This window comes from Phasianus colchicus, chromosome 1 (assembly GCF_987193195.1).
Source record: "Phasianus colchicus chromosome 1, bPhaCol1.hap1.1, whole genome shotgun sequence".
Taxonomy (NCBI): Eukaryota; Metazoa; Chordata; class Aves; order Galliformes; family Phasianidae; genus Phasianus; species Phasianus colchicus.
Genome location: NC_143436.1, coordinates 137,305,553 through 137,377,641, shown reverse-complemented (window position 1 = coordinate 137,377,641; position 72,089 = coordinate 137,305,553). Strand labels below are relative to the sequence as shown.

Sequence of the window (72,089 nt, the reverse complement as noted above, 5' to 3'; positions counted from 1 at the left end):
ATGCCTCCTATTTGTTTCTATGGATACTACAACAGATACGAAGAACACAGTAACGCTATTTGATTTTCAGCACAAAACAATCTTTTGCAACACAGTCACCACTGTTTGGCCTCCATAAATGTTCAGCAAGCGTTGATGAATATCCATGGGTACCATTTTTTCCACATGGAGAAATTCATTGACACACCTTTACTTCATCTGCACTTCTGGTGGAACAGAACACTGCAACAACGTGGTGGAATATTGATGGGAAGGTCCAGCCTTTACTGCCATATCACCATCGTCTGCCTCTGACATTGTAGGCCAACATAGGAGGCATAATTTCAATAGCAGCCTGTGTATATGTATACAAACACAGAAACAAAGTACTTAAAGGTAGATCCATTTCTGCAGTGGTGAGCAGCAGACTGTGATCTGTCTTGAGATGAAAGAGATGTTGCATAGTGATCCTTCCCCTGCTGTAATCTGTCCACACTGCAGTTAGTGGCATAGGGATTTTCTGAAAAGGAGACTGCATTCAGGCTTCTTTTTTTTTGTTATTTTCCCTTCATGCCCTTCCTAGGATTAGTGAGTTCCTACCTTACCATCAGCCTGAGCAAGGATCATTTGAGCTGTGTACACTGATGACTTACAGCAGTAAGCAACACTGTCATTCATCTGCTTGTTTGCCCCAGGCCCATTTTAGAAACTAGTTTAAGATATGCTGTCTTGAACAGTTAATTAAATTCAGTAGGCTGTGCAATTTGCCCAGCAATATTTTAGGAAGGTCTGTTAACACTGGCTGTTGAAGGAATGGGCATTTTTATAGAACATAAAGCAGGGATGAAGTCAGAACTAATTCAAGGTCCCTGGTGCATTATAACATGGTATATTGGATCGGCTAACGGATATCAATAACTCAGTCTGCAAAAGGTGGGTGGGACTGCAAAGGTAATGGTCACATTTTTCTCAAAAAAAAAAAAAAAAAAAAAAAAAGAGAAAGATGTATACCTTTCCCTAAGTAACAAAACTATTACCCCTGTGACAGAAATGCAACATAGGAAGGAATGAGGACAGCCTTAGGGTTCATTTCATGAACCACTTTGAGAAGCTGAGATTTCTCTCCCACCATCCAGCTGAGAATTTATTTACCTCAGCATCAGCTGTAATATCCTTATGCAGAATAGCAGAAAAGAAAAGAAATCATTTTGTTCTCAGAGAATTATCTGCTGCTTGTGCTTCTCATACACCTTCTTACTACTGAAATTACCTGAAATCTGAAGGCTGATGGGGACTATCAGTAGCAGCAGAGGGCTCCTCACACAGGGAGACCTTCTGTTTGTGACAGCTATGATGTCTCTGTCTCTGCAGACAGTACTTCTGCCTTTAGAGGGACACTTTGGCAGAAGGCTGGGGAAGATCTTCAGGTGCATCCTGGTTGTCCAGAATTTTCAGAACTGGTGAGAGAGTTTCTGTTCTGTTGTAGAGAGGATCTTTCTTACAGCAGTGAACTGATGCATGAGATACCTTCAAAACAAACACCTTAAATAAAAGAAATATAAGCTAATACTGCACTCCCAGTTACATTTTTCCCTAACAGTTTTGAGGCACGCACTTCAGTTTTTACATGGCATACTTGGAGTCTGTAACAGTAGTATTCCACTGTGATGTTAGAACTATCATTGAAGAAAATTTGAATAAATGCTATAAAAATTGCCAGATATACCTAGGTACCAAATTAACCAAAATAAACACAAAACCAAAACTAAACTGTTCTGGAAAGAAAAAAAAAAAAAAAAAAAAAAAAAAAAAAAAAAAAAAATCCAAACATTTTTTCACAGCTGAATAGGGAAAATATTTAAATGGATGGAGCCAAAGAAAGTACCACATCAGTTCGCAGAATGCAGATTACTTGATTCCAAGAAGGCTTCCTCTACAGCACAATAAATAAGTCTTTATCCCGCATATAGTATTTTGTTTAATGTTTCCACTACTGGAATGTCTTCTATGTTATGGATTATCCAGCACTGGTATGCTTAGTATCCATCCACATCTTGAGGAATTTTATCTTTGGGTACAGACAAGAAATGAGAGGGCTAATGGGGGCTGTCTTCTACCTTTCTTAGACCTCACTTGCAAGACTAAGAAGGTATGACAAAATATATTGTCAAACCAGGTTTGGCACTTGGATGTTCCAGTGTCACAACCTTGATAACGTGGCAGAAATACTCATATTTCTTTAGACTCTGAGTTTACGTGCCTGATTTAAACACCTGGACTTGCAGGATTTCATTGTTGAAATGAACATAAGTGATGTGAAATATATTATTTAGCAGTTAACATAGGAAGTAGCATGACAGAATCATAGAATCATTAAGGTTAGAAACCATTAAGAAGGTAGTCAGAGCATCCTTGTATTTTATTGATATTCAACAAAATAAGCTACATGTATGTATTTTTGTAAGTCCTATTCCATCACCAGAAAAACAAAGCAGACATTCATAGTTATGAAAAAATGGCCCTGAACATTTGCTTGAATAGCCAGGTATGAACACTGATAGCTCTGTGTCCATAGTGCTTTTCTGTACTTCTCTTTTATCTTCATTGATATTGGTGTTAAATGGGCGGTTTGGGGGAATCAAAACTGCAGAGCTGATTCATTACAGTGATTTCATACCTCAGGCAGCAATAGCTTGAATTTAAAGGCAATCTCCCCTCCTCCAAAGAATAACGCATACATGAAGACAGATCAATGTCCACCTCTTCCATTTGCAATAATTCATTTAGTTACATTAATAAGAGCTATCTGTTCGATTTGTCAAATTGCATTACAGAATCCATTGAAGCTGAGGGAATTATCTTGTCTCCTACCCTAGTGCCTGGCTGCCAGATCAGTGGGGTGGAGGTTAAGATCAATTTTGCCATGGCTCATTTACTCCGGCTGTGCTGTTTTATTCCATTTAGTCCTAAGTAGGATGAAGGGACACAAGCTGCAGCCAACCTGCTCTGTACTAGAATACAGCTTTCAGCCCTCTAAGAGCTGGAGGTACAAGTAGCAGAGCCATGGATCATGAAATCTGGCCAAACGATTGCTTCTGAGTTGCTGGCTAGACTTTTGCACATGAAATCAGCTCCTGAAGTGTCTTTGGTAGCTCACACCTCCAACATACAATTGAAATGGTCATAAATGAAATTGGAAAAGTAAGAGTGTAGGTTTAAAAAAACCCCAGAACTTATTCACATGCAGCGTTGCTAGAAATCCAAGCAGGCATAAAAAAAAATCAGTTGGTGGATCAGAGACAATAGCACTACTATTAGAAGCATTTTTGATCTCTTCTTGTTTTTTCTCCTTGAAATACATGTGTATGCAAACAGTGATATTGACATGCTCACTTGGTGTTGATTGCCTTCTCCCCTGCATTCTGTTGTTTTGTTTGTTTGTTTGAACTGATCTGACTTGTTTCTCTTCTTAGGCAGAGCCTAATCAGAAATAATATGCAAATGATGGCAAAATTGTAAAAAGCACAGCATGTTTTAGTTCTCTGCATGCCACTTTAGTGTAACTACAGAATACAGCCTAACCACTTATACAGGTGTCAGCATTCTGTAGCATGAAGCTGGGAAACCAGAAAGAAAGGTTGTGTCAAATATATTGCCAAATGTCCTGTGCAATCACATTTCTTTCATTCTTTCCCTTGGCCTATAGGCTATGCACAACTGCTGCTATGCACTGTAGGCCCAACACCATCCCGTTTTCTGCAGAAGACAGTTTTCTCTTTCCCAGCTTCAGTTATTAGAAGAAAAGATTCCTTCCCCCATGTCTCAGTTTAACAGTTACCCAGGTTTCCTGTACTGTCCCACACATCTTGTGGAGCAACTGATTCATAGAATGCTTGGTTTGCTGAGAAGAAATTCAAAAAGAAAAGAGAAAAAACAGCTCATGTCACTGAGACCCTTGGAGGAAGTTCTCTTCAGGTCTTTGAAAAATGTTCAGCAGGATGCTCACAAAACAAGCCTTGAAGCACATCACATATGTGGAGATAACCTGACTTGCAAGGAGAATGAGGACACTTCTCAGAACTTCTCAGATTAAAGCATAGAATCAGAGGATATTTTAAGCTGGAAGGAACCCACAAAGATCATTGAGTCCAACTCCTGAAACAGTGGTTGTCACAGCTTTTGGTGAGTTGCTTAACAGGGAGATGTCCCAGCATATTTTCAGCTTTATCTGTCTAAAGGCTTATATTTCCTAGAAAACAATAAGAAAAATAAAATATTTCTGTCTGATATGTTTTCTTCCACAAGAAGAACCAAAATGGTAGCACTGTGCATTTACAATGTGTGAGACCTGACACCAGGCTGTGGTTTAGCAGATACTGTATTTCTATGTAGGAGTAGCTAAATTTTTCAGACCAAACACTAACCACTTACATAGATCCTGCTGAAGCATGCAAGGTTTCTGAAAGCCACGTTTGTGGTTAAAGACTGAACAGAACAAAAATCTGTAAAACTTCCCTTGTTTGAAGAGTTTGCATGACTACAGGAATGACTAGAAAACAAAACGTCACACTGGATAAATATAATCTCTGTCTTGCTCAGCCTTACTTTTGTGAGTTCTACTCTGTGTGGCAGCAATCATGACGTGAGATCTGTTGGAGTGAAGAGAAACATAGCCATGTGATTCCTCTGCCATCCACACTGCCTGCCCCCAGGCAGGTATTGAGGTTTTATAAGTGATGAGCTCGTTAAGATTTCTGCTTCTTAAAAGCACTTCAGGGAGATATTTGCCTGTTTGCCATTCTGTATTTAAAGTTTGCAACTGCAGAACTTATTGCAGTGTTTTCATTCAGCTACCAGTGTAGTATCAACAGCTTGGATTTATATATGACACACACACCATCCTATGGATGGTTAACAATGAATCAGCTTTGGCAATCAAACAGAAATAATTATGAGGAATCTTTTAAGAGCAGAAGCACTTTTGATTGCATGAAGGTTTATCTGCTTTGACAATATTACTCTTTCAGTTGTGGTTTTGTGAAGTTTGCTTGCAAGCCAGAGGCATGCTGAGTCCAGTGTTTGCATGAGCAGATCATCCAAGAATAGTGGTTGTAAGGGGAGACTTAGAAGAATGAGCCCATGAGAATAAAGCAAGTAACATCAGAAACCAGCAAGGAGAAGGTCTGCAATAAAGTATTCAGCAAGAAATTATTTTTAGGAGAAAACTAAAATAGCTTTTGGCTGGAACAGAAATTCTGGACACAGTTCTGCAATCACTTCAAACTAGTGCACAGGACATGCAAATGCCAAGTGTATCTGTCTCTCTGTATTGCATTTTGATATCTAAACTGCCTGATTAGCACAGTATTCCATCCCAGATGATACTTCCAGCTGAAGAATACTAATTCTTATAAGAAACATGGACAGAAATCTAGTTTAAACAAACAGACAAAAATACCCACAAAAAAAAAAACCCTACCAAACCGAAACAAACTCCACAACCTCTTTATGCAAAGAGGATTCAATTTTCCTTTTATTATAATGAGGTATGTGTTCAGGACTTGTACGTTGTCTGAAAGCATTTTGTGAACTGGTAAGCTGCACTATGCACAGCATCACACTGCAGCCTTAGAACAGGACAGCTGCTTAAACTGACTAATAAATCCAGTCCTGTAGAATGCTAGAAAAGGCAAATATAGGGTCTAGTGATAAAGAAGGTTGTGAGAGCACAACTTTCCTCTTGATGTGAGTGAAGAACTCAACTGGCCTTAAAATGGCCGTATGTGTTACTTCCCTTTGCTTTGTTGAAAGGACTGGCCTGTAGGAAGGTACCTCTCATGACATCCACTGATAAGGAAATGTAGCCTGCAGAAGGCTGTCAGAGCAGAAAAGAAAGGCCTGGCATGTGTACCACAAATAGTAAGTTTTTATGCAACATGGTGACACACATATTGGAACTGAGGGCCTGATACAAAGCATTCTGAATATCGTGTTTCTACACGCAGTTCTACAGATGTGCTTCAGAGGATTTCCTTCATTCTGATTTCCTTCATTCTGATTTCTACTTACTTTTTCCACTGCCTGTAGTAAGATGGTTGAATCATTTCTTCCAATTTTGCTTAAATAGTAGGTCTTTTGAAGCAAGGTTTTACTGTTCATATTGCTCTCTAATTTTATTGGCACTTTCAGAATTTTGGGTTTGGATATGTAGATCAGTGTGAGCTAAATTGCAGAGTACAGAACATAGGAAAGACCTATAAATTGATTTATTTCTTTTATATACTGATATCTGAGCATAGGATAAGCAACTCTCAGGGTCTTCCTGGTGCTTTAAATAAATCAGAGATTAAATATTACCCTATTTCATCTAACAGTCCATTTCTGATGCCTGCGGAGACGTTATCGTAGCTTTGGATATCTTTGATTAACTAGCCTGGAAAATGAAAAAAAAAACCAAAACCAAACGACCAGAAGTATTAAATGATTTTTCTTTCGACAACGTAATAAAAAGGATTTGAAAATATGCTTGAAGGTTTAGGTTGGGAAAAGCTCACGAGGCTGTTGCAAATATGTTTTGTTCCGTCTTGACTTAGTTCTACTTTGTTGCATGAATGTGATGTGAAAATATGTGTCTTGCCACCTATATAAATACTGACAAAGGAGTGCTTTTAGAACACAGACCTGCAAGGGAACAGGTTACTATGATACTGGTGTCACGCCAGGACTTTGTGCTGAAAGCCTCCAGGCCTTTTCGTCCACTCAAGGCAGTGCAGCTACTGAGTAGTACCTTATCTCAGTGCTTTACTCAAGCAGATATTCCAATCTTCATTAAACATAAGATGACTGAAGTGTTTTAATTTCTTTCTGATCTATTTCAAATACACACTGAATTTGCTCAGGATTATTTTCAAATCGTTTTGCAAAAACAAGCTTAACTTAAACCTGCCTGAGATATTAGATTCAGGCAGAGCTGGTTAATGTCAGAGTGGTAAGGCAAAAGCCTGGCTAAAATTAAAACAGCATACCCCCAAATCCTTCATGAGCTGCTGGTGGCAGCAGTGTAATAATGCCAGTTCTGTCAAGGCATAATAGGAAGAAAATAATATGCACCAAATTTTATTTATTTGAAGCGAGACCTTCAGCATCTGAGGTTTCTCATTTCCACTTGCACTGACCTTGCATTTGAGATTTTGAATGCAGCAAGCTCAGAATTGAAGGTGGTGATTTACACTCTACTCTCCCTCTTAATTTTACTTTGATGTCCTTAAAAAATGATTGACTTGCAAAGTAGTTCTTCTTCAGATGGGTCTTTAAAATGGAAAAAGAAAAACCATGGAGTTTTTGCTCTAAGAAAAATATCTTCATATTATCCATACAATTTTGTAAGAAGATATACCAACTATGAAACAAAATCATCGAATCACAGAGTCATAGAATGTCTTGCATTGGAAGGGACCTCAAGGATCATCAAGTTCTAACCCCTGTCACAGGCAGGGTTACCAGCTGCTAGATCAAGTACTAGATCAGATTGCCCAGGACCCCATCCAATCTGGCCTTAAACACTTCCAGGCATTCACAGGCTCTCTGAGCAAACTGTTCCAGCACCTCACCACTTTCTCAGTGAAAAACTTCCCCCAACATCTAATCTAAATCTCCCTTCCTTTAGTTTAAAACAATTCCCCCTTGTCCCATCACTATTTACCCATGTGAAAAGTTCATTTCCCTCCTGTTTATAAACTCCCTTTAAATATTGGAAGGCCACAATGAGGTTTTCCTGCAGCCTTCTGTTTTCAGTGCTGAACAAACCCAGTTCCTTCTGCTTATCTTCACAGAGGTGCTGCAGCCCTTGGATCACTTCATGGCCCTCCTCTGGATCCTCTCTGAAAGCTCCACATCTTTCCTGTGTTGGGAGTCCCAGACTTGGTCACAGTAATTGTATGCATATTTACAGTTTATTTACTATGGAATTCCTGATAGTTATTTTGAATATGCCTTTGGAATTTCACTTATGGATATTGATACTTAGATAATTTAAAAAATCTACAAGCATATGGCAGTGGGGTATGAATTGAGAAGGCTATGAATGAAATATTTTTGTTCTGTTATTATGTCAATGTATTTCAAAGATTACACATTTCAGCTCCTTCTAAAGAGACTTAAAATGTTCTAATTGAGTTATTGCTCTGTATATGCAGTTATATGTACTTACAAGCTTATGTGTATGTATACAATTAATTAACCACTTTTTCTGCATGGCTACTAGAACTGCAGTCATCTGCAAAATTCAGGCCAAGGTTTACAAAAAGAACGTTACGTTTTAGCCAGTTAGGTAGCTAATCTGGGAATCATGTGAAAAATGCTTCTGTACTTAGCTACTTTTTTTTTGTAAAAATATTTGGCCCAGAGCAGAGAACAAGTGTATATGAAAGTCTTGGCTTAAAGAGCTTACAATTTAAAGCCCTTCAGAAAATTAATTACATGCATATGAAAAATCCAATTAAAATTACAGTTATGCACTGTAAAATCCAAGGAATGGATGTTTTCTAGCACAGGATTAGTATTAACATACGATACATGAAGCATATGTTTGACAAACTGCTGAAGTGATGTTGTTACTTGGGGATTCTTTCGTAACTGGCTTCAAAAAGACATTACAGTACTTGAAAGAGAGAACAGTTCTGAATGTGCCAGGAATGGAACTCAAGAAGCTATGAGATTAGGTGTGCATAGTAAACCCTGAGATTTAGATAACAAAAACACAAATAAATTATAAAAGCAATAACCCAGCTCTTAAAAACAGCCTGGAGAAATGATCAACTGCAAAGTTCATTACTGGCTAATGCTACAGGATTCACATTTAATTAGAGAGAAAAACATTTCTGACACAGACACATAGCCCTGAATGTATGAGATTCTAAGATGTTCGTGGCTTCCCTGTCATAGACAGGAATTTTGGAAAAGGGAAGGCAGCTTATGTGAAATGAGATAGGGTGTTAAGCAAAGTATTATATCAAACCAGCAATTATTATTTTAGTGCCAAATACAGTGTTTGACTGAAAGGGGAGGGTCTTTGTACAGCAACATGACAGTTTTATAAATATTCTACTGCAGGAAATTCTTCTGCATGTCTACTTGTTAACACCACATGGTATTCACAAGGTTATGTAAAAGCTGCCAGACATTCACAGCATGTAGGAGCCAAAGAACACTTCGCATTTGAGTTACTATTTCTAATAGTGTTGTACCAGAGTCTGACAAAGCAGAGGTCTAGGGGTGGATTTATTGTTTCCATCATTATTTATATTACGAGAGTGTGCAGGCATTCCAGACAAACGTAGGCCTCTGTAGGCACACTGCAGTCAGATATGAAGAGATGTTGACTGTGAGAGGTTAAGTCTGAACAAGGTGGATGAGATGAGGAAAAGAAGGGACAAAGAGAGGTATAGTGCCTTCCTTCTGGTTGGGCAGCAGGTGAAGGACGGGCCATTGAGTCAAGCCCATTCCCCTTGCCTTCTGCAGGAGCAATTGAGGCCAGCTGTTCTAGCTGCCCAGAACTAGAACTGTGGCATCAAACACCTGAGTTGCAAAGGTGTCCGTGATGAAAACAGTCAGGAAGAGAATTTTGCATAAATCTGCCAGCTTTCCAGTCCTTTGTTACTGCAGGCATTGATATTGCCTCCCTGGTCCCACTACTTCTGTTAGGTATATGAGACAGGATACTTGAGAGGCATTTAGCCTAATCTGGAATTGCGTGCTTAGCTGGCTTGCCCTGGTCCTACCATTTTATCTGTCATAGCTTTACACATATTCTCTTCTCTGGCTGTATGTGAATAAGTCTCCAGAAGAAGGACTGTATCTCCCTTCATGTTTATGGTGTTCTTCAGCACAGTGAAGAGGAAGAATATGGACCTAGCAATAACTGTAAAAATCAACATATAAGCATAGTGAGAAGTTGTATAAACTATAGAAATGGGACTAAATGCACTTGTATAATAGTCCAATGCAAATGTTTGTTATGGTAGAACAAATCACACAGAATCACACAGAATCACAGAATGGCCCAGGTTGGAAGGGACCTCGAGGATCATGAAGCTCTAACCCCCCTCCCCACCAACCTCCACATTTAACACTAGACCAGGCTGCCCAGGGCCCCATCCAACCTGGTCTTGAACACCTCCAGGGACGGGGCATCCACAACCTCTCTGGGCAGCCTGTTTCAGCACCTCACCACTCTCATAGTGGTAAATAAATATGCATGATCAAAATCCCTCAATTTTCTGTCCTTAGTACAGCTTGAGAGGACAAATCTGAGACAGAAACTGCGTGTGGACTTGAAAGAAGTAACTTTCTTCCAAGGCTGTTGCAGCTCTCTCTAATGCTTCTTCTAATGTAACACAAAGCTATGCCACCAGTCCTGTTACAGATCCTCAGTTCCAATCACATACATACCTGGTGGAGCTGCATTTAGGAAATCAATTTCTTGATATCTTAATGACTGTGAGTTGCAAAACTGCTCTACCTACTGGAAGTTGCATCTCTACCCATACAAAATATTTACATACAGGCCACATAGGTGAGAAGAGTTGCGGCACAAGCACAGCTGATGTATTTACTGTCTTCATCTGTTGGAAGTGACTTGTTTTAGGAACCAAAGTTAGTGTGGTGTTAGTGCTTGTCATTATTCCCACCTGCCTCAAAGACTTTAGATACATACTGTTTAGTTAGACACAACATTTTTTTTTTAATGTGAGATTGTTATTGTTTTATAGTATTTTTTCTTTTTTCTTTTTTTTTTTTGATACAGGCATTTATTACCCTCTGTCCACTGTGATTAAGAACCATCCCAGCCCATGCATTTCAAATAGGCTGAAAAATCAGATACTCTGTGCTGATAACATTTGTCACAATGGCTCACTGTGTGATTAATAGTAATCTATCACTAATGTGACTTTTATTTCTGAATATTCAATTGCAGTCTGTATTTTTTAACTGCATACCCACTATTTGTATTCAGGACTGCTTTGGCGTACAGTGACAGCAGAACTAGGACCATTAGCCTCAATTAATAAACTGAGTAATGGAGACACTCAGCATTGTTCTGTTAATGCCATTTAGTGTCATGCTGTCAAATTCCTATTTTCTCTGCCATTTCTGTTCATAACTGCAGACACTGTAATTGCTATGAGACTTCTGCATTTTTTGTGCTCTTGTTTCAAATTACAATGTTGTGAAATATGTCTGTTTACTGTTAGTTCCACCAGTCTCACTGAAAACCTTTTCAGGATTCCTTACGTTGTAGTAGAGCAACATAAATACAGGAGATGACACACTGAGTGGGAAATGGGTGAGAGGTACAGCTTGAAATGCTTTACTAGGTTAGGTAAAAGAGAATGACATAAGAAATCTCTTAGACAAAGCCTTTCTTTTAGAACAGAAGAGCTACAAAACTTATCTCATTTTTGTTTGTGCCTTGCCAATGATGTGTTGTGTATCTGAATAGAAACTGCTTATGAATGAAAATTAGAGTTTAAAAAGGGATTGCTAGCCACCCCAAATTTTGAAGCAAGCATTCGTACAAGATGAGTTAAGTGTACATTTTAGTCAGTTCACTAGGCATAGGGCTGAACTGCTTGAGCAGCCCAGATTTTCTTAAGTTTATATATCATATCTACTTTGAAGTAGCTTAAATAGATTTAATATTCAAGTAGCTAACATTCAACAACCTCTGAAAAATGAGCTGTCTGAAAATGAGTCAGTATTGAAATTCTCTGAGAGGTCCTGCTCAGGAATGAAGGTTCCATCTGTGCCCTTTAGTAGGAAAATAAGCTTCTTATGAAAATCTATCTTATTTATTTTCATATTCAAACATTACATTATGCTGCTAAAAAGACATTCTCATGATATTATATGCAGTTTTGATAAGTGAAATGCTCGAGGATAGTTCACCAAAAGCAGAAAGACATATTTTAGATATATGGAAAATATAAAGTTGTTTTTCAAATTCAAAATTTGGATGATTGTGCTTGCTAATCAACTTGGAGTCATTACATGGATGCCTGCTGTAGTGAGTGCATGAACAAATATCAGACAATGTGCAAATATGCAACGTTAGGAAATACTACTTCTCTGAAAGGGTGGTCGGGTGCTGGAATGGGCTGCCCAGAGAGGTGGTGGAGTCACCAACCCAGGAGGTGTTCAAGGAACGTTTGGATGTTGTGTTGAGGGACATGGTTTAGCGAGAACCGTTGGTGATAGGTGGATGGTTGGACTGGATGATCCTGTGCATCTTTTCCATCCTTAGTGATTCTATGATTCTATGAAATATCCTACTAATTTATGTGGAATTTAGAAGAAAACCAGTCAACCCTTGATAGTAACCACTCCTGGATGACTAGGTCACTGAATGGATCACTAGATGACTATACTTTTTGCTTCTCGGGTCTGACTGTTTCCTTTTCTTCCATGATAAGTGACTCTACAAATTCTGCCCCCACATATTGTGAATGACCCTGCCTACCAGCATGTTTCTTGTGTGATGGCTACAATCCAGAAGCTCTTTGAGATGATTTTTCAGACTTTTTATTGGCAGTAGTCTTGACAATGCTTGGGGTAAAATAATATCCCATTAGAACCAGGATTCGTATCTAATTTTTCCTGTTAGTGTGAACTAATAAGCCAGAACCTAGTGCTCTGCACAGATTGAATAATTCATTTCAATAGGGTACCTTAAAACATATGACATAGTAGCTATCCTCTTGAGGTTGTCTGCTTGCATCTAGTTACTGAAGTTTATCACCAATCTGCAGTTACTATTGTTTAGAGAGCATAATTAAAGCGCACATTTAACAATATCCTGCAGAACAGACAATAGATATACAACTACATCAACTCTTCAAATATTAGTTTCCTCATGGGCATTATACAGAAATGAAGCAGAAGAAGTTATTAGTTTCTTGCTTTGCTGGAAAATCATATTTTTTCAAAGTCACACAGAATAATAAAGTTTACATAGCTCTCTGGAATTCTAGCTCAGGCCAATTATTTTATTTCTGGCACTCACTTTGCCTCTCTATCATATTTCTGTCAAATCTACTCTATGTGGAAGATAGCAAACTGTGCAGGCTTTAGATAGATTTCTATCTTTTTTATTGCTAACTACTTATATGCTGAACAATTCAGCTTGCGCTTCCTGTGATGACAACAGTAACAGTAGATCAGTTCTGAGGCAAAAACATCATTGTGGAAGAAGGCAAATTAAGATACTCTGGTATCTTTCAAGGATGCTAGCATATAGGAGGAAATAAAAACAGTCTTAAACTTTGTTACAATAATAACATGTAGAACTGCTCAATACTGGATACAACTTAACCCAATACTATTGTTTAACCCTACATATATATATATATATTTCCTATTCTGTGAGATGACATGATCTTATAAAGACAGCTCTCTCCCATAACTGACCATACAGCCTGCTTCATGCAAGCTCACACTAAGAACACCCACTGTGGTGCTGAGTACAGACTAGATCACTATATCACTACACAGCCATAATCCAGAATAGCACAAGTGTTACAGATGAGACAGAGGGAAGACCTAGAGACTAGTGGACAGCACGCACCGTTTAATTCCTTTCACCATGTCCATACTGCTGCCCACTTTCAGAGAAGAAGACTTTTGCAATCATGACCCTGTAGCACTTACTGGCATAGCTAACATAAAGCAGACACCTCTGTTGCCAAAATAGCATCAAAGATAATCTGTGTTTTAAATAGTCATGCTGAAATCATAGGAAACTAGGTAACCGAAGCTGCCTCACTCCTTGAATGACGTGCCTGCAGTAATCCAGCATTTTTGGGAGGATCTTTCCCTTTAAATCCTCTGAAAATTGTGTCCAACATTTTGATGGATGTGAACAGCTGAATAACACAAAGTGCAGTGCAGCACTCCACTTGGTTATTAATATACAGATGATAATTACATTCCATTAGTAAATTGGCTGGATGTATTCAAATCCAATATTTGCAATTAAATTTATTGCTAGCTTGGCAAAATATGCCTCGTCCATTTCCAAATTAGTAAGTGAATTTTAGTGCTTCAGTCACAACCACAGAAAACTCTGGGAAGAATTAACAAGTGGCAAAAATTGACTTGCTACTGCCATTCACACTGAAGGATACCAATATCATCAGTAATTTACACTTGAAGTTTGCTTAGACTCCCAGTATGATGCATGTTAGGATCATGAGCAACATGGGATGTAGCCCTACAACATGTACAAAATCAGACTATCGTTGCATAGGATCTGTTCTTTAGCGCTACTCCAGCTTTCAATCTGCAATATTCCAATGGGGAGACTATTTCAGAAATGCAATCATTAGATGAGGAATTTGCTCCTTATTTCAAGTCCAGGTTCATTCTTTGCTATTGTATACTCATTTGAATTAATATATGTTAATATATTTTAGCATAAATATGTCCTCTGCTCTTTGTATATAAGGATAATCTAATCACTCTCAGCTATCAGTACAAGCTTTTTCTGTCATCAAATCTTTCACAATGTTGTATGTATGCATTAACTCAAAGTTGAAATAGCACCTCTTCTTGTCTGTACATTGATTGAAGAAGAAATCTATTATCCTTAGGGCCCAAAGCGTTTTGTTTTCTGCCATTGTAACAGCCATTTTTTCCCCAGCCTCCAGCAGAGTTTAAATATTTGCATGATCATGCAGTTTGAAGTAACATTTTATTCACTAATAGTATTAAAAGGGTTTCCGTCCACATTCAAGTTGAATTCCTTAGGCCTATATGACCCAGCACATAAATTCAGCAAAAGCTCTTTAAAAATCTCTTTTCATCTTGAGAACTACTCTATCATTCTTCCCTTAGTCTTCTGAGAGATCATCACATCTTGCTTCAGTTGTTTTAGTTCTTCCACCTCATTACCCAGGTTTCCTGCATTAGTCCAGAAACAGCTTCATTGCTTCCTTCTGACCTCATGATATTTCCTAAATCAATTAAATATAGCCAATGTGATCAATTCTCTCATCCATAGCAAAACTTTCTTTTTTTCCCTCTGCTGTCTATTACCTTCTTGTCTATTAAGGCCTTACTCCTGACCACAGCCTTGTGTACATTGTGTTTCACCTGTTATTTATTAACATCAATTTAGGAGACAGGGTAAATTTCTCCCAACCACAAAAAAAAAACCCCTTGCAACCTAGATGGAAGTTTCCCATATCTATTTTTCTAATCTTGGTTGCAGAAGGTCAGTGCACCAGGCAGAAAGGTGTAGATCCTCCCCTGGGAATTATACTCTTTCTGTGAGAACTTCCTAAATTCTAAATAGCCCAAAGTCCACTTCCTCATACCTGTTCCTGAACCACCTGTTTGCTGTGATTGTATTCATGGCTTCAACCTCCTTGAGGAGCAAGGAGCAAGAATTAGTGGCCACGTCTCACCAACATTCAGTATCTGTATGGTCATTTCTAGGATGTGATCCATCTCAAGCACTTGGGTGAGGTTAGTCATGTTTTGTAAGTTTCAGCTTCTCCCTTTGACAGCCAAGTAAAACCAAAAAGCTCATCTCAGAAGTGGAGAACTGCTTGGTTTCTCTCTGAGGCTGTACACACACCACCAAATTGAAAATGCTCAGGCATGCTCTTGAGTGGTTAGGCCTTGAGCTGTTCTTGGAGGCCTGAATGGGAGAATGATGCCGGTCTTGAGAAAAAAGGCAGGCTGGAGACCACCTAAAGCCTGGAGACAATTCTAAGTGTTGTTTCATGTATTAACATTGCCTTTTTTAAACCTCTTTTAAGTTTATCCTACACCTGGTCTAATTCTCCAGCCTTTCCAAGGTAGAAGGAATTAATGGCATTTTGATGCACCCAGGTTCACTCTTTTCAAGTGGAAAACTACTCAGTATTTATAGTCTTTTCAGTTCCTTTTGTGGGTTTTAAACTACACTTGGCAACTAAATATGCTCTAAGGAGGTGGAGATTGTATACTCCTTGTTTGATGTAATTGCTTGGTGTTAACTGTGGTCTGTCCTTGAGTGGCTGTGGTAGAAAGTGACTGGTTCAATATTCCTTGATAAAAAATGCTTACATTAAAGGGCTTAATTTCTTTCTCTACTTGTTTGCTTTTTCATTGTTTTTGTGCCCACTCTCCTTTTGTGAATTTGACAGAAATGTATGGAATAATCAATCTTTTTTCACAAGAAATATACCAGTTCTTTTTTCTCCTTTTATATTTCCAATGATTCCTAAGTAGAGTCTCTTTAGCAGGGTTTTGATGTGGTTCTGGCCACAGCTGGCCTGCACAGGGAATTTACCTACTTCGTCAGGTGCTGAAGCATTAACGCTTCTAAAGAAATCATCACTCTGCCCTTACTTTAAGGTTCTTCTTGTCTTTTTGAATTGGCAGAATTATGGAGTTGTTTTCACTCTGAGATACAAATTAAAGAATATCAGGGTGCTTGTCTTAAAATGTGCTCTAGTTTTTTGAAGGTGCAAGTGGAGATCCAAGCCAAGAATTGCAAGGAACCTCATTCTCAAAGGAACCTCTGAGCTGTGTTACACTGAAAATCCCATGCTGTGCTTTGCTTCATGAGTGAGTGCCTCTGCCTCCTTTGCTCATCCAGGAGTGGATAGCATTGCCTATGTATTTTTAGAATGCATCTAGGGGATAAATACACTGTATTTTTGGCATGTGTTGTTATAATAACATCTACAATAGATGCCCATTTGTGTCTTTGGTTATTAAATTAAACTGTTAGTAGGATTAAAGCAGAGCTTTCATTTTCAATCAGCCAAAATTTTGATTTCTAAATAACAGCGTTCATAACAAATTCAATGCCTAGGATGACTTTATGTTCCTCTAAAAAGGGCTCTTCTTCTGTATGAAGAACTGCTAAGCCCTTGCACTAGTCTACAGTCATGAATAATGAAACCCAGATGCAGTTCTAGGCACGTGTATTCCTGTTCCTTTACCAGGAATTCCTACTTCCTGTGCTCATCACCAACCCTGCAGCCCAAGCCACAGCTCCTATTCAGGACTCATCCTCCCATACTTCAGAATAATGCTGCGAGTCAAAGATATCTCCCAAGAGGTCTATGGAAGGGAGTCCTGTTGGAGTCCAGCCCCATTTATGGATTTCCTCTGGGCTCCAGGTTCTCTGCTCTACGTCGTGGCTGTGAGGGTGAGGTGGAGATGACTGAAATAAGAGCTCTATTTCCAACATGAGGACCAGACTTTGGGGAAGGGCTATAGGGATGCCTCCCTGCAGCCCCAATGATCCCCCACGTGAGGGTCATCTCACTTCTGTCTCTGTGACACAAAACCTCATACGATGCTCAGTGATAATAAAATAAACATCTTTATTTTTAATAGATGGACAAAACAGACCCAAAACTAGACAGTATTTTCCTGAATTGCATGGGCACTATTGGAGACAATACAAATGAAGTTAAAACATACATATATCCATATTATGCTTCCTATCTGTTTTGTTAGCAGTAGTTTTAATATATCATTTCTGACACAGACAAAAATATACTTTTTTTTTTTTTTAAAACAACAGCCACAAATACTGCTCTGATTAATAGCAGACTTACAATAACGTACTGTCTAATTGCACATGGTACTTGATCAAATATACTTGAAGGGCATAAGGAAAAATGAGTAACAGTTTTTTTCCCCTATGATACTTATATTTGAAATACTAAATTATTGTACTATGAAAATAAAAGACTAAATCTGACTTTTACTTTATTTGATCCACTTAATGTTTACATTCAGTTCAGGTTCACAAAAGCATGTGTTATTTATAGTACATATACCATCCTATATAGACAAATATAGATGAAGTTGTAATTCTTTTGATGTATCAGCTATGTATTAACCTTGATTTTATGAATATATCTCATGCAAAGGAGGTAAAAAACCCTGTTGAATAAGTGTTACTCACAAATGTTAAGAATCAGAAAGTGAAATACAGGAACATGATATAAATATTTTATTCAGAAATCATTGGCTCAGAAACAATAACCTCTGTGTTTGAGGATGAGTTCTTTGCTTCACTGATTGTAGATCCAATTTAGTGCACACTACCACTACCTACAAACTGCAAAAGCGGAGAAGGAACGTTTGATGATTCACATGAAAATAAAGCTAACTTGCAGAATCATATTGTTGGCATTTATCTTGTGGAAACAACTTGGTTGCATTCTGTTATCTTTTTTTCTCTGCAGCTGTCAATCATACATATGGCTTTGGTTATATGATCCGCTTCGTATAAATCCAATGGCAGGGTAGTTGAACTAAGGCAAGAAAACCAGTAAATGGACACTGCATGGGATTGTCTTAGTTTGGCTTTCAGAATCATCCAATCCACAGCAAAGCTCACCACTGCAGCTACTGAAGCTGTTGCTGGGTTCACACAAAGAAATGCAGAGACTTTACAAGTAGAAAGCAGAGCTAATGTCACACTATGAACAGTTTTCCATGTTTCTTCTCCCCTTTGCATGATAAAGTTTCCATGGTGTGCTACTTGAAACAGTGCAATAACCTCTACATTTTCTCAGAGAGGAGTGGAAAACTGTTGGAACAATTTTCTGCCAGAAAAAGTAGTTCCAGCAAAACAGGAAAATCGCAGATACTTCACAAAAATATTCAATAAGATAAACAGCATAAAACATTCTGGTAATACTGAAAGCATCTGGGTTGAAGTTTTGGGGGTAACATATTTTGATTTTTCATTTAACTTTTCTCTGAGCATTTTAAAGGACTTTATGTTTTTATGGCAATGACGGGATACAAGGGAATCAAAATACTTTAAAAGAGACCAGCTGAATCTTTTTGCCTATTTCCTTCCTCCACTACTGGAAATTCTGAAATATGCAATGTAGAAATGCTGCTGGTCAATATGCAGCTTTTCATACTGAAACTCTCTCAACTCTTAGCCAAGACACAAGTAAGAACATTTTCAGGAAGATTTACTTGGTAGATAAAAATTTGGATCCCCTAACTTAATTTGGAACTGCAGTGTAAAGCACTGGTTGTGGAAGTGAGTAAAACTGTGGCTTGGTGTTTTTTCATAGAAACAGATTCAGGCTAGTGGATTTGAGACAGACATGGATAATAATTCATCAGTGGCTCCATTCTCCCCTCTCTCTCTTCCATATGATCTCTTTCCACCTCTCTTTTCCATGGTTCAAGGAAAGATTACGGTGGGCTTGTGTCCAGTTTGTAAGGTCCTCAGCACTCTGAAGTAAGCTCATCAGCAGATTGTTCCCTCACCCCACAGAACTTTCTCTTCTTTTCTTTGCTGTATTGACTTAGCAGATTTGGGGCTGATCGTGATTTTGATTCCCTCCACCCAATGCACACTCAATGCCTGTTCATGCAGCAGTACTGCAGTCCACAATGCATATCTGGAACTCAGATGTAGTATTATTTCTAATGCAGTGTATGGAGGAAAAAAAAAAAAATCTCTAAAATTAATTTTATCTACATATAGTATATATATATGCCATTAAAACTCCACAAAAGGAGCAAAAACATATCTAAGAATTCAACCTTGTGAAAGTTTATGTTAACATTGAATGTACACATTGATGGCTTCTTCCTTTAGCAGCAAAACCTACTCTTACACTTCACATCCTCCAGTATAGCTCTTCCTGCTGTAAATGTAAAAGAAGTAATTTTCACCAGTGATCAGCAACAGGAGAGTATCTGGATTTCAGCTGAATGTTCTGTGACGTGTAGATATTAAAAAGAATTACTGGAGCATAACTCTTAGTAGCATAGAAATCTAGCTATTAGATCTCCCTCTGTGAAAGGCACGTACCAACGAAGACAGACATAATCATCTTGGCTGTGGGCAAAATGAAACCAAATTGAATGCTCTCTGCTGGCCAGGCCATAGTTACAAGAGGCTTAATCTTCCCTGCTTTGCTTCTAGCCAGCATTATCATTTATGAATGGTCTCACTCATGCCTAGATAGTGCTGGTGCCCCACAGGCACCATGCTGGCCCATGAGAGTGGCTGTCAACGAAGGAGTCCAGCACTTAGCTGAAGACACTGCTATGCATTTTGGTATACTTGTGGGTTCAACTTTCCCTTCAGGTTTCCTCCAAGCTGCTGCCGCTTCTGGAGGTAAATACAGGCATGGAAAGCTCTTCACCAAGCCTCTTTTCTCACGGGAAATCAAATTTTTGAGAAAATGTGATTTTCCATGGAAAATCTACTCTTTTTCAGAGTAATCTCAGTAAGTCCAAGCCAAAATACTTTTTGTTGTTTTTGAGAATGTATTTTCTTAGTAAATCTGAGTATTTTCCCCATCTGTTTTTTTTCAAGCAGCCTTCTTGAGTCTCTGATTTTTTAATATTTCCTCCATTGTTATGGTTGCCTGTTGTCAGACTGCTTTGCTTAGTGTTCATTTTTTGTGATAAATCAAAATAAGGCTTCCTTCCACAACACTGCAAAGTTCTTTTTACTTTATAAAAGTTCAGTATTCTTTTTTTTCACAAGTTGAGTTTCTCAACTCCAATTATTGCTTTAAAATTTTTATCCTCCTCCATTGGTGACAGCCACTAAACACAGAAAAGAAGAAAATCTACAGTAACATACTTTGTTTAAAGGTCATCTTGCATTAGGCATACCATCACTTTAACTGCTGATTTCATTTTAACTTCTTTTAAGAGTATAAGATGTTCAGCACATCTGAAAAGAATTTGTTACGATTTGCACATTTTGCTGTCTTATGCAAATAATAATAATATACAAGATTTGTATTCTTTGAAATCCTTTATGAGGAAAAAAATTCCAGAACAAAAACCTAGGGAAGTTATCCATCTGTCTTTGTGAAGGCATTTAGTTCTTTAGAAATAAATCACTTACAGCTGTGACAACATACTTTCACTTAATGCTAATAAAGTGTTGGCTGGTAGTACTTCAGATTGACTGTATTATAATCTCCTCATACAATGTCCTACCTAAATAGCTGTTGCACTTTTCTGCTACTTATATTTTCAATTGTAAATAATTTTTTTTTTTTTTAATTACATAGTTTATAGCTGTGGGTGAAAAGAATGGGATCTAAGTGCATCTTTAGGTAAACACTCTGTGATCTAATCCAACATGTTAGATAATAACAGGAAAGAGTTCTGCCCATGGATGCTCCTGCTCGTAGAACCAATTAGAGATTGTGCAGTGGCATTTCATTCCTAAGTTTTGCTTTTCTTTCCATAAAATGCCTCTTACTATTCTTCGTAGAATATTGTGTTTTGCATTGCTTCATCTGTGGGTGCCACTCTTTTTAATTATCTTCCGTGTTGGACAGATCTGGACTTGAATCAACGTAATTAAAGGCTTCCTTGTTTGTGAAAGTCGAGCTCAAAGTTAGACTGTGCCGCGGATTCACAGGTGCGAGTTCATTTAATACAATATTGTCACTCTTTACAAGTGTTGCTTTGTCCATATGTTCTCTACTGTACCTCGCAACCACAGCATCAAGGAAATCCAGCTTTGGTGGCAAAGTCCCGCTCTCAAATAAGTATTTGGCTAAGTAGGAGACTATAATGTTAGTAAAGAAGGAGGTAAGCATCGCAAGTGTTTTAAATGGGAATCGCTGGACGTAGATATTATTTTCATCAGGATAGCAGCCAGGATAGTAGATCAAGGGCTGAAGGTAGAGGTATGGTTCTCCTCCAGTTATTCTGAGAACAAGGCCAAATAAGTATCCTGCAATGGCACCATAGGTGTTGGTTCCTTTAATAAACAGCACACACAAGAGCTGAGGGAATATGATGATATAAACAAGATCAGAGCTGAGGTACCACAGGCCGTACACTGATGATGCCAGCAGTGCCATCGCTGTCGCTGATGCTCCAAAGAGAAAAACAGTGATTCTCATGACCCATACGATTTCCCTGTCTGAGGCCTGCAAAAAAAAGTGCAGTGTTATGGTGGTATGTGTACGCTGCCATTTGTGAGCACAGTCTGTATAAGGCATGTCACTGTAAAAGGGAATTATGCATGACATTCAGCAATATTCACAAGCTAATAACTCTATCTCAAGCATGGGATCAAAAAACAAGGGCTACGGTTTCCATTCAAAAAGTCATTAACCTTAGTGCACATGGAAAAATTTGATAGAGTCAGAGAAAAAAACAACCGTTGCAGAAATAACTTTTGAAAATAAACACAATATAGATCAACCAGAAAAAACTTTCATTGTCCAATTTTTTTCTTCTCCATTTCCTAAGAAAATCTATGACCACAAGCCCGCTCTGCACCTTTCTTGAGTGCCACATGATTTCCTAATAAACCAGTAAGTCAGAAAGATGCCTCAGTTCACCAAGTATTTAAGTAAAAATTATAGTTGCAACAATAATTACGAGCTATTTAGAATAAACTGCAATGCCATGGAAACACTTCAAATCTGCCTTCCATGATCTTTTTCAGCTGTGTCATCAGTCACAACCATGAACATTTTAAACCTTCAGTTTACTCAATACACTGTTTGCAAAGAAATGCTGTACTTTTTCTAGTCATAGGCAGGAATATGGAGTAAATGTTTCACTAAGAAATGGCAGTCTATGCATTACCTAGTAAAAGTCTCTCAGCTAAAATTTTCTCTAAAAGTAAAAATGGAAATATAATCTCACATTTTGCCGAAATGAGAGCTGGTAAATGTTCCGAGCAAACATAGAACTTGCTGATAAAATTGAAGAGTCAGCTGATGACATGACAGCAGCAGATACAGCACCGAGGCCAAAGAATGAGATGTAGACTGGGCAAAGATACTGGAGCACAATTGGTAAAATCATATCCGCTTCTTTATTAGCAATGGGGTCAGGAAAACCATATTCAGTCTGGTTCCAGGCTGAAATATAGACACAAGTGTGTTGTGAGTAACATTATTAGTCATTCACTCATTAACATTAGTAACATTAACAGGTGATTTTAGCTTGCTTTTAGTTCTCACTGCTCTAGTCTACTATCAGTAGGCAATAAATCATATAAATCTCCCAGTACTGAGTTCATTCTGCCTGTGCTGGTAGCTGGTGGGTGATCTGTCTGCCCTTGTCTCAAACTACACACTTTTTTATTTTCTGCTCCTGTTATTCGAGGGTCAGGAGTGACAGAGCAATGTAGTGGAGCTTAGTTGTCCTTTGTTGTTGAACCACCACAATGGAGCAACCTCCCTAGGGAAAAACATACTCTAGAAGTATTTTTCAGTGCTGTCTCCTGTTGATGAAGTCATGGGTTGATTAATCATGTCACCTGTCTAATGCAAAATTTTCACACATTTATTACATTACTCATTTTTTTAATAATTTACCTGTGGATGCTCCAATCGCGCCGATGAGTACTGCAGGAATAGCCATCACAAGGCAGCCAAAAGCAGCCAGAAATGACAAAACTTGAGCATATGTGGCAGAAGATGAGGAAAGAACTCGCTGGAAATATGCTTGCCATGGGATACCTCCGAATGTCTGCAAACACAATAAGCAGTGTTCCATTACTGGGAGCTGACACCAGATTTCTTTGCTGTCACCATATAGAGAACACATAGAAGCATCACTTGAGTGCCGCATTGCTGCTCTTTCATCTATGGCTTATCAGTCAGTTAGTAACAGCTGTAACCTCCATTCTCACAAGTAATGTTAGATCTTTGTAAGCCCACTTAAATCCCACTCTTTTAGCAAAATTATTCTCTGTACAGTTAGAAACAATGCTACATAGTTTCTGTAATCCTAAAGCATTGTGAGCTCCATAAATATTTGATAAAGCCTTACAAAAAGTTATAAAAGTACTATTGACATATCTCATATTTGCAGAATTTGACCACCAGCACCCTCTTCCCCCCAGAATTACATTAATTAGGATTGGAAAACAAGATTTTATCTCCTTCTGTGAATGCATATAACTATCTAAACAAGCAACAAGTTCTGTATGTATTCGACATGAGAATATGGAAAATGTTTCTCCCGTTGTCTTAACCAATTATGATACCAATATAAGTTATGGACGAAGAATGTGGGGTTTTTTTTGTTGTTGTTTTGATTCTTTTTTGTTACGGTGGCAACCCTTCTCTTGTTTTGTGGATGTAACAATGAAGATGAGACTTAAAATTACACCCACAAAATATAACATAAAAGACTATTATCAAAGGCTGAAAAAACATGCTAAAATCCTCTCTTCAGAGCAGGATTTGAGTAGGCTCCATTAAGTAAATAAGTGTCTATGACTAAGCACTCTGGAAAGAAAACAAAGCAAACTGCTCACTAAAAGTGCACAGTCCAGTTTAACATGATAAATGAGGCAGGAGGTGTTTATTCCTAAGCATGTGTATACAGGTGTTTCATATATGCTTCACACACACAAGGGACCAAATGAATGCTTCACAAGCAACTCAGATTTTGGCATACTATTTATGAGTGCTTTACTTTATAGCCTTAATAATGTTATTTTAACAAAACTTTCCAAGCATGTGTAAATTTCTTGAAATGTAATGAAACAAACAGGATGAAAAGGAAACGTGTCCCAATTTGGCAGCATCAGAGCTTTCCTTTGGTCATCAGCAGAAATGAAACCTTTAGCCTTATGGCATAGAATTCAGGCATGTGGGCGAGTGTCATATTTTGACTCTCTAAGAATCTCTACGCAACCTATGCTGGATAAAATGATGCATTTTATTAGCTGTATTGTCAGAAAACTCTGAGGATTTTTGGCTGAGGTTATTTAGGAAAAAAAATAGAGAGAAAGAAATCCCAAACTAGAATATGATAATAAAAAACGTTATAAAGTTGCTCAGGGACACTGAGAATGGAAAATGTTAGCATGTGTTGCTAGACCTTCTAATATAAAGCACTTAATAACCACCAATCCCATGTGTAATAAATGAGTATTAAATAATGAAAACTCTCAGTTCATTCTGGCACGGATGAATTCATCCATCCATCTCTGCAAAGCTCTTTCTACATCACCTACACCTAAGGCATATTTAATCATTTGTATAATGTATTTATTGCCTTTCTTTGCCAAGAATGACATCACTTACGTGTTAGCCACACGCTTTTAATTAATTTTAGCATAAGGCAAATCTTTCGGTCTGACAGTATTTAAACAATCTTCCTGCCAATGCTGATATTGACAGCTGTGCTACAGTACTTTACTGATATTTCTCTGAAATCATTCAGATGTTCAGAAATACAAGGAAAAAATGGAAGGAAAGGAAAAAGGAAAAAATGGCATCCACTGCCATTCACTGACACTTGCATTTACAGAGAACAAACCATGGATATGAGCAGTGATGCAGTGGGTGGTGTGTTTAGCAGTGATGACAGTGACAGCAAGTCAGTTCCACTGGTGCAGATTTTTACGAGTGCAGAATGCAGGCTCTTGTTCACAGCTGGTGAAAAATGCATAGCTGATGGTGGTGACTGTGTTGAAAAAGAGTGTTTTGTAGCTGAGAATTTGTTCTATCAAATAGTGTCATTGTGCTGTTTGTATCTGTTGTAGTTTCCGTGGAAATAAATAGGATGCATTACTTTCAGAGTGATCTACATATTTAACAGGAATGAAGATGGAAGTTTTCACGTTACTGGAAACTCTTAACTAGACTCTGCTTTTTCTAGCTGTTACAATAACACAGTGCTGAGGTGCTTCAGTCCTTAATATAAGCCATCACTTACCAGCAAAAGGAAATTGTCCAGCCAGGTGTAAATGTTAAGTGAGCCAATAGTTCCGAGCCAAGGAGCTTGGTGCACCTCGTGCACAGCTGTGAAACCAATGTCTGTCACTGCAGGATTGGACAGTGCAAAGGGTACGCTGATCCACTGTAACCAAAGAACAATAGTTTGTTCAGGTCTAATGAAGGCATGATAAACCTGTAAGTGTTAGTTTGTTTCTCTTCTTGCATGCTGCAGATCGAATGTCAAGCTGACTTGCAGAATAGCTAGAAAATATGCCAGAACACCTCCAAACTCCAGAGAGTATACTGGATATTTTACCTTTTTTCTGGAAAATGTGAGTGTGAAGACAAAATTTATCAGTGGAAGTCACATCATCAGCAGGAGAAGCGCATTTGTACATATTCACTATATTTTTCCTAAACTTCACACACAGTCTTTACACACTTTCTTGGACCACACTGCAGAGAAATATCTACATATAAACCTGCATGCAAAAGCAACAGGATTTGTGAGTATACAGGCACAAGGCATCAAACCTGAAAGCTTGGGAATTTCATTCGAAATCAAGAAAACGTAGAATTTATGCTTCTAATGGGAAAAGAGGACTGTGAGGCACTGGCACAGCTGCCCAGAGAAGCTGTGGTGCTTCATCCCTGGTCAGCTGAGCTGGTGGGGGGCAGCCCTGCCCACAACAGGGGGTTGGAAGTCAATGATCTTTTAGTTCTCTTCCAACCTAAGCCATTCTATGATTCTGTAATTCTATGAAAACTGTATCATGGCAAGAGAGGGATGCTGCTGGAGCATCTCTCTTGCTCCAGAATACTCCAGTGTATTACAATACCCAGCGTGTTACAGCGCTTTTCTACCTCAAGAATAATTTTACTCTGTGCTCTTGGCTGTTTTGATCTGAGCCAAAAAATCAATCATGAAACGGTTTCTGCCAGAGGATGGGTTTTCTTCACCAACACTCTTTTTGTGTATTTGTCATCCAGTTCATTTTTCAACTCATTAACTCCCTGTGAGGAGGACCTTGGCACTTCCTACTAAGAAGAAAACTGGGTTTAGTAATCTATGGAATAGACAACTGCAACACACACCCTGAAGCCTTTAGTGATAGCCAAAAATATGCAGATTACCATAGCCCAAATGAACATGTTAAATGCACAGAGGTGCAAGGAGGTGGAACTTCAAACATCTTCCTCTACCTTGTTGCACAATTATTGTATCAACGTGTGAAGAAGACATGAAGTATTGCTGTTTTTTTTGCAGCAAGTTGCTTATCAAGATGTTTATCAAATACAGTTTCTCAATTACATATTAAACTTTTCCAATTTAAGCACCTGGGAAGAAAATTTCCCTTTTCAGTGTTTGCTTAGGCTTTTCTGGAACATATCACCAAAATGTTTCAGTCATCTCCAAGAGATTTTGAAGGAAAGACAAACACTGCCAAAATGATAGGATGCTAGTACTCTTCTAATTTAATTTTTTTTTTTTTTTTTTAAATTCGCAGAGAAGGATGACGTGGATTTTTCATTCTTCTTTGTGAATCTCAAATCTCAGACATGTCAAAGTGATGAGTTTACGAAGAGCTGTAGTTTGCACATACTCAGCTGAGATTTTCAGCAGGGAAAATTTCTAAAAGTCCATCTGCAGCCTTCAAGATACAGCCCAGGATTTAATAGGGACTAAATTGCAAACACATTACTAGCTTTTGCAATCCATTCCAGCTCCTGACAGCAATACAGCTTTTTGTGATCTCAAAGACTACCACTATATTAGTAAACAGAACAAGTCAAGACATTTTCTCTAGTTCTGCAGATCACTGATATGTCCATACATCTAGACTTCCTTTTCCTGTCAAACAGAACAGCCTTGACCTTATCCTGGGAATTATGTGGGAAAGTACTAGCTGGCATGGGCCAAAGCAGTGCCAGGATGGTATCAACAATAAAATAGAACAGATGATCATTTATTTTTACCTTGGCACTGTACAACTTGCTAACATGGACACAGTCTCGAGTTCTCTCCTATTGTCCTCTCTGAGCTGTTAATAATTGGAGTAGGAAATTCAGTGTTTTGAATGGAGCAAAAATAAAACAATGGCTTGTGGGAGCAAAACAGATTTTGGGGCCTTATGCTGTGAGTAGAAGTTCAGGGAAGAAGAGGTATTAGAAGGATCTGGAACTCATGGGATTGGAAACCAGAAAAAAAAAAAAAAAAAAAAAAAAAAAAAAAAGTATTCCTATACGACAGCAAAGATTTTAGAATGGAGAACTAATAATACAGTTGAGATGAAGAGACAAATAGTTGGGGACAGAGTACAGAATCAGGCAATGAATGACTGGGCAAAATAAAGACAGAGAGTGGAGCTGAGAGTTGCAACTGTTGGTAGAAGAGAAGTGGGAAGGAAGGAAACTATCTGGGGTTGGAAGGAGAAAACCAGGGAAGTATGTGGTTACCTAGACCGGGATAGGGTTTATGAAGACATAAGGATGAGATTGTGTCTGAAATGGAAAGCAAGCACAGGGAACAGAAGTGATTAGAACAAGTATCATGTCTCCGGTAAGGAAGAGACATTAAGAGTAGTGGGCAGTAATACTCTGTGCCAGTGGTTACACAAACTGCTCCAAAGTCTGGAGGGGAAGCTGGGACACCAAGCCTGTCACATCTTCTGCTGTGACACTTGCTGTGAAAGTGTCCTATCTTATCTAAAATCCCTCATCTACAGCATGCCTGTTTAAGTGTTATCTGAAGCTTCTTATGACTCCTAAGGTTATGAATACAGTTCTTTCTACATGACAGCGATATTGTTTACTTGAAAAGGGAAATTACATAAAGAGCCCAACCTGGATTAAAAGAACACTATTAAAACTACAGATCCAACTATTTAAAAGACCGCTATACCACCTTTGTTTGTCTTCCCCTCCCTGTTCACGGCGACTTTAATCATGGGATCATGTTGTTATTCCCATAAAATGAGGGTCTGTAGTAGTGCATGAGTGATTTACTTTATTTGGGGAATTTCTGTAATGCACACCATCTGTGGAAACTGAATGGTTCACAAATGCTAACATGCACCTTAGGGAAGGAGACAGCATTTACCCCACTGTGCAGATGAAGAAAAGAAGTGTGAGAGAAGTTGTTCTGGAATAACTTCTCATTGGAGGTGGCCAGCTGGAACTTGTATTTGCTTTTTCAGAGTGTTTAGCACAATTCCCATGAAGTCAGTTACAAATGGGAATGCTTAGCACTTCTGCAAATAAGGTTGCAGGCCTCACAGTAGGACACCACAGAGTGAGGACTAACACAAGGTTAGCTAGTAGCCATCTGTGCAAGCTCTGGCAGAAGCAATTTCCCTAGGGCTGCATGAGAACTCTGGTGAAAGCAGAGAATCCACTCAGGGTCCCCGAGGTGTCATTCAGCTCCAACACCTTGAGCCACCCCTTCTATTTCAGCCTGTCTCAGATCTCTGCACACCTGTGACAATCTATTACTAGCACTGGCAAGCAGAAATAAGCAGCATCTTTGACTGCACCCTTGTGATCTGACCCCTGCTGCACTGATGTTTTTCTGAGTAGATTCAAGGAATAGCAGTAAGTAGGGGAAAAGCTATCCACTGTCATATCATTGATAACTGATGGCTGAATCATAACACCATATTTAAACAGCACGGTCATCTTGTGAGACTCCCCAGTCTCCAAGGTTAGTGGAGGGAAATGGAGGAAACACCCATATGATGATTCACAGCAGAAGGTTAACTAAGCTGCATAGGTGACAGCTATAGGAAGGAGAAACTGGAGAATACTGGCTGTACAGGTCCAGTTCCAGTGTTTTCGGATTGCTTTACTGACTGCTCTCTGCATCTGATGCCTCCTTCCAGTGCTTTTGCTACAGCTTTATGGACAGATAGTCAATCTCCTCCAGTCCTGTTCTAAATTAGAGACATACTCAGAATGAAAAGTAAGAGTAGGAAAAAAGCCAAGAATAGTGCCTCATGTCAGCAGTATTGCCAAAGCATGGGCTGTATACTGATGCAAATGCAGACCCTTTAAAGCCATTGGTCTGTGAGTGGAGATATTCCTTCACCTCACTTTCAGAGAAGCCACAATTCCAGAATTTCAGCTGGGCAGTAGGTCTCTGCATTTGTCATTTGTCATAAAGCTCAAGGCAAAATTTTCAAGAAAGTGGAAAAAAGCCAAACTTACCAGCCCAAGGAAGATGCAGAACAACTGAACAACGTCAGTGTAGGCCACAGAATAAAGCCCACCCACAAGAGTGTACAGAGTTGCAATCAGGGCAGAAATAATGACTGAAAGATTGATATTAATGTCAATGATCACACTTATCGTGGCACCTATGGAAAAAAAAACAACAACAACACAAAAACAACACTATATTAGTGTATGTCACACAGTGATGAGAAGGAACTGGATCTCATTGTCCAAGTCATTAATGAAGTTGTTACACAGCATAAGACTCAGTACTGACCCCCAGGGTACTCTGGTGGATGACTGGCCACCAGCTGGACTCCATGCTCTGGTCACAGCCCTCTGTGCCCAGCAGCTTGCTAAGTCTTCATCTTCCCTATTGCCCACTTAGTTTGTCTATGTGCATATTATGGGAGCCAGCAACAAAAGGTTTGGTTGGCCTACACAATTACTTTAGTTTGTGTACTTGTAGGGACAACTCTTGTTGCCCTTTATGGCCAGATTCAAATCCAAGTGGACTTTGGCTGTTCAGACCCCATCCTACTATATTCAGAGAGCATCTCCATATTCCTTCCAGATCCCCTGCTCCTTCTTCTACCTCTTGAATGCTTCCTTTTTATATATGTGTATAGACAGCAGCTTCTTTTTCATCCATGCAGGCCTTCTGACACTTTCTCATTTTCATGATTGTCAGAGTGGACTGTTTTGAAGCTTAGAGGAGGTGATCCCTGAACATCTACCAGTTCTCTTGAATCTCACTGTCATCTTTCAAGGGATTCCTCCAAGCAGATCCCAGAAGTGACCAAAGTCTACTCTCCTGCAATCTGCTGCTGTGGTCCTGCTTTTTGCCTTCTTCCTTCCTCTCAGATCTCTAAACTCTATCATCTTCTGAACACTACAGCCAAGGTTTCATCTGGCTTTCACATCCCTAATTAATTAATTCTTCCGTGTTTGCAAGTATTAGGCTCAGAAGAGCAACTCTCTTCATCATCTCCCTTAATCGGTCATGCAATTATCAGAGCACTCTAGAAACATCCCAAATTGCTTGTGTTCTGCATTGTGCCTCCAACAGCTGTCAAGGTGTTTGTATACTTCCCATAGATATACTAGCTATTTCAAATGATTGTAGTATTTTAACTCACTGTTTTAAAAATTCATCTCCTCCCAATTAGGACAATTTAGATGAAATATCTTAGAATAACTTTCAGTCCTTGCAGGTACAGCAGATGGATATTCTTGAACACATGGGTGGAAAGTATCTGGCAGTACCACCCAGAATAACATGTAGTATGTAAGAGTTGCAGAGAGCTGATAGGTAGCTTTTTGTTGTACAATGAGCCCTCAGCATTCTGGTATTTCAGAATTACAGGCTCAAAAATCTTGCAGAAGTTGGAAGTCCTGTCTTTCACTTCTACAGCCCTGTCAAGCCAGGAATCATGAGAAGATCAGCAAATGAAGAATGCATCGGTGAAGATAGGTGTGCAAATTAGGAGTTGTAATACAAGTGTGTCTATTCGCAGAACAGTTAAAATTATAGCTCTCTGTGACCTTTATAGTCTTTAGCCATCAGTGGTTAATATGAAGCTACAAGAAAGGCATTCACACCATTTGCTTTGGAATATCAAATATTAGCTTGTCCTCAATCAAAAAGAAAGTATATTTTAAATACTCAGAGAGTTCTTCAAGCTATTCAACTCCTATCACCTCAGCGTGTAGTTTGTTCTTACTCCTTTAAGGGTTTTGTGATGAAATTGTGGTAAACAAGCTCCCCATTGCTTTGCAGTTCATCAGAGCACAGTTGGAGAGTACCTTCAAAGTTTATTTTCTGTTTAAAATAGCTGTGCTAGAAAGCATTACCACATGCATGTGCACTATGAGTATGATTAGCTGGTAGAAGTCAACTACTGGTGCTTCAGCTCAAGGACTTTCTCAGTTCTTGAAGGGATTGCTAAATTCAAAACTGAAATATAATTAAAAACCCTGGAAACGGACTTATTTTTCAGGACTGGATGAGTAGCTGGGTGATTTTCTATTGAGTCATAGTTCCACTAATTCTCTGCATCCTTTCTTGAATCCTAAGTATTTTCTTTATTTTGTCAAGAAGAAAGAATTGAATAGTACTTAAATGTATTTATCTGAACCTTGTTTTACTTCTATTATTTGTGCTATGGAAAGCTGTGTTTATTTAGACCCTCTTTATGTAAAGGATTATTTTGTTCAGATGCATTGGCAATGATGTTTCATATATTTCACGAAATTCTGTCCCCTGTGATCTCAGTGGTACAGAAGAAAAGCTGGGGCAGCCGTGACGCTAAAAGGATACTTGTAATCATTCACCTCACCCTCTCTGTTAAAGTAAATTTGTTGCTCAATCTTTCCATGTTGTTTTGACAAGGGACCGCTTAAAGGTACATTTTGAAATGTACCTTCAGTTCAAGGAAGAGGTCTGGATTTCTTTTTAAACATCTGGAAATGTCTTTCCATTACCAAAATAATCAATGAGGTACCATTGTTGTGTACAACTACTGTTTACCATAGGTCTGAGACAACTGCCATACTCTGGGCTGTTTGGCTAAGATAGTTAAAATTTGAAGCCATTTTTTATGCATTCCTGATTTTCTTAATCCCTTACACCTATTTCAAGTTAATTTTTAAAATGATATTTCCTTACCTAAGGCAGAGAAGATGGCAGCAGCCCAAAACATTTCTCCCATTAAAGCTGGAATAAACAGAAGCCCTCCCATCCTTTTTCCATAAAGCTGCTGAAAAGGGTCTAGCATTGTCACATAGCCTTTGGATCGCATAGGTTTTGCAAAAAACAGACCACCTACAAAGAAAAGTAGCACAAGACACCAACTGTAGTGGAGTAATGCACTGACATAAAGGGGTAAAACACTGATTTTCAAGTAAAGGTATAAAAATATCAGCATTACTGTGTTTTGTTTCTTTAAATAAATAAGTACAAGCAAAATATTTGCTAGGAACTCTAATTTTACATCTAACCATAGAGTTACACAAGCAAAATGACATCATTTATGTCTACAGTATAGTAATGGATTTTTATTTTTATTTTTTTAAGTTTTTTGGTTCAGTTTACTTGATCTTCCACTATGAATGATGTCAGAATTTTGTCTCAGTTTGGATCAGCCTAAAAGAATATCTTTCGTAACTAAGTCTGTTCATACATAGAGTAGAACCCAACGTGAATATACATCTTATTTTTCACATAGAGCTACACTAGAAATAAAACAGTCTGGGAATCTGGATCAGAAATATGGGTTCACACATGGCATAGAGTGCACTCAGCAAAACTGATCCTTTCAGGAGAACTCAGATTATAATGCACGCTTCAATCAACCTTACTACACCTGCAGGATAGGTCAAATGCTTTCTGGGTTCTGCAGGTGTCAGGTTCCCTGAACATTTGTCATACACTTATTTCTGTGCACATTCAGGACATTTGGTGTATCACAATACTGCTCTGCCTGGCTCACATATGTACTGGGGATGTACATAAGTGTGAAAAGTCCTTACATTTCTAAGTTATTTCTAATATACAGTTGTCAAATTCTTTCTGTCCAGGGAAAATAAAACAAAAAAAAAAAGGGATAAATCTCACTAGAGTCAAAATAGACACTCTATGGAAATCTTTGACATCAGATGTCTACAGATAAGAAGACTTCTTTCACAATAACACTGCTGAAATGCAATCCATAAGCTATACTACACTAGAAAACCAGGGAGTATTTGGAGATCCTTAGGTTCTCCATCATAGGGAATCTGTCTGTTGTACTGTACAGAAGATTTTCCACATATCTTTGTCATGCCCGATATTTCTTCAATTCATTAAGTTCCCCGAACAGAAAGCTCTAGCTTACCAATCACAATTTATGCCCTTTATATTATGCTGTCTTTAGATAGGCAGTTCACATGCAGAAGGCCTCCAAAATCTTTTCCTCTATTTTTTCATTGTTCATGACTCCTATACCTATTCTATTTGTTACATCATCATTACAAAATGATGATGATGTTACATCATCATTACAAAACTAAAGCAGGAAAAAAAATAGTCACTGGTAGCATAATCTATTAGGCTATTCAAACATCTGTCCAAGGTCATAGGAGATATTCTAACTATTGGAACTTGAAAAATTAGAAAAAAAATCAGCAGATTATTGAATTAGTAGGAAGGTTAAATTAATCTTAAATCTTTTCAGCCTGAAGCAATAATATTTCTTTCATTATTCTGTTCTTATATTTATATATATTTTTAAAGGACTAACAACACCTCATCCCAAATCTGCATGTACATATCACGCATACAGAAATGCTTTTCTTGCTGTGTTCTGAGGAGAGACGTATTGGTCACACAGCACAAAATTTCTTTTTCTCTGCAGAGGCCAATGTTTATCAGTCCAAGGATGAAGTCTGGATTTCTTTGTAAATAGCTGGAAATGAGGGGAATAACTAACTCAGCCTCTTGTGGGCTATTGATTCGGGACAATTCTACAATGGCTACAAACCTGTAAGATGCTTATGACTATAATTCTAATGACGACTTAATGACACAGATCGATCATGACCCTCAAGACCTGAAAATGACATTAACTGATCTCTAGGCAGATCTACTATTAATGTTTTCTTTAAAGGATTCAGAACTGCTCTCAGGGATGGGATTTACTATTGGAACTAGAGCTGGCCTGCATATAACAGGGAGGAATATGCACAATCTGGAAATGTTCCACTGGGAAACAGGAGAACCAAGGCAAGCCATAGTTTCTGAGGGGAAACTGAGTTGTATAGGAAGAAATAAAAGGGGCTAGAAGACCTGGAAAAGCAACCAAAATGGAAAAAAATAGCACAGATAGCTGGGAGGACCAGAAGAAAAAGGCTCAAAATAGACTGAGAGGGTAAATATTATCAAAAATCTAGTAAACCAGCCGTATTAATACAAGATGAAAAATACAGGATCATTTCTGGAAACATATCCTTTCTAAGCAGTTGCACCAGCACTTGCCACGATCTGTTCAAAACCTGGAAGCATGTATTTGACAGCTTCGTAGAGCATTCATCATAGCTCACAAGGCAATATTTCTGTCAAGAGCTGCTCCATGCAACTGAAACATGACAAGATATTTTTTATTGCTGTTATTTTAGAGAAAGGTAAGAAGGTCTGATTGAATTTTGGGAATTAGAGAACAGAGCATTAAGCATTACAGCACTGTCTGTATTTTACACACTGATCCTGTGCGTGGAAGGATTCAGTATTTTCATTTTGACCATGATTTTGAATTTCATACTACATATAAAAAGAAGTTTAGCTCAACTTTACAGCAACAAACTGGCTCTCCTCCAGACTTCATGCACGAAATTCAGAAATTAGTCTCTCAGTAGAGAATTCTAAGATTTAAGCAATTCCCCAACCTGCGAGGGTATTTGCTGCATTTGAAGTCCGTGATTTGGACACTATCAGAGAACCCAGTAATATTTTGCAGATTATACAGGCTCTTAAAAACAACACAACAAAACAAAACCCTGAATATATAAAACCTAGTACATACGGTTAAAAATATTTAAAAAACATGTCCAAAAACAAACAAAAACAAACAAACAAAAAAAAACAACAACAAAAGCAACAGCTTTTCTCAGTGTCATTTCACCAAACCCATGTGATGTCATTTCAGAGGATGGTCTTGACATCAGAACTCCAAAATTAGTGAATATCGCCTTCATTTCCTTGCTTACCTAAGACCAGACTAAGGGAATATCCGATAGGTGCCTGAGCCCAAGCTAGACCGTAGCCTGGGACATACACAGCTTCTGCTGTCCCGTTGATGTAACCTCCTCCAACCCATGTGGCTGAAAAAGAAGAGGTAGAAAAGCCCTTAATGCACTCAGAGAATAAAAACCTTCCACACTGAAAAACAAAATTGTCATCACTTATAATACTGCTGTTTTTTATTATGTGTACTATACAAGTACCAGACATAGCATCCTTTTATAGAAGGTAGTCCTAATCCAAAAAAATTTACAACTTAAGCATATGAAAGAGAAACCAGATGACTGTCTACAATCAGTGAAAATGTGGGGCCTGAGTTCCCCTTTGTACAAAGAATGAAGCATAATAAGTCATGAAACATGATCGTTTTCTTTGTTCAAATGAAAGCAAGAGGTAAAGGAGAGGCAAGGAAGAATAACCATATAGCGACTAAGTCATCCCAGTTCAGGAAACTCAGAGCACTGAAATTAGACAGTAATTTAATGCAGGCATGTCCAACCTGCAGCCTGCCGGCCACGTGCAGCCTGGCTCAACCCATCCTGCAGCCAAATCCCCATACCGTCATAGTGGCAGCTCTGCCCTGCCGACTGGCCCAGCCCCATTAATAGGCAAATCATCATATAGATATGTGATGGTCTCGTGCTGCTATTTAAGTTCTAAAAACTGACTTATGTATTTTTGTGCTCCCTGCAGACGTATTCTAGAATTGTAACATCATTAATATTTCTTATCGTTTCTATATAAACAACCAGTATTTCCAATTTACTGAACTCAGACCCTTAATGAATTCTCTGCCCTACATTTGAAAATTTTGGACCTTGAGCGTGTCTGACCAAAAATCTCAAACACAGAATTTTTTTGTGATTGAATCTGTAAAAATCATTCATTACGAATTATATAATGAAGTTTATCTCTTTGTTTGCAGATTCCATGCAAAAAAGTCTTTCATTTTCTCAGATGTATAATAAGTGAGTTTTATGAACCTAAGCCTGTAGTTTGAAGAATGGCAGGCAAGTCATTATGTTTTTGCAAAGCCAATTTGAATTGCCACAAAACCTTTGCCTTCTTACACAACATGCACAGTTCAAACCTCCTGTGTAAAAACTTACAATTGTAAGAAAGTTACTTTCCTTATTCAATATTCAGACTTCTGTGTATTAAATATCAAGTGGAGGTGGATAGAAGCAATGGAGATACAATTAAAGTTCCTGAAGATCTTCAATGTAAATCTAGCTGACTACTCTTCCAGTTACATGTGATCTCTCTTAACTACAACAAGATGGTATTTTTTAATTTGATGTTAAATTACACCATGGCTTTGGAATCAAAGATCTCTGGAAACTTGAGCATTACAATTGTCCCCCGTTCTGGATTTTGAAGGACAGGAATGGACCATTCTGTTGGAAATACTGAAACAGTTCTGTACACAGGATGTGCATGCAGAGAACGTCTGCAACAAAAGGAGTGACGCTATATACCCTGATTATTAGTAGACTTTTCAGTACTGAGAATTACTGTGCATTACAGAGACGAGTGACGACCACGTGGAAGAACATGGAGAAGATGGGTGAACACTGATTCTTGACAGGAAGAACCAGGAATACAGAATGTATATAGAAGATTATCAGACACATGGAATTTTTTGCCTCTTACTAATGTGAACATAGTGAAGCAGGTGGAAATATGATACTTTGGTTACCAGAGTCCATGTGCACCTGGGATATGTGTTCCTTGTTGTTTCTCAAGCAGTATATACTTATGGAATGTGTCATGAGCACCTGCGTACCATAGCAAAAGTCACTGAATAAATATTTAGAAATATATTTGTACATGTCTGTTTCTCTGGAAAAATTAGAAGCATGAATTCTGAATGAATGACACCCACTTCCAGGTAGGAAAAATCCCATAGGCAAGGACAGATGTCTAGTAGAACTCCTGCTGTGGTACAAAAAGGCTTTGGTGGCTGGCATTGATTTGCCTGGCGTTGACACTAAAGGTGTGTCTGTTCTCCAAGGGGAACTTGAATGCTGTGCCTAGTTCCTTTATTTTTCTTCTGGAAGTGACCAGGCAATTTCAATTCTGTAGGATGTGGTAGGGGCCACTGCCCTCCCCTGGCTGGGGACGAGAACGATGCCCCATGGACAGGTATTGGTGAATAAGCTAGAATGGCAGATTTAGCACTCTTTTATGATTTCATTATTTGTTTTCTTGATAGGGAGTTTGAAAATTAGCTGCTGATCAATTTTTGTTCCTCTACAACATCTGCAAGGGACCCCAGAGCTTTAGAAAGGTGTTACACAGCTTTTTGTCAGGGAGTTAAGCGCTACCCTGTCATCAGTAAATACATTTGAAAGAAAATAATGGGATCTGGTAGGAAGGGATTTCATCCTTAGATATTAATTCTCTGATCCTCAGTTTTTTAAGCCACAATTTAAAGTTAGTTTAATTTTTTTTTTTTGGTGAATTTTTTTTTCCTTTTTTTTCCCCCCTAAATCAGACAAAAGGAATATAAAATATAATAATCTATAGAAACACTTGCGGTAATCCATTTTAATCCTCTCTTTCCCTTCCAACTGAAGGGCCCCAAAATGCTGCAAATAGAAATGTCCATTTAAAGCAAGTGCCCTAAAAATAATCAGACAAATACTTAGGATATGGAGTGCAATTTGGTTCCTAGTTCATACGAGGAACATAAAAAAAAAAAAAAAAAAAACATTTCAGAAATCTTTACATATCTCAATGTATATTAATAAGACAGATTTTCTGATACTTCTTTGTAAATGATCCCTTGTCTAAGCACACAAATTACTGAATCAGCTCATCATGTTCTATAAAATGGAATTTCCGACCTGGGGATTACAAAAAAAGTCAGAATACTGATAATATTGATAATACTGATAATATTTATTTTATTTTTGTGAAACAATACAAAACTTCATCCAAGTAAAATAAAAAATGATGTCAATAGATTATGATATTTTTAGTTGCATTTGCAAGCATTTTGATTACGTAATTTCAAATATTTCCTTTGGGGCTCAATCTCAATCACCAAAATCGGGATAGTCTCAAGTCTGTCACAGATATCATTTCTTTAAATTGTTACCCACAAATTAAGGAATATTCATATTTAATTCAACATTTTACCTATACTCATGAAAAATTAATACATGAATTGAAGTCATGCCTACTGCGGCGCTATGTTAGGAGAGCTGTTGTGATCCATTGAGAATTCAAGATTTTCACTCTTTTTTGATAATTGCAGACACACTCGACCTTCAATAGGCTTCATGTTGAGGCATTCCAATAACAAGTTACTTAAACAGTTTGCTCAGGATCACAGTACCAATCCAAGTATGTCCATTATTCATAAGGTGTACACTTACTTTAACACTTTTAAATACAATTCAGCAAACCAACTAAATACTTACGAATCTTGAATCTATCCTATGAAGTCATGATGCTTACACTTTCAACTTGATTTTAAATTTACAAGCTAAGTTCTGCCATCCTCCCCACCAAGTAGCTCTAAAAAACACAGCTGGTTTTGTAGCTAATACACATGGAACACGGTAGAATTTGTCTCAAGCAAAAAACAGAATTGAGTCTTATCTCACAACCCAAAGTATTTCACTTACGTATAATAAATAATATCATTTCTAGGGATATTTTAAAAGTCTAGTTTTGCTTAGACAACTCAAGTTATAAAATATTGAGAGCATGTTTGAATAGCCATCTAGTTCTGGAGACGTTGTTGTCATGTGTGAAATCCAGTCTATGGTTTTTAAAGGACCGTGAAACTATTTTGTAAAGGTTATTGTAGATTTTGATCAGCTTACAATAGTTTTGTTTATAAAAAAGGCATATCCCAATCAACTCACTTTGTCACTGAACAAAAACTGACTTAGTCCTTGGTTCTATAGGATTGTGCACACAACTCCTATCTCTACACGCCAGGTGCAGCGCTCTCAAAGTGATGGCGGAATTTACTTGCTGTCTCAAGCTGTATCTGCCGTATTTGTGGAAGGCAGAGGTTAGAAAGCATGTAAACCCTGCTGGTATAAAATCTGTGAGCGCTCTATCTGAGCAAAGACTTTAGGATCAGTCTGATGTTCTACCACAGAAATGATACACTACGTCATCTTCAGAGGTGGCATGAAATGGGGTGAATGTGTATGGGTGTGAATTCTGATGGTTATAGAAACTGCCTGTAATATAGGGAGCCCAAATTCAAGTCTCATCTCTTCTTCACCTTTTATGAAAAGTATTACTGTAAAATGGGATTAAGGAGACCAAATTTATGCCTTCTTCCACAGGTAAGGCATCATAACCACTTCTGTGGAGAATATAATTTCATCTCCTCTTTTCCAATCTAATGATTACGGCTTTGTGGCAAGCAGTATCTCTGCAAAATATTCTGGTATCAGTGCCCTTGAAAACATTTAATTTAGCAGAAAACAGACAAACTAGCTCTTGTCATGAGTAGAGTCTGGTCATATCTGAAGTTTCAGTAGCTGATGGATACATGGCTACTGATGCACCATCACCCGATGTGCTCCAGTATGTTATAGAAAAGTGATAAAAGTATAACATATACATGGGTTCAAACTTCAATGACTTTTACAAGCGTCCTTTACTCATGATCTTTCAATGAGCAAAATGACTCTGCAGGGGGATGGAGAAGAACACACACTTCCTGGCCCAAATTTTTATGCATCTCCTATATATTACGTATTGAGAAACCAGACAGGAGAAAACAAAACAAAAGTCATAACTTGATGTATTCAAATTGGGAACTGAAAGCGCTTTGCTGGAATTTAATTTAGAATATTAAAAAAGAAAAAAAAAATGAAGCATGCTTAAATAAAATTATATTGCTTAAATAAAAATGGTAGGCCAATTCACTCTTCTTGTAATGTACTTTTGTTCTGATCCCAGATGTTAATTTCAAGAGCAGAGATTTTGGACCTTGCTGCAAACCTTTTGTTTACCCATGCAACTTAACAGGTTCGACTGGGGGAGTCAAACAGCACTGCTAAGGAAATTAGCGAGCTTATTCTTCACTGAGGCTTTTCCTTCTGATACTAATTTTCACAGAAATGTATTATTTTGTCAAAATGCCACAAAAGATGTTAAAGAATCCACAAAGTAAGTTTGCAAAAATCAGTGGGCTTAAGAGTTTAGATTTATGCTAGTTTTCTTCTAGAGATCAATTCTGAACTGATGCTGCCTCCCATCTTTTTTTACATATAAATTTTGCTTTACTCAGACTTAGCAAAAATAACTCATGAATTTGGATGGCTTTAACAACAGCAACAGTTATTTTAAAATTAGTTTTCTTATTAATCTGTATAGCTCCTATATTTCTGTTCCAAACATGCCTGATCTACAAATGAACATGAAAGCAGTGAGTAAGATATGCAATATATTCTTTCTGTACCATTTTAAAAAGTTTGTTGTTTTTATCTAGGTTTAGACACTTCATTCACTAAACAATTTCAGCAGCAATTGGGAAACAAAATATGGGTATATCCTCCACTATGTATTACTTAGCGTACAGATAATAGTTCTCTTTCACTCTGATGGAAAACTAACAAGCTATATGCTGGTTAAGGATAAAAAAGAAGAGGATAAAAGACCTTTTACATACCAGTCATTGTAAATCCACCAACCAGCAAGCCAATGTCTCTTCCGCCGACGATAATAGCTTCGCTGCGATCTCCATCGCTGCCGGTGTTCTTGGTTTTCCAAGCAGCCCATATCCCAACTGCCAGGATAGCCAGGTAAAACACAGCTATGGCCACCAGTCCCTCCACATGGAAAGGCATGTTGGAGTCCTGACTGGTTTTTTGATCACTATTTCATTAAGGCTGCTGGAAAGAATGCAATAATATGTCTGCTTTTAGCAAACCTAGCAAGATGCTTTTCAGAATCAATCTACGAAGGTAACTCAGATCGTTACTGAAAAGGCTGTTGTGGTGAATTTATTAAATGAGTATTTCAGATGTAACTGAAATTAAGCTTACATGCCAATTGAAATGCCTGTGGAGCAACGAGCAACAATTGTAACCTCTGATTACAATGGAAAGTGAATGATGTGGCCGAAAGCAATGCAATTCTTATAAATCAGTTCCTGAATACGGAATTCTTATAGTCACAGAGTTGCCACAGTTAGAACTCTTTACCCAAGAAATAGCTTGGTACGTGGAATAGTAGAAAAGAGCTTGGCCATGTGGTCTGTTACAGAAGTCTCTATTTAGTCAGAATATGAAAACTGTAAAGAAGTAACAACAGCAAAAGGTATCTTTTGATGTACTGGAATGCTGCATCTTTTCTACCCTCACCCCCTTCCTGTATTTAAAAATCTCCACTTTCTCTTTAGTGACAGGCTTAATTTCCCAGCATTAAAAGTACCGATCAATTCACGATCGCGCTTTCATCTGGAAAGCGCAAAAGCTGTCGGACGACAGCAAACGCCAGTTCCCCGACCTACAGCCCGGAGCCCCTCCCGGGCGACCCCCCCAGCCTTCCCCGCATCTCTCAGCTCACCCCCCCCTCTCCGCGCTCGCCTCCTCCCAGCAGCTCCGGCAACAGCCGCCCACCGCCCCGACGGCTCCGCGGGAACCCCGCTCTCCATCCCGCGGAGCCGCCCTACCTGCCGCTCTCCGCGGAGCTCCTCGGGGCTCCGCCCGCCCCGCCCGGCCGCGCACCCTCGCCTCGCCTCCCGCTCCGCTCCCTCCCGCCGCGCCGTCGGGGAGCCGAACCCGCTGCACTGTGCCCGCCGCCCCACCTGGGATCCGGCGCCGCGCTGCCCCGCAGTGCCCCGGGCACGGCCGTCCATCCCTAGGGCGGTGTCGGGGCTGAGCCCGAGGGCCGTGCCCCCACCCGGGGTCTGTCCGCAGGGGGTGGGGGTGAAGCGCAAAGGCGGCTGTTCCCCTGTCGGTGCGCCGAGTGGTGAGGTTGCAACAGTGGGCTGGTGGATTAAAAAGAGGAAAATCTCTTTATAAAGGAGGAGGGTTGAGTGGGGTGAGAGGACCGTGTCCGTCAGAGATGAGGGGGAGGAAGGGGGAAAGACGTCAGAGTGCTAGGGGACGTTGGGGGGAAGTAAGGATGACTCAAGGGAGAGTGATTGTCGTGTCATGGCAGGGAAACAGGGTTAGGAAGTAAAAGCGGGGAGAAAAAATAAAAGGGAACAAGGGGGAGATAGGAAGGAACAGGTTCATGTGAGACCAAAGGGAGAGAGGAAGAAAAGAACGAGCCTATCAGAAAAGGAGTGCTGAAAAGAGGGATGAATGAAAGGGAGAGAACAGAAGGAGGAAGAGGGAAGGTATGCTCTGTGCTCTCACTGCCCCCCAGCACCCCATCTGCACCTCCCACAGGCCTGACACCGAGGCTGGGCTCCCCAGGGCTGCTCAGAACCACCCTTCCCCACAACTCCCTCCTGTACCAGGCTGAGCATGCAGCCAGGTTCCCACCCACAGTGCTGCTAATTCTTGGGGCTCTCCCTTTTTGATGTGCCCCTCATAAAGTTGACCTGCAGCCCAACAGTAATACCAGCCTTGCTTTAAAAGGGTTCCTACCCTTTCCCTCCAAATGATGCTGGACATTGGGCCCCTCAGAGCTGAGAATGGTATTGCACGTGCAAAAAGGACCCATGCACACTGTTGCCTCAGTTTTTACCAAAGGAAGGCCTTGCTGAGCTGTATCAGTCACTATTAGCCCATAAGATTCAAATAGTTTCAAATAGGATAGATAAGTGGAAATAAAAAGCCCATAGGAGTGTAGAGATGAGATTGGTGCAAGTCAGAATCAGGCAGACAGTACAAGAGCATCTTAGAATCGAGAGGAAAACCATGATCTAGGAGGATATAAGGACAGAGAAGGGGGAGGTTGCAGGCCAGCAGAACTCATCCCAAGTAAGGAAGGAAACATGGGCTGGCCCAAGTCTGCTGTCAGCCAGCTGCCCAGCCTGCAGAGAGCCTCTGCTGCCTACTGGCAGACTGATGAGCCCGGCATGCCAAGCAGCATATCAGCCCAGCCACTTAATATATATATTATGTCCAATCAATTATTATTGCATATCTGTAAAGTGCATAACAATGCTTTCAAATATCTGGTCTTGGTTGCAGAAGCCCAAATAGAGGTGACCAGTGAATCAAAAGCTATAAAATGTACTATTTTTGTCAGCCAATCATCTGTGGACTGTTGAGTGACGCTACTGATGAACGTTTGCCTTGGGAGTCCGCAGTTAAAACTCTTCCCAGTAAAAGACAACAGAGATGCACTTCATACACAAGGGAGCATCGTGGCACCTTCTCATCAGCACTCCTGTCGTAATTAAACATAATACCAATGATAAGTAGAAGTCATAGACTTCAGAAACAGCATTGAGTGTCCCTATTAGAAGCAAATAAATGAATTTCAGCAGGTAAAACATGTTAGAAAATTCTTGGGTGATATAATGGATGTTAAATTAGATTTACAAAAAAAAAATTAATTACATTTTAGTCTGTTTTTCTCCGGCTCAGTGTAGAGGAACATGTGACAAAACAAAGTATGGAAAATTCTGATGAAAACTGCTATCCAAAAGTCTTTCTTAGCACATTAAACTAACTAACTAGCTTGCTAACTAAATCTTAAATTGTGGCTTTAGTCTTCACCGCAGACTGTGGCAAAATTCCTGTTGTCCTTAGTGGCCCTAGTTGAACCTGTTCTGGAATGGGGAAACAATATTTTTATTCATTTTTAAAACTTGAATAATTTAAGTGAATTACATTTGAATGAAATTCATTAAAATGAGTCCTGAAAAACTATTAATTTTGATTTGTTTAACCTCCTGGGACAAGTTTCTTGCTTATTTCATAAGAATGGTTTTCAGCCTTCCACCCAGTGAAACAACCGCACTGACCAAGTTTTACCTTCCACCTGAATCTACTCCTTTAATGATTTAACCACAAATAAGTTAAATCATACATTTTCTCTCTCGTGAGACACTCATCTAAGGTATAGGTTCCTTACGCTGATATAGCGTTGGATTTTGAAGCTGCCTTTGGGTGTATCTGGAAAAGACCGAGGCAATCATTTTAGTGAGGTGTGACCATTATTTGGTTTAATAATTTAGTATTCCTTCCTTGCTCTCCCACTGGTACCATTTCAGGCAGTTTTCTAGTGCTTTGTCTTGGGTAAAGACCTACTGGATTCCTGTGTGGATTATGCCAGTTGCACTCCATCAACAACCTTCAACCACAATAGATGGCACACAGGGAAAGATGTAAACTGAGATAGGAGAGGTTTAGGTTGGATATTAGGAGGAAGTTTTTCACACAGAGGGTGGTGACACACTGGAACAGGTTGTCTAAGGAGGTTGTGGATGCTCCATCCCTGGAGGCATTCAAGGCCAGGCTGGATGTGGCTCTGGGCAGCCTGGTCTGGTGGTTGGTGACCCTGCACTTAGCAGGGGGTTGAAACTGGATGATCATTGTGGTCCTTTTCAACCCAGGCCATTCTATGATTCTATGATTCTATGAACCACAGCCATATGCAATGTTCATGTCTTAGGATGTGCATAAATGGGTTCCAGTAAATTTTACAGCTTTTGCGAAAAAATATACCATGGTGCCAGAGTTACTTATTTCAGCCACACTAGGCCTGACCACATTTCCAAAGTGATTTTTGTGTACTATAAAAGGGACGAGTTTGTGTTTTACAGTAAAGAGAATCAGACAATCCAGTGGCAGTTTGCTGCTTTTAAGACAATCATTCTTCGCTTGGACATTATTTTCTCCTTTTCTTTTTAAAGAACATAGCTTGAAAATGCATTTTTTATTAAAAAATAACCTTGAAACTTAATTTTCATTAAGAAATGAAGAAGAAATAATAAACAAGAAATTTGATCCCATTTACTCACCTTGAATCACATTCAAGTTTATTTGTGTGTTGGTTGGTGGCTTCCCATCACTGTAACCTGTCTCTGCCCAAAGGGAAAGCCCTGCCTTGAACAGTGACAGCACTGGACTTGAACCCTGTAGAGCAAGGCAGTCCAAGGTCCAAGAGAGGATGGGGTGGCGGAAGAAACATAATGCTCTTTCATTTTGGTTAAGTTAGCTGAATGAATGTGCAGCACTAAAGAGAAACCTGATAAATGGTGGTAAGTTTTTTTGTGTTGGTTTTTTTCCCCCCCCATTAAGTCCAGCCTGCTGCAAGCTTCCAAGGTCTCATTCTGTACTGAGCTATAAGTTCTACCTTATGTGGCTTGTGAAACACGGATGAAAGGCCAGGTTTTACTTTAAAGAAACACAGCACAAACCTGGAGCTATTCAAGCTAAATTGCTTGAATGCACTTGAGATTTATTTCACTAACAGAAACTGGCCTCAAATCTCATTTCTGTGTGTGTGTGTGTGTATGGCAAATTTTTTATAGTAAAATGAATGTTTATTTCAGTGACAGACAAATTCTTTCCTTTTTTTTTTTTTTTTTTTTTTTTTTTTTGTGAATAGTGTGTACAGAGGCAGGGTACCTATCAAGGAGCAGAAGGCTAAAGGTACAGATCCCTACAGGTTGTTTCAGAACACTGTATTTCATCTCAGGTTAGATGGCTTTTGCTTTCTCTTTTTAAGCCAGCTGTGTCTCACATGCTATTCTCCTTCATTTCTTTACACAGCTATTAGGGAATAATCTTAGAAAACAACAGAAGTTAGCTTTCATATACACAGTCATTTTTGAAGCAAAGATATTATAATATTTCCACAGATTTCCTGAGTGTGTGTATACTTATTTGAACTCACTCTTGCTAACAGTACAGATTTTTTAGTTTTTAGACCTATGTCCACCACTGGAGTTTAGAGAAAGATGCAATGATCAATATAAAACCATCTGGTTAAAGCAAGGAAGGCTATTTGCCACCTTGATTCTTTTTCTTAGTGTTTCTTGCTTTCTTTCAGAGAGATCTGAGCACTAGGAAACTTGAGCAACAGAAACCAAAGTGTAACTAGAGTTAACACTTCTTATAAGGAGTGCAGGACAAAGTCATGACATAGAACGTTTACAGAACAAATACCTATCTGGTTACATACGCTTTTGAGGAAAAACTCTGCTTTCTGACGTATTTCTCTGTTTAATGTCTACAGGTCTATCGGGCCAGATGATATGCATTCCAGGGTCCTAAGGGCTGTGGGCTGATGTGGTTGCTGAACCATTCTCCATCATATTTGAAAAGTCATGGCTGTCAGATGGAGTCCCCAGAGGCTGGAAAAAAGGAAGCATCACTCCCATTTACAAGAAAGGGAGGAAGGAAGACTCAGGGAGCTACAGGTTGGTTAGCCTCACCTCTGTGCCTGGGAAGATCATGGAACAGATCCTCCAAGAAGACATGTTAAAGCACATGTGGGATGAGCAGGTAATTCCAGACAGCCAGCGTGGCTTTACCAAGAGAAGGTAGTCACTAACCAATCTGGTGGCCACCAATGACAACATTGGTGGACAAGGGTAGGCAACTGATGCCATCTGCATGGACTTCTGCAAGGCCTTTGACATAATCCCCCCCACCTCCTTATCTCTAAATTGGAGAGATATGGATTTGAAAGGTGGACTATTTGGTGGATAAGGAATTGATTGGAAAGTTGCAGCCAGAGGGTTGTGGTCAGTGGCTCTAGGTCCAGATGGAGATTGGTAACAAGTGGTATCCCCCAAGGGTCTGTATTGGAACTGATATTCTTTAACATCTTAATCAGTGACATAGATGATGGGATTGAGCGCACTCTCAGCGTTTGCTCACGACACCAAGCTGAGTGGTGCATTTGATACAGCAGAATAAAGAAAGGGATGTCATCCAGAGGAACCTTGATAAACTCAAAAAGTAGGCCCTTGAGAAGGGGGTTCAACAAAGCAAAGTGCTATAGGTTTTGCCCTTGGGTTGAGATAATCCCAGATATGTATACAAGATGGGAGAAGAACTCCTTGAGAGTAGCCCAGCTGAGAAGAACGTAAGGATCCTGGTTGATGAAAAACATGAGTCAGTAGTGTGTGCTTGCAGCCCAGAAGGCCTATGGCATCCTGGGTTCCATTAGAAGAGGGGTGGTCAGCAGGGTGAGGAAGTGATTGTCCTCCTCCACTGTGCCCTCATGAGGCCCCAGCTGGAGTACTGTGTCCAAGCCTACGGCCCCCAACACAGAAGGGATGTGGAACATTTGGATAGGGTCCAGAGGAGGGCCATGAAGGAACTGGGCTTGTTGAACCTTGAAAAGAGAAGACTGAGAGGAGATCTCATTGTGGCCTTCCACCATGTAAAGGGAGTTTACAAACATGAGGAAAATCAACTTTTTACAAGGGTGGATAGTGATGGGACAAGGGCGAATGGTTTTAAAATAAAATAGGGGAGATTTAATTAGATGCTGGGGAAAGCTTTTTACTGAGAGAGTGGTGAAGTCTTGGAACAGCTTGCTAGAGAGGCTGTGGATGCCCCGTCCCTGAAAGTGTTTAAGGACAGGTTGGATGGAGCCCTGGGCAGCCTGGTCCCGTAACAGATCTGGAGGTTGGTGGCCCTGCCTGTGGCAGGGAGTTAGAACTTGATGATCCCTAGGTCCCTTCCAACTGAAGCCATTCTATGATTCTATGATTCTGTGATTCTATGATTCTATGGTGTAAATACATGTTTTATAAGATTGGATGACAGTTAGTTCAAAAGAAAAAAGAAACAAACAAAAAAACGTCATTAGTTTCCTTAACGCCCTCATCTCCTCAAAAAACAACCAACCAACCAACCAACCAAAAAAAAAAAACAACCACCCAACAAAACAAAACAAAACAAAAAACCCAAAAACAAACAAAAAAAAAAAAAACAAATTTTTTATAAAAGTTTCCTGGGTGAGAAATATTTTATTACAGCTTGGTGTAAACCCTGTAATAAAAGCTTTCCTCAGACAGATGTTAGATAAATGTTTACGTCAAGATTATTCTATAAAAGGGCCTCACAATGTTTGTGAGTTTGTGGTTTGGAGAATAGTATGCAGTTTCTTTATTAACCGTGGAGTCCCCAAAGAAATTATCCATCCATTTGCTTAACAGCTCAGAAAAACCACCTGGATGAGAACTCTTTTGGAAGATATATTTAGAAGATATTAACAATCCCTTGTTACCTTGAGGGAAGATGCAGATTCACTGGCTGTTTTGAGCTTTCAGGATTCCAGGCAGTTAGACCACTTTTGATAGTAAACTGTATAGGATGTAGAAGAAATCATTCTTTTTCCTACTGTCACAAATAGTACATGTGACATACTATTTAATAGTGTGGCATAGTTTTTTCAGTCTATAGTATATTAAAAAAAAATGAACTGTAAAGTTGAGCTTTTAAAAAAGCAAAGTTAGGACTGTGTGAAATGTTAACACAGTTCCTTTGGCTTTATGATCATATACTTCATGATCATATACTACTTTTTTCTTGAGGTTCTCGTCTTACTATTTCAGTCTATCTTCCTTATTAGTCGTGCGGCCTTACATATTACACTTCATTCAAACTTCTCAAGGAAAACAAAATTGGAGACTTTCTCCAAGTGTTTCTTCAGTGCAGAGTATCAGCACTTCACACATTCAGGTCATTTTATCTGCATAACATACTAATGGGATGCGTGGAATTTTTATACTGCTTTCTGTATTTAAGATGGAGCTCCGGTCAATTTCTGTTTCTCCTTTACTCCATGTTTACGCAAATAACAGATGCAACTAAAACTGGTTTTTCTGAAATGCTGAAGAACAGAAAATCAATATTTCATCTAAGTCAGACATCCAGCATGAAAAATTTCATCAGATTTCTGGTAAAGTTTTATGCAATTGTAAGGCTTTCATTGAGAAAAAATTTAAGCAAGCTGAACTGAACTGGCTTTTTAACACCTGTCATAAAGGAGCTATCATAAAAATTTTGAAATGAAGAGAAAAGATTGAAAGATAAAATAGAATGCGTTCATTTTTTCTCATTGTTTTACACCAACTGTATTGCATTATTTATGTTTAGGTAAATAAGAACGAATCAGATCTAAGATATACGCTGCCTTATGGTGAAGTGCTATATTGGAACTGTGCTGAAGAGATAATTAAAGTGAAGCAAGGGAGGGTGTTGTATATTGTTATCATTATTTAATACTGATATTGCCAGCAGTTCCCAGAAGCCAGTCACATCGAAACTCCATTGTGGTAAATGCTATGTAAACATTTTGTGATCCTGACACAGAAACTACATCTTTTTCTTTGGGCTTTTCTGCACTGCAGATCAACATCAGAGAACTACATAAGGAGTAAGAAAAAAAATATCTGTAGCAAAATAAAAAATATAATAAAAATGAGTTATTCTTAACATAGGATATAGTGCAAAACAGCTGTTTGGCAAGCTACTTGGAGATAGTGCTTGTCTTTTTTTTTTTTTTTTTTTTTTTACTTTTTTGAAAAAGGTGGTGAGGTGAGACCAGCAAAGGAAATCAGACAGACCAAAGATCTAGCTTTCTTTGGGGTGCCTTGAACTAAGCAAGATCATGCTGGCTGAAATGCTTATTGGATTTCGGGGAAATCTATCTCTGAGCAATAAATCTGTCTGAACAGAGACCTACCATTTATCAAGCTTACAGCAGAAGGCCTTTGAACTGGTGGACAGTTGCATAGGAACACACTCAGTTGGGCTAGCACTTGTGTCATTTATAATTTGTGACTTATAGTATGTCAGTGACTAGCCACATATCTGAGAAGGCAAGAGGTATGCTTGCCTGGCTATACCACATTAGAGATTTGTATCCACTTGGAAAACAGAAATCCACATATAAACCAAGGCTGAAAAAGAGCTCTTGGTAAACGGAAGGGTACAAGGGCTCTACACCAGCAAATAGGGTCACAAAGTCATGTGTGAACTGATACAGAAGTAAGTCACAGCTCTGCTCAGCTGCCATAGTGAACAGTTTCTGAAACACATTTAAAGCTATTTCTGGCTATGTGAATATTTTTAAAATGTGCTGAAGATGGCCTGTAGTCCTAAGTTTGGCTATGAATTGAAAGGCACACAAGAAAAAAGATTATTACAGTTGAAAAGAGTAGCAGATGAGTTTAAGTCACCTTTGGATATTGTTTAAGATCTGCTGTATTGTTCCAATACAGCAATAATGCAGAGTAATACAGTGCCAATAATGAGGTATTTCTGTTAATCTGAATTCAGATTGTCCACTATTTACTAGCTGATTTCCTGTTGCTGTCTTGGCGAGAAATGTAGGTAGGATCTGAGAAATGTTTTCAAGAGCATTAGGACTGCAAATTTCAATTCAGGTAGCTTTTTGTGTGTGTGTTTGTGTGATAGCATGGAGCTAGCATGGAGATTACAAAAGCAGTTTCAGAAAATTTACAGTGAAATTCTTCTATACCATCACTGAAATAAGACAACAGCTCAGCTTCATGCTGTCCCAACCTTTACTCAAACTGAATTTGAGTCTTCAGGAAATCTGTGAAAATATTTGGTAAAACTTCTGAATCCCTTCATAGATCCATGTATGCCACCTTCTATTAAGAAATCAGAAAGCCATCCAAATTCAATGCAACAAAATATGGTAAAGTTGCTGAGCACTGAATGAAAACACATGTAAATTATATTTTGTCATCTACAATCTGAAGATATTGTGAAAATTTACTATGAATTATATTATTATTAATAGGTATGGTGCTTCTGGTTTTACTAAGGAGATATTTAGGAAAAATCTCTGATCATTTTCATTGTGTAATTTTGACCAGTTGAGAATAGGCAAAACCATGGCAAAAAAAAATTGACGAAAATCCCCTTTCACCGTGGGGATTTCCTTGAAAACATCTAGTGAGAGCATTGTGATCCACTACCAGTAACTGATCATGAACAACATAAACTCATTTTCTCTGTGGCACTGGGTAGGCTGATATATCAAAAATTTGTGCCGTTTGGTTTCAGTTTCTCTGTGCTCATGCATACACATTTCAGTGAAAGAATCAATGATTTCTTGAGGGAAAAAATGAAAAATATAGATTCTGTGAGGATTTTAAGATTGTATAAATCAAGCCTTCTTTTAAAAACAATAGCTTTTGACTGGTATGGCTGAAATATCCACACAATATTAAGTCATTTGCCCATATGGCAAAAGTAGAAAAAGTTGAAACTACTATTAGCTGATTTCAAAATATTGAGAGAGAAAAAACATATATCAGATTTAAATCACTTTTTAATGGAACCCTTGCCAGAACAATTTATAGATCTTGTATATAATAGTTTAAAAAAATAACTATTAAAGTCTATGCTTTTTTGGCTTTTTGTATAAGATGTATGAAATGTGTTTTAAACCAACGTGTTTTGTTTCACACCAGAAGTGAAACACATGTTTATGGTCAGTCATTGACAGGCAGTGGCCAAACAGGCATATCTCTGTGCCTGTTCATGCTTCTAAAACTATCAGAATAAATGAGAATTGTCTTTTGCAGTGGTTTAAAATTTATTGTCTTTTGAAAGTTAGCCAGTATCTCTTTAAGCATCCATAATGTTTTACTTGCTCCCTGCTCCTTTCCTTCAGGAAAATCACTTACTCATTGATATCTCAAAAAGCAAGTACAAGACAAAATGTGTGAGCAAACAGGAGAATCAAAATAATAAGCCTTATTGTAGAAGCCACTCATACTACCAAAAAAAGTGTAAGCTTCTCGGTGGCCAACCACTTGCATACCACTATTCAGTCATTTTCAGGATACTGTGATCTAATTTATAAATGATCTATGAGAAATATAATTTTCTCTTTTAAATTAAATCATCTGGCTACATAAAAATGGAAAATGTATCATTTCATTTTCGGTAAGCCAGAGAACTTAAAATAGTATCTGCTGGTAAAATGAAAACAGAAATGAATATGATTCTGATTTTATTCCCTTTTAAGTCATTGTTCTCATCAACTTCACCTGATAGGTAGCTATACAAGCAACTCAACTGCTACCAGAAATTTTTAAACAGAGTTTATAATTTATGTGGGAAAAGAATATCACAGTAGAATATCACATTCCTTTGAGGGTTGTGAAGGAAATATGTTATTCAGAGTGTTTAGGAGTTTAAAAAATCATGTTCCACTATAAACTCTACAATAATTAGATATAACGAAAGATGCTCTATATTTATTTATAACTGTGAAATTAGTAACTGTGCACATTTGATGACAAGGTTCAGAGATTCATTACTTCTGGCCTGAAATACTGACTATTTGCAGTAGGGTAATTTTTTATGGCCACAAATTATGACACCTGAGTGATCTCAAAATTCGCCAAAGTATATTTATATATTTTTTTCATTTTCTAATGCACATTCATAACTGCTGTCTAGCAAAGTGCCATAACACTGGTCTGAAGCTGACTGTGGAATTTTTATATCTTTTAGAACAAATTGGTTGAAATCCAGAGATTTAAGAAACAAACAAACACCTTTCACTTCAAGAACAGAAAAGAACAGAACAGTTATTTCTGATTTGTTTATCACTTTATTGTTTGTTTCAGTCTTCACTACCTACATACAAATATTCCTTACCGTATCTGTAATTAAAAGCTATTTAAACCAAATATTATTTCTGTATTTTGGTGTCTGTTACCACTGCTCATGAACTGGTCTCTGCTTTCAGTTGTTTGGGTTTTTGTGTGGATAACTATTTGCTAATCAGGCTAATCCGACAGATTTCAGTGGTTGCACTAATGGGTGGAAAAAATTTTAACTGAGAACTTCAGTAACTATTCGAAATTGGTAGTCGAAGTTAAAAAGTACTTTCAATTGAAAGTTCTTAACCGTAGACAAAAATGTCTTAGATTCTCTTGAGAATGCTTTATCAAAAAAGCAATTATTTCTTTTGTTGTTTCTGTATTTCTCTGACCTAAGTATTAGTAATTTAAATGCAGTCAGAAAGCATTTGGCATACAAATCCATATTGATAAAAGTCTGAATGACTCTTGTAGCTTCTATGTATCAGTAAGCATGTAATCTCAGCTCAAGGGGATTGCTCCAGTGCTTGACAGAATTATTACCATTGACTTCAGTGAAATTTGGATCAGGATGTAAAAAAAAAACAGGTGATTTAGCAAAAGAAAATTGAGTACTCAAATGCCATAGATTTATTACAGAAGTAGAGTATAAATGACCAAAATAATTCTACATTGTGAGATAGAGATACTTGGTAAAAGAGCATCTGATCACTGCAAGAAGCCTTCGGGATTAGAATGTCTAATATAGACCTTGTGATGCACTTTAGAAATAAGCAGGGTAGGAACAAATATTGACCAAAAAACTTACAGATACTTCTTGGACCCTCCGTGCTTTTTGCAAGACATTCTGGGAGTCTCTGTGTGTCTTCATGTCAAAAAAAGCCCACTTCATTACCAGACTAGCTGTCAGGTAGTATTCTTGATATACTTAAGGAGCACATGACCTTTTAAAATCCTTCAGACCTAGGTCAGAACAGCACAAGTAAGTAACTTGCACAAACTTGATAACACGTCTCTAAATTTGAAAGAAGCTTAGGTTTCCTATTTAGAATATGTAATTGTTCCTGAAGCACAGGTGCAACTGATGCTGTCATAACTACTTTGTAAGTTTTGAATAATTAATTTTTTAATTGGAATAATCATTTATATTGCTTTATTTATGGAAAAAAATATAAATAAATGAGTTCACATTTGTAAAATAATCCCTAAGGTATTAGTGTTTTCACACATTTGGGAAGAAAATGTAAATAGCATGAATGATGGTTGTTTTCAATGATTTGTTTGTTATTCATTGAACTTGAAGCTAGAAAATGAGAAATTGAACTGAACTAGGTGACAATTCCTTAGATGCTGTTCACTTGGGAAATTCACTAAAAATGTGCTTTGGAGCATGATTTTGGAAAGGGCTCATAAATTAGCAGAGGTGAAAAATTAGAAAATAAGAAAGGAAAAGAAGCTATGCTCCATTACCCAGTACTCCAGCAGATTTATTGGGAAGTCATGCTTTCAGCTAGTGTTTTTATAACTTAAACAAATTGCAAGTAAACATCATATTTGTATGTGACTTTTCATAAAAGCAATGTTTCAAAGTGATTCATTATTTATTACATGCTCTGTGGTATACAGGCTATTCATCCTGCAGTTCTTAGATGTAATGAGAACAAGAAAAAGACTTCGTGTGCTTTAGCAGAAGATAGAAAACCTGAAGCAGTTTCTCAGTGATATATGTAAATAAGATTTTTACATACAAAACTCATAAAACTTATCTCAATAAAGGAAAGGTGCTTCTGAAATTCAGTAGGCCTTGCCGCTTGTCTCCTGACTCTGACTTACTGCTTCAATATAGTGCTTTGAGTTTAAATACTGATTTTTTAATGAATCTGCATAAAAATATTAGAAATGCATTTTCAATCACGGTGTAATGTACTGATTTTGAATGGGACAGTTAATTTTCTTCATCAGGACTCATCATATCTTTTGGTTTTGTGCTGAAAACTGTGTTGATAACACACCGATGTTTTTGTTATTGCTGAGCAATGCTTACAGATCACCAAGGTCTTTTCTGTTTCTCACATTGCCCTGTCAGAAAGTAGGCTGGGAATGCACAAACATCTGTCAGGGGGGCAGATGACTCAAACTGATTGTCTTAGTTTCAGCTAGAAAGGAATTGTTTTCTTCAGTGTTTGGTGTGATGCTGTGTTTTGGTTCTAAGAGAAAAACAGTGTTGATAACACGCTGACATTTATAGTTGCCTCCTAAGCAGTATTGTACAGAGCCAAGGCTGTTTCAATTTCTCAGGAAAAGGCTGGGTGGAAACAGCTGATTTAAACTGGCCAAAGGAATATTCCATATGTATGTATGTCATTCTGTATGTATGCAGAAAGAGTTTTGAAGGGGGTGGGAGTGCATCTCACTCTCTTCTGCTGCTCAGGAGCTAGCTGGGCAGCAGTCAGGAGTTGGTGAGCAATTCCTTGAGCATCACTTGTTATATACATATACATACATACACATATATTTGTCTTAATTGTTCTCTGTCTTACTCAATAACTTCATCTTAACACATGAGTTGTATTTTGCTTATTTTGATTCTCTCCTCTATCCCAGTGGACGGGGATAAATGAGTGAATGAATGTGTCATGCTGAGCCAATTGCTGGATAAAACCACAATACTGATTAAAGGAATACTCTGTACATACAACCTCATGCTCAGCAATAAAAGTGGGAGAATGGAAGTTGGAGAAGGACATGATGACTGAGGAGAGGTGGACATTTGGAGTTATGGTGTTTGTCTATTATGCATGATAAAGCTCTTCTTTCTTGGAAATGGCTAAACACAAGCCTGCATGTATTTATGGAATTTTTGATTTTGTTAACTTTTTTTTTTTTTTTTTTTTGTAATTTATAGACAAGTTTGTCTACAAGTGTTGTAATTTCAAGACATAAAAAAATGGCAGGAAGTTGTGCAGTAATATTTAGAATACTATATTCATGATTAAGCATCATGTTAATTATTTATTGTTGTATTTATACATTTAATACTCCACAAATTCGTTGAGTTTCAAAAAAAAGGAAAGAGGAGAGGAGAGGAGAGGAGAGGAGAGGAGAGGAGAGGAGAGGAGAGGAGAGGAGAGGAGAGGAGAGGAGAGGAGAGGAGAGGAGAGGAGAGGAGAGGAGAGGAGAGGAGAGGAGAGGAGAGGAGAGGAGAGGAGAGGAGAGGAGAAGGGAAAGGAGAGGAGAGGAGAAGGGAAAGGAGAGGAGAGGAGAGGAGAGGAGAGGAGAGGAGAGGAGAGGAGAGGAGAGGAGAGGAGAGGAGAGGAGAGGAGAGGAGAGGAGAGGAGAGGAGAGGAGAGGAGAGGAGAGGAGAGGAGAGGAGAGGAGAGGAGAGGAGAGGAGAGGAGAGGAGAGGAGGGGAGGGGAGGGGAGGGGAGGGGAGGGGAGGGGAGGGGAGGGGAGGGGAGGGGAGGGGAGGGGAGGGGAGGGGAGGGGAGGGGAGAGGAGAGGAGAGGAGAGGAGAGGAGAGGAGAGGAGAGGAGAGGAGAGGAGAGGAGAGGAGAGGAGAGGAGAGGAGAGGAGAGGAGAGGAGAGGAGAGGAGAGGAGAGGAGAGGAGAGGAGAGAGAGAAGAGGAGAGAGAGAAGAGGAGAGAGAGAAGAGGAGAGAGAGAAGAGAAGAGAAGAGAAGAGAAGAGAAGAGAAGAGAAGAGAAGAGAAGAGAAGAGAAGAGAAGAGAAAAGAAAAGAAAAGAAAAGAAAAGAAAAGAAAAGAAAAGAAAAGAAAAGAAAAGAAAAGAAAAGAAAAGAAAAGAAAAGAAAAGAAAAGAAAAGAAAAGAAAAGAAAAGAAAAGAAAAGAAAAGAAAAGAAAAGAAAAAACCTATTATTTTTGCCCTGTCGTGGTTCTCTGCTTCAGTTTACAGAAGCAGGCTTCCGAAGCGATCAGCACCATGGACAGAAACAGAACCGCCTTGTGCTCAAATGCCATCTGAGAAATCTGCACGTGCATGTGTGGAAATCCTCCTCAGGGACTGATTACCGAGACAATTCTTAGCCTGCAGCATCACTGGGATCATATACCAGCTTCATTCGGTTATCCAAACATATATATATACATATAGCTGTGCTATAACAGCAGATTAAGAAAAAGTAATGGCTGCAATAGCCACATTTTGGTTCTCTTCTACAGTGCATCAGGGGAAATTCTTTGTGACAATCGTTATTTTATGTCTAGACAACATTTCATTCTTGAATCATCAGCGTGTACTGAGTGGCCATTTTCTCCTTTTTTTCCCCCTCCCACTTTGTTAATCACTTTTTCTTCTTAGTTTTCTCAGCAGATTAGCTGAGAAATTCCATTATTTTATGTGGCAACGCCTGCAACACCGGAAGTTAATTTGATGAAGCAAAACGGTATTATAGTGCCCTATACTACATTATGTAGCTGCAAGATATATTCTTAAAGAAAAGTCAGTTGTTTATTTACAGGTTTCTTAAATATTAGCCAAGCACAATATATTGTCCAGTCATCATTTACAATTTATTGCCCTACATAATTTAAAGAATAATCTATTGCTACTCAGGGAACTGAATACTTGCTATCTTTTCAACTCATGAAACTCATGTCTTGCACTTGCTGAACTCTGAGTATGCAAGCTGTCTGAGGTCAGGGTGGGTGCATAGGTGCTATGGTGGGGCACAGCAAAAGAAGAAATCCCTCCCCACTCAGGCACACTTCCAATTTGACTCTTGCTTTGTTCCCCTTTGCTATCTGTCTGGAAAAAAAAAGCAGAAATAATATGCCTGGATAGTCGATGTGAGGAATATGACAATCCCTTACCCATTCTCCTGGACAGCAGGAGAGCTAATCAACAACTTCTTGCCCTGGAAGTCCAAACTGTGAGTGTCTCCAGAGCAGATATGGGATTTGGGCTACAATCCAACACAGCTCTAGCAACAGAGTTCAAGAAGGCAGTCTATTTAATGCAATATTTCTTATGAAGATGTAAGATGACAATACTGTTGTGAATAATATGTGTATATATATATGTGTATATGTATATATAAGGCCAAAGAAGTGGGAATTCAATGACTTTCTTGATTCTTGTAATTTTCAGTACATTTTAATTGTAACTATGTTAAAAAAATTCCTGCAAGAGAAATACAATTTCAGTATTTTCAAATGAAATAAAACAAAATTGCAATAATGACTCATTGATGTATGACCCTATAGGAAGAATTAAATGAATGTAATCATGAAAACTGCGCATGTTATCATGGAAAGACTGAGCAAAATCACTGACAGCAAAGAAATTACTTCATGCAGATCTGACACTGACTTTTGACCTTTCTGTCCCTCTTCCCTACTTTTTCCCTTTTTCATTTGTCTTGAAAGGGCTACATGGAAAATGCAACTCACTGTTAAATGAGCTGAGAAAAGTGAAAAGGTCAAGATAATTTCACATGTATAAATGAGCAGAGAGAAAGACAATAACAAAACAATCAATTGAGCAAACAGAAGCTGTGACAGTAACACAAGTTGTTATGTTTACATCATTCTCAAAATCTGAGATGCAAACAATTTTGTAGGGAAGATATTAATAAAAAAATAGCTCAAATTTAGTTATAGAGGGACTTCTATATGGGCCTATAAACCACCAAAATGCTAAACAAAAATAAAAATCCTTTTCTGCAATGCACAATTTGTAAATCATAGCAGAGTCCTGTTTTCCCATTCAGTTATAGTTTTAGGCTAGCTCTTTCACTGTTCCCAATTTCCATGCTTCCATGGTCTTTGTGGTACTTCATTGATGCACACTATTTGAGGTTTCAGCTATTCATATACAGTTATTGATGGTGAAGATGTAAGAATGAAATTCTGGAGATGAAGCTCTATGTCTGCTCAAGATATGAACACAGCCCTGGAAATAAAGACTTTCATCCATCATATGAAGATATCAGAAAGGAAGCAGTCAGTTTCTGAAGTAAGCATAAAAAACTTATGATATGCTCCTATTTGTATAAATATGTTTACACTGAGGTATTCCAAGAGGCCATTCAGACTGTTTTCCATTCTAGTTTAACTTCTGGCTTCTGAATTGGCAGGCATTTTCTGTTAATCAAAAATGTTCAAAGGAATTCAAGTACTTCTCAGGTCTTCAGAGGTTGTTGGATACACAGATTTGGTCAAATTCAGTAGCAGCTGATCACGTTTAGTGTTCCTGAAAACTCTATTGATTAAAGCAATCTTTCATAACAGCTCTTTGATATTGGATGCCTAACATCCATAGGTTTCAAAGTTTATGCACTCTTTCAAGGTTTAATTCAACTCAGGAGGCCATTTTATACAAACTGAAAATCCACTGAAGCAGGCAAATATTATGCTTAAAATTAAGAGTGTCGAATCACAGGAAAAACTATGACCTTCCATTCCATGTTCCATGCTCCATGCTAATTTTACTTAGATCTCATCTGAAAAATATTTAGGCAATATTTTCCTAAAGACCTGAAAATGATTTGATAATCTTTCCATGAAATCTATTCCAAAGCTTATTTGTGCTGTTACAAGTTTTTCTCTAATGTCTAAATGTGATCATTTTTTTTATTATTTAAAGACATTACTGTCCACCAGTCAAGAGGAGATTCTTCCTTTCCAAGATAAATTTTTATGTACTGTAAAGTACATATTGATTTTCATTTATGTTTGTTTTCTTCAGAAGTTTCCTCATATGACCTTCGGTTATGTTTTGCTTTTCCCTATTTGGTGGGTTGATAACTTCCTCAAAATGTTGTGTCCAAAGCAGTGTCATACCATAGTAGGGTTTCTACCAGAGATTAGTACATCAGGTAGATTACTTCACTATTTCAAAGGCTGTAATCTCATTTTAGTATTTGCCAGAATAGTACTTGTCTTTTTGCAGCTGTATCAAGTGCTTATATGACTTGCAGTTGTTTTATTATTTTGGTTCTTTTGCATTTTTATTCTTTCCTTTTACATTTATACTTCTTCTTTTTTTTTTTTTTTCTCAGACAGCTAAAAATTAAAAAAAATCTGCCATAATGATCATCATTTTTGTTTTTTTTTTCAGTGTACCCTAGAATTGGTCAAGGTAGCCCAAAGAGAGTTAATGATAAGAACATTCCTTTCAAACATAATAAATTTTAAGCCTTTTGTACTTATTTTTTTTCTTAGCAGCCATAAAATACTATATTTGTATAAGTATTTGCTGTACTTTCTACTAAATGCTTGAGAATTATGTTCATTAGTAGCACATATATGCACTTCAAAGAAAGCTACTCTTTCATATTTAGTAGATAGATGTTGTTATACTTGATACACTTTATAAGCCTTAAAAATAATACAGATCTCAAAAGAAGTGCCTCATTTCAGCAGAAAAAAAAATCAGAACAAGAGGATTATTTTTTTTGACAGTGGAGTTGTGAGACATGGGAGAAGTGTTCTACATGTTGATAATTCACATGACAAAATACACAGAAGGTAGCTGGCAAAGATATGCTTGTTAAACATGAACAGTAAAGGTGTATTAATAGTAGTAATTGCCAACTATGTTGAAAACAGTTCTTTATTATGCAGTATTAGAAACATTTCTTAGTCAAATAGACTAACAGTGATTGTGGCACTAAGTCTCATGCTACAAAAGGCCACAAAAAATGGATGTTATAATTATTGGATCGTATAGAAACATAAATATGGCCCATTTTGAAAACAGACTGCATTTCCTCTAAAATGATTAAGAAATACTTGATGATTCTCAAAATCTTTGAGATATCTTACTCTTCACAATGAAATATGCTTTCTTCATTACAGTTAGACTGAGAATCAATAGCAACATGCATTAACTTATATATCCAAGAATTGATTGTTGTGATCTGTTTAATTCCATTTTAAGAAAGGATTATAAGGAAATGCATTTTACAACAAGTGGTCCTATTTCCTGGCATCTATCAACACTTTTCAGTGAACAAGTTCTACAAATGGAAATGGCCTTATGGACATTTAAGGAAGATGTTCTTATGAAATTTGAATGAAATACAGCTAATCATAGAATATCTTGAGTTGGATATCTTTGCAGCCCTCCTTTGGACACTTTAATAGTTAAATGCCCTTTATGCTTGAGGTACCCCAAACTGCACACAGTAGTCAATGTGAAGCCACACAGCACAGAGCAGAGCAGGACAGTCCCTCCCCTCATCTGGTGGCTGCGCTGGGCCTGATGCACCCCAGGGCACAACTGGCCAACCTGGTTGCCTGAGCACACTGCTGGCTCACATTCAACTTGCTTTTGACCAAGATCCCAAATCTGTTTTCACAGGGCCTCTCACCAGCATCTCATCCACCCGTCTGTACATCCATCTACAGCTGTCCAACTGCAGGTGCAGAATGCAGCACTTTCTCTTGTTAAACTTCACGCAGTTGGAGATTCCTCAGCCCTCTAATTTGTCTAGACCACTTGGCAAGGCTTCTCCACACTAGGTGGAGTCAACAGCTCCTCCCAATTTAGTATTGCCAGCAAACTTACCCAAAACACCTTCTAGTCCTACGTACAAGTCATTTATGAAAACATTAAAGAGCAGGTAGGTTTTCATCAATCACCTAGTTCTAGAGCTTCAGTGCTGTTTCATACATGACTCAACTTCCATCCCATAAAGGGAGCTTACATTCAGACACTAGCATGCAACTTACCTATTCACATAGTATAATATTATTTTTTTTCCATTTCTGTGATGAGCCTACCAGTTAATATTACCCATATGCCTCTAGGTAATGCCATATTTAGTAAGGAGTTAATGAACAGTATTGCAATGTAGATTTTAGGTAGCTGTGACAAGAAAGAACTGCAGATCAATTTGAAAGCCTATTTTATTTTTTTTAAAATCACCTTTGATTCTTCAGCTTTTTAATATTTTCTCTCTTTTTTAAAGGCATTTTATTCAGGAAACCTGAACATGCTCCTGTTAGCAACATGTTCAGCCAAGAGAATCTGTGAAAATATATTTGTTGCATTAAAAAAAACAGATAAATATTCCCACATTTGCTTTGTAGGCGATAACACAGAGCAGCTGTACTGCAAAACCTCATGCTTTGCAGAACACAGTCCATCAGCAGAGACATGTGTTTTGGTTCATCTGAGAGAGAGAACTATAAATCACTGGCTGGTAATAGGCAGTGTCTGGGAAAGCTCTGCTCAGCAACAGAAAGATGGAGGTGCAGAGGAGAGCTCAGTGGGAGAGCAGCTCCCTGTGTGCTTGTCACTCTTCGCCTGTGCCCCATTCAGCCCCTATTTTATCTTCCTGCCCAGTCAGAGAAGATTCTCCCCTAAACTATAAATCTCTCAGTGCAGCTTCCACCTCTCCAAGCAGAGATGTCTTTGGCTCACTTCACTTGCCTTTGCCCCTGAAGAGAAGTGCCATCCGTCTCTTTCCTACTTTCCACTTCCATGAGCAAGCTGGAGTGACTTTAATTACTGATACCATACTAGACAGCTGCCCACCTGCTAATAGGTGGGATTTCTTCACCCCTTAAATCCTCCCTGCTTTCCACTTGGGCACATGCAACACCCAGCATAAGTGGGAATGAGTTCTTAGGTATCATAAAGGGATTTTCTAATGGAGGTCCAGACCTTGGAGGCAGTGAATAGTTTGATGCTGGATCTGACTGTATATCTGCTTTATATTTTAGGGAGGTGCAAAGCTGCTAAAATAGCGTGATTAGCTCCCAGCAGGGTAAATGGAGGTGCTTTCCCGAGTTCCACCAGGATAATTCAGCTTCTTCATCAGTTCCCCATGTTTCTGGAAAATTAAGTTTCTTTGTAGCTACATGATCACTTCTTCAGCTCGTTAGATAGGCAAAGGTGTTTTAGAAACCATTTATTTCTTCCTTTCTTTTCCTCTTGTCTTCCTCTCACTTGCAGATTTCTCTTTTTTTTTCTTCTTTTTTTTCAGGTATAAATCCTGTCTATCTAATCAGTCAATGCCATGCCATCTGGTTTTGTTAAATATTTCTCTAGCCGATGTTTCTTACAAAGTGTGGATTATAAACAAATACACACATTCGGTCTCTTTTGTCTTATGCTCATGGTAGAGAACCCAAGACTGGTCCACAAATACTGATGTTATATATCACCACAAAATCTCTGAGGCAATTCCATTTGATTTGCTTCCAATATTGGCATATAGTGGCAGATAAGCCCCACATAGTGCAGCAATAAGGTACTACAGGCACTGGAAGCAAGCAGTGGAGATGCTATCAGAGAGCCTTTCATCCTGCTGCCTTGCATTTTTGAATCCCAGCAGTTTTTTTATATGCTATGTTGTTGGGAAGTGATGTTGCAGCCTGATGTTTGCAGAGCTGTGCATTTATGGTGTTGATCCTGTGGTCAAGGCAGGTTTGTTACTGAGGAACACATCACTGTGTGCTGCCATATCTCAAACTCATTCAGGAGTAGAAAAAGAAAGGGACACTGGAATGGTAGAGTGACTCCAAACCTTTTGTGTGAGAAGAGGCACTTGAGACTAGTAAAGATTACAGCTGAGCATGCAGTATCTGTGGGAGCATGAAAAACCCAGGCTTAGTTAAAGCAGCTCCTGCAGTTTGGGGAAGGGGAGCTGCTCCATGTGTCATGCAGGAATAACCTCTGAGAGAGCCCTGGGGAGAGAAAGCATTCCTCTCCTCAGCATTTGATGGAAACAGGGAGGCCTTCCCATGAGTGAGGGCAAGGAGGGAAGTCCATACTTTAATTCTTTTGCCAGAAATCACAAGATAGCCTGATATAACTTCTATTTGTTGGTTCACTCAAAGGAGAGCAGAGAGGAGGGATATTGTTTGCAATCCCACTAAATATTGTTATTTAGAAGTTGTGCTGAGAGAAATAGATTCTGTTGTTCAGGTTTTTAAGCTCTTTATTCTCTCTGTTACTGGGATAACAAAATCATACAGACATGCTTTATTACATCTTTCCAGTGAGGTGATCAGGATTGTAGTATATAAAGATTGTGCAGATTCTTCTATAGGCAGTTTTTCTTGCTTTTATTATGGCCATTTTTAAATGGAAAGTATACAACAAATTTTTGGCTGCTTTATGAGAATATGAAATTTAGAACATAGTTAATAATGGACAGTGCATGCAGCACATAATTAGTGAAGATTAGTGAATTAATCCACACCTGATTACAACTAACTTTTTATTTATCTATGGATAGAGATGTGCCCTTGACTAAACAAAAACATCAGAAGTTACTACCAGTCTTGTGACTTTAAAAGGATACCACATGAATTCTTTAGTATAAACCTTTTATTTAATCAATATTCATCACTTGACAATTGATATTGCAGTAGCATCACTGTAAAGGGACAAGATTGCTCACACCTGGAACACTACAATCCAGGGAGTCTGCTATCTCCCCACATACAACAGGTATAGGCATGAGGTGCAATGGATGCTACAAAAACGTATGCTTTCTCCAATGAATGCTTCTTTCTAGGACACAGAATGCAATCTCTCTTGTCCTGGTCCCCTCAATATAAGAAAGACCTGAATGCACTACCAAGATGCTACCATAGGATGTCTGAGATGATGGACTAGATGATCCTCTGCTATGAGGAGGATCTGGGAGTGCTAGGACTACAAATACCCAAGGGAAGGATGCAAAGAGGACACAGCCTTTCAGTGGTGCCTACTGCCAGGACAAGGAACCAGAGGTGCATACTGGAATACAAGAGGCTCCCTCTAAACATCAGGAATACTTCTGAGCTATGCAGGTGATGGAGCACTGGCTGTGGGGTGTCCTCCTTGGAGATCTTCAGATCCCTGGGTACCCTCCTCTGCATGGCCTTGCTGGAGAGTGAGTAGGCCAGAGGGAAACAGAGGGCCCTGCCAGCCTCAGCTATTCTGAGAGCCTGAGAAATCTTTGTTGGTGATGTTAATACTTGTATGAATTTGCCAAAGAAAGCAGATCAGCTTTCTCCAGGGTCCCATCAGCAGCCACCAGTAATGCTAATGTTTCTGCAGTCATTACAGCAGTGTTCAGACCTCTTGCTTGCTGTGCACAAGTGCTGAAAATGAAATCTCTAGCTGGCTTTTCACTATTCCCATTAATAACGATTTTGCATCTCACCAAATATGCAAATGGAAGGGAAAAAAGGAAAGAACCACGTTATTTACTTTGTGCCCTGCCTCTAATCCTAATGGCAGCAAACAACGATTTACAACAAAATAAGACAGAGCAATATAATTGAGGAAGATTATTAGCTTCCAATTCACAATTCAAGCCTAACATCAGGGGAAGTTATTAATATATTGCAAACACTGATTGCCTGTTCTGAATGAGATGGTGTGTTCAGTGTATAATTTCACTGACCTGGGAAGAAAACTGTACCCATCGCCTGCTACTGAAGATGGGCACTTTTTTCCAGTTGTGCTTAGACACTGATATATCCTAATCATCAAGGATTTTGTATGCATCTCAGGAGGTCTTTGTAGACATGGACACCTCATTCAGGATGGTGTGGATTAACTGTTAGCTGCTTCATTCGCTGCTATTGCTTCCTGACATATCTTGCCTTCCCGGTAAACCTGAGGCAGCTTTATCTCCCTTTCTCTAAGGAATAAGTAACCTCTCAGCTATTCTGTGGTAAACACAAGCAGTTACCACAGCGAAGCTGACATGTAACAAATCAATATCTTCGTCTGTACAGTGCTATCTTACTCTTGTGCATGAAACCAAAATGATATCTCTGCCGTCTGTCATGCCTGGCTCTTCCTTTCCCTTGCAAGTGACTTCAATTTCAGCAGAGACACTGTTATTTGAGGGTTATATTCACAGGATGTATCTAGATTTTCTGATAGCAATCTCTGCTCTTTGTTTACATGGCGTATCTCCCTGTGGAGCTGAAAGGATTCATACCTTGGTACAGAAGGGGAGGGAAGAACCAGGCTCATTGCAGCAGAGTCATGGAAGGTACCATACTGATGCTGCGACATGTGAGGCTTACTGTGTGACTAAATACAGATGCTGCCAGTTAAAGACCTTTTACAAATTCAAAACTCACAGAAATACCAAAAGATAAAATAGATGGAGGGTCAGAGCTGGCCGTGCCAACAAACAACTGGAGGCCAAGCCAACAGGAGACCTGAGGTCATGCTCAGAGACCTGTGATCATTTGTAACAGGGATAACATCATTTGTAACAGAGGGTAGGGAGTTTTTGACCTGGAGAGGAGACCTGGAGGCTGTGGGGTGACTTCCTTGGGGATCTTCAGAAGCTGCATTCAGGAGCGTGCCCAGAAGGTTGAGGAAAGGGGTCTTCCCCTTCTACTCCACCCTGGCGAGGCCACATTTAGGATACTGTGTACTGCGTTCTGGGCTCCCTAGTTCAGTGAAGACAGAGATCTCCTAGGAGTCCAGCAGAGGGCCACAATGATGATTAAGGGCTGAAGCATCTTCTTTACGAGGAAAGGCTGACGAACCTGGGTCTGTTCTGCCTGGGGAAAAAACCACTGAGGGAGGATCTGATTAATGGTTATAAATATTTCAAGGGAGAAGGGAGGCATATGGATGAGGACGGGCTCTTCTCAGTGGTGTGTAGTAATAGGACAAGGAGCAATGGCCTAAAACTTGAACATAGGAAGTTCCATACAAACATGCAGAAGAACTTCTTTAGAATGAGGGTGACAGAGCACTGGAACAGGTTGCCCAGAGAGGCTGTGGAGTCTACTTCTGTGGAGATATTCAAGATCTGTCTGGATGCCTACCTGTGTGACCTGCTGTAGGAAACCTGCTTTAGCAGGGTGGTTGGACTCGATGAACTCTTGAAGTCTCTTCCAACCCCTGCAATTCTGTGATTTGCTAGTTCCTTGTAATTTAATAATTCTAGATAATTGTTGAAATAACATTTGCGTATCAATACGCTTTTTCACCAAATATACATCATACTTCATTAAGTATATAAATGTGAACGTATTTTTTCACGTCTTTCACAAAAGCTATCTTTACACTTGAGTACTATTATTCTTAAGACACTCCCTGGGCACAACACAGGAATTGAGCTCCAGTATTTAGTCAGTCAGAGCAGATCATAGATTGGAAGTGAAATATCTACAGCTATAAATACCTCCTAACCAAAGGATAAAGAGCTAGTCCTATTATTTCAGTTTTGGGGAAAAAAAGAATTTGGGAAACATAAAAAGAAAAAAAAGTCAGATCAATATGGAATTAGTTATGCTGCCTTTTCTATATTAAAAAATATATTTATGAAAAAATATAATACTTTTATAGCAAGACATAACAGCTCACTATATAAAAATATAAAACAGTTTATAAAATACAAAGTAAAAAAAAAAACATATTAAACTAAATGTGTGGTGAGAAAATGAAGATTCTGATATAAGGCTGCATAAACTACTTACATATGATATGCATTATGTGTAGCTGTTTAAACTTCAATAGCTGAACTTCAGTATCTAAAAATAAAATGCTCATTCATGAAGAATAATGAATAACACAGCAAAAATTCCAAAAAGGGTCTGAAACTTATGTCTCTCATTCTCTACATCATCTGTTCTTTTGAGGCAAGCCAGGGAGCGACAGGTCTGTCTGAGAGAAGAAAGGAGAATAACTAAAAGAGGAATAGGACTGTTTAACCCTTGGCAGTGAAAGAGCTTCCCAGAAAGGGGACTGGAGTTGTTTGAAAGTGTGAGTACTCTTGGACTTAGAAACATGAAACTAATCCATCTGGAGAAAAATTATGATACACATGTATGCAACTGTGATAATACTCAAATTAGTTGCCAGAGCTGTTTGGCTAGATGTTCCCTGAATCACTGCAGATATTAGGTATCTAAACAAGAATAACAGAAAGGAGCCTCAGCCCTGACTGTGACCATCATCTAATTTTTGCAGAGTAAGAGATCCTGTGCTTATGGATGGGGAATTGGTGTTGGGTGGGATCCACGTGTCCAAAGGTCTCCTTCCCAGATGCTGTGTACCATTAGGATCCCTGTAGTGTCTCCCATTGTGATGAGCCAAACACATCCTCTGCTGCAGGGCACAGAATCATAAACATTGGAAAAGACCACTAAGATTCTTTGTTCCCACCATCAGCCCATCCCCACCATGCCCACGGACCACATCCCTCAGTGCCTTGAACACCTCCAGGGGCAATGACTCCACCTCCTCCCTGGGCAGCCTGTGCCACTGCCTCACCACACCTTCTGAGAAGATATTTTTCCGAATAACAAACTTGAACTGGCTTAGACTGTTTTGTCTCATCCTCTCAGTAGGCCTATCATGAAAGGAGGCTCTGTCTTGCTTGTTAGAAAAGATGATGCTGGAAACAGCTTTGGAGATCTCCAACAGCTGGAGCTGGGCACCCTGCTCTGGCTGACCTTGCTGGAGCTGGGGTTGGGACTGAGGGACCCAGAGCACGTTGCCAGCCTCAGACATTCCATGGTTCTGTGATCCTGTGAGGGGCATGTAGCTAAGATGGAAAAAAAATGAAGAAGGCAGATTGAATCACAGAATGGCCCAGATTAGAAGAGGCCTCAAGGATCATCAGGTTCCAACCCCCTCACCACTGGCAGGGCCACCAACCTCCACATTTAATACTAGACCAGGCTGCCCAGGGTTCCATCCAATCTGGCCTTGAACACCTCCAGGGACGGGGCATCCACAACCTCACTGGGCAGCCTGTTCCAGCACCTCACCACTCTCTCTGTAAAGAACTTCCCCTGAATCTCTTCTGAAAATAACATACGGCTTCATAAGTGACCTACTTCCCTGTAGACAGGAGGAAAAACAAGCACACATTTGTCCAAAGAGCTTATGATCTTGTTCTGTTTTTATGGATTTACAGAACTTCATTTGCTGTCAGGCACTGAAAAACAACCCACAGGAGGCAACTTCATTCCCCCTTTCCTTTTTAAAAGCTCCTATACGTTCCTAGAGGATGCTGAGCAGGGCGCTACCCCGTAACCCAGCCAGATTGGCTCTCCGCTGCTGTCAAGCCAATCTGCCGCAGAAAAAGAAGTAGCAGGGTTCCACCTACCGGACAAACAGTTAAAACTGAAACAGGGATGAAGGTTTCCGTCCGCAATTCTGCGTTTTTCCCTGTGTGAGGCAGAGGGAGACCAGAGACAGAGGTCTGGCTTCCCATCCCCAGCAGTCAGATCTGCACGCAGTGAGGATTGGATTATTCTTGCGATGATTTTCTCTTGAAGTTGGAAGATTGGAATCAGAGTTTTCTAGATTTCCTAACTACAGAACTGAAAGCAATCAGTTCAATTCTATGCACTTGTTCAAAGAACACTGCCCTGCCAATTCCACTTTTGTCTGCTGAAATCAGTAATACAGCTCCTAAGGAGCCTTCTCCTTTGTGCTTAAAGGTGCTGAGAATTGCAGAGCACAAAGTGTATCACCAAATAGAAGGGTGGATTTTTTTTGTTTGTTTGCTTTTGTTTGTTTGTTTGTTTTCCCATGTGAGTCAGAGTCAACTCAAAGCTCCAAAACGCAAAAAAAGAGGCACTGCTCATTATTTGTCACAGAAAACAGAGACTTGTTGCTTTTAGAAGCTGAAACTTTGAACTTCGATAACAAATTACTGCTTTTTGTTGTCCTTTCAAATGTTGTCCAAAATATCACTGCAACTGGTTGAACTTCTTGCAAATCCCACCTGGCATCAATTGTGACCTTGCCTGTTGACACAGACAGGAAAGCCAGGGAGCATCTTTTTGCCTCTGTGATTTTTTCTCTGGTTGTGTTGTTTGCTCTTGGATATCCTGGGGCAGGAATTGCTCCAACACTGAAGGTCTGAGCTTCTTCAAGCTCTTCTACATCACTGGCAATACCATTGGCAAGAACTGGTCACCATGCAGGGATTCTTCTGAAAGAAATAATGTACGTGGATATATAATATACGCAGATCACTTGGAAAATAATGCCTCCTGTTTATTTGGAAATTGCAATGGATACAAAGAGCACTATAACAGTTTTCATCACAGTCACCATCACTAGCCAATTCTCATGGACGTGCTGATCAATATGTTCTTCATTTCATGGTGTGATAGCTGTGCAGGAATGTGGCTTGTCTTTCACATCACTGTCACCACTGCTGAAACACCCCACCCACCGCCTCCCTGTGCTCACACCCACTGTTTGATCTCCATAAACATTCAGCAAACATTGATGAATATCAATGGGTGCCATTTTTTCTGCATGGAGTGCTTCATCTGCACTTCCATGTTAGACACCATTGTGTCAGGGTGCCCCTTTACTGCTATATGTCACATGGCAACAACATTTAACAGAATAATGTTAGTAACATTATTTCCACTGATTTTTCATCCTGTTTCTTTTTTTTAGACTCTTTTTGAATACTGACTTGAACATAGAGCGGAAGACATTGAAAAGTGGTGTACAGACTGCTAGAAAGTGATTGATCTGCTTTTTTCATCTAATATGTCCATTCTTAAAGTACACCATGTGTTGATGCACACCCCTAACACCAATTAGTGTTTCTGCCAAACCTTGTGCATGTCAGGAATATGTGGAACAGTTTAAAAACAAACAAACAAACAAAAAAACCCAAAGAATTAAAAGATTACCAATGATGGTGAATGGTCACAATTTTGTAAAACAGGAACAGCATCAGAAGAGCAAAAAAGAAAAAAAAAAACAACAACAACAACAAAACCAACAATCTGTGGAATGCAAATCTGCATAAGTCAGATATGCCTGTATTTGGAGCACGTAAGCAGTGCCTAGTTCTGTGGCAGGACTGATTAGAAGCACCACTTGTCCCCAGAAGAGCCAGCTTGCACATTTTAAAACCAATCTGTATAGGAATAAAAGTACAATTGAAAAGGCTCATCAAATCTCTAGGCTTAAATGGATTTGTGTTACAGGTTAACCGTGATGTAAAGGTAGCATTAGACCTCCCTCATCACTCTCCTGGGACTCCCTTTCTCACCTGCCATACATCAATCCCACGCTTGAACAGGGAGAGAGATGCCACCTTCTGGAGCTGCTTAAGTGTTCCCTCTCGATTTTAGATTTATTATCTCAGTGAAACACTGCACTTCTGTGGGATGCAAAGACAAAACCAAACCTCCTCTGCTCAGAACTGCCAGGACGTGACTGATGAGCATGCAGCTTAGAACAAACAACCAGCAAGTTGGTGCTTAAGTGAAGGATCAGTCCAAAATGCAGATTTGGAGCTGCAGATTTGGGAAGGTGTATTACATGCCTAATGTGAAATACTATTTTTGACATGCTGTTGCACCAGAAGATCGTGTCAGCAGGATGTAAATAACTGTACTGTTTGCTGGTCTCTGTGCTGCTGCTTTCTACAACGTAAAATTAATTGAGATGCAGTGAACAGAGGGACCCAAATCCAAACATCCTCCAGGAACTCTTCAGAGTGGGAGAACCACATCTCATTTCCCAGTCACATTGAAGACAAGACTGACAACAGCTGCCTTGGTGCTATCACCAGAATTTATTAATTCATCCATCTTTCTTAAGTTTTATTAGAACAACAAACCACTGAGCGATTTTTCTTTTTTCTTTTTAAAAAGAATTCAGAGCCTTGCAGCTGCCAGGCAGAGCTTTGTCACTTTGTGTGTCCGCGAGCAGAACGAGTTTGGGAAGAACAGCAGCTGCAAGGTTTTGTGCGCTGCAGAGTTCCTCTAGAAGAAGAGAATCACAGAATATCCAGAGCTGGGAAAGACCCACAACGGCCACCGGCTCCAACATCTGGCTCCACACAGGACCATCCCAGATCTCAAACCCTGTGTGTGTGAACTGCAGCCTGGGGGTATTGCCAGCTGTCGGGCATCCCTTTCCCGCGAGGGGGCGCCGGAACGCTGCCTCGGGATGCCCGCCTGGCGAACAGGACGCTGCCTACGGTATACGGATCCGCT

General features: G+C 39.0%; 1 protein-coding gene across 1 annotated transcript; it reads right to left on the bottom strand.

Moving 5' to 3' along the window:
• Positions 1-21,028: 21,028 nt before the first annotated feature.
• SLC5A7 (solute carrier family 5 member 7) lies at positions 21,029-43,056 on the bottom strand. Its single transcript, XM_031605270.2, has 9 exons — positions 42,458-43,056; positions 41,318-41,540; positions 35,637-35,750; positions 32,563-32,718; positions 29,889-30,037; positions 25,684-25,827; positions 23,328-23,481; positions 22,651-22,868; positions 21,029-21,923 (listed from the first exon to the last, which is right to left on the bottom strand). The coding sequence occupies exons 2-9, from the start codon at positions 41,493-41,495 to the stop codon at positions 21,300-21,302; spliced, it is 1,737 nt and encodes a 578-aa protein (XP_031461130.1). The 5' UTR covers positions 41,496-41,540; positions 42,458-43,056; the 3' UTR covers positions 21,029-21,299.
• Positions 43,057-72,089: the final 29,033 nt, after the last annotated feature.

Bases quoted from the DNA above. Each gene is read 5' to 3' on its own strand.
- SLC5A7 (XM_031605270.2), bottom strand. From the start codon at position 41,495: ATGCCTTTCCATGTGGAGGGACTGGTGGCCATAGCTGTGTTTTACCTG. The intron at 32,719-35,636 runs GTAAGCAAGGAA...TTTTCTTTGTAG, and splicing joins TTCCCTTAGTCTGGTCTTAG to GTGGTCTGTTTTTTGCAAAA. The intron at 21,924-22,650 runs GTGAGATTATAT...TTTTTTTTGCAG, and splicing joins AGCTCTCATTTCGGCAAAAT to GCCTCAGACAGGGAAATCGT.